Below are 72089 nucleotides of genomic sequence, written 5' to 3' on the forward strand. Positions count from 1 at the left end.
AGTTAATAAACTTAAAATCCATTCAATGTTGCATTAGTGTCCTGTGCTTAGTCACTCAGTCATGTCTGACTCTTTGTGACCACAGGGGACTCCTCCATCCATAAAATTCTCTAGGCAAGAATGCTTGAGTGGGTTGCCATGCCCTCCTCCAGGGGATCTTCCTGACCCAGGGATCAAACCCAGATCTCCCACATTTCAGGCGGATTATTTACTGTCTGAACCACCAGGAAAACCCAATAAATATTATTATTATTATTATTACTATTTGACCAAACTCATAAGAAAGATTCTATAGGAAGATAGTAATATTGTGTAGGGTATCAAAATCATAAATCCTCCTGCAATCCTGGTTCTTCACAGAAAACAAGTAGAAAACCTATGTACTCAGGAGAAAATGGATGAGAACAAGACCCTGTTGGCTTACTTGTTATGACCCTAGAAAAATATAACTACTGGAAGAAATATACCAAACTGTGCAATGTTTAACACTGACCCAGGATTGGCTCTACTGCGGAAAAACTATAATGTCACATTCATCACTTGGTGAGTGTTGCATGTGAAAATACGGAGGAACTAACTTGTCTCAGCTCTGAGGTGGTTTAAGGGAGCGAATGAAAGTTAGATCTCAGGGATCTTCTGAATGAGGCTTCATGACTGCAGAGGTGGGGAAGTCTGAGATTCCTGTATTCTCACAGAAAGCCCCTAAGCTGCTGAATGTCATTCTGGCTATACTAGCCAGTGGAGACCATTTCCCTCTATTCACTGGGCAGAGAGAAGGGAGGGGTTTGAGACAGTGAAGAGAGTAACTCGGGATGACATTTGTGCCACCCAACCCAGAAGCAGAGAGGGACATCACATCTTACCTCTCGTGACCATAACAGCTTGGTTTGGTAATTGCTTTTGACTGGCTCAAAAGCATGTCCTAGAAATCAGGAGGAAGTCAAGATAGAGAGTAACTTGATTAAAGTTCCCAGCTGAAGTAAGTCAAAAAGAGAAAAACAAAAAACAAATATATTAACGCATATATCAGGGAAGGCAATGGCAACCCACTCCAGTACTCTTGCCTGGGAAATCTCATGGTCGGAGGATCCTGGTGGGCTGCAGTCCATGAGTCACAAAGAGTTGAACACGACTGAGCGACTTCCTTTTCACTTTTCACTTTCGTGCACTGGAGAAGGAAATGGCAACCCACTCCAGTGTTCTTGCCTGGAGAATCCCAGGGACAGGGGAACCTGGTGGGCTGCTGTCTGTGGGGTCGCACAGAGTCGGACACGACTGACGCAACTTAGCAGCAGCAGCAGCAGCAATGCATATATACAGAATCTAGAAAGAATGGTACAAATGAACCTTTTGGCAGGGCAGGAATAGAGACACAGACATAGAGAATGGAGTTGTGGGCACAGAGGAGGAAGGAGAGGGTGGAATAATTGGGAGAGTAGGACTGACATATACACACTACCATATGTAAAACAGAGCTAGTGGGAAGCTGCTGTGTAACACAAGGAGCTCAGCTCAGTGCTCTGCAATGACCTAGAGCCGGTGGGATGAGGGGGTAGGAGGGAGGCTCAAGAGAGAGGGGATGTATGTACACATATGGCTGATTCATGTTAGACAGCAGAAACTAACATAATACAGTGAAGCAGTTACACTTCCATTTTTTAAATAAATTAAAACATTTTCAAAAAGAATTTCTAGCTGAATTCAAACAAACAAGAAACTCTTCAAGGATTTTTCAACTTTCTGCCTTTTCAACAAGCTTCAGAGTAGCATGGAGATGTATTTGAAATAGCGACCCCCTTCAGAATGTCAGCAATGGAGTTTCCTGAACATATATTTTCCAGCCAATCCAGAGCCAAGCTGAGAAAAGGTTTCTGGGTACTGTCAATAATCACTACCAAAGAAGCTCTGATATGACCACTTCAAACAAACAGAACTGCTTCCAGGGAGGGGCCCAGGGGCTGGTGTTTATCCAGCAGAATTACTATAGTAAGACAGGTCACTCCACCCTTGTGCTGCACTCCACCTGCAAAACTAAGCCTCACGTGCATCAAGTCACTTGAATACACCGTCTTACCCAAGGTTCCCTGAGCCGTGCCGAATGAGAGCAGGGGCAAAAAGAGGCAAGCCTGTTATTTTCTGTGCAATTTCTAAGTTTGCTGTGGTTAAATATTAAATTTGTGGTTGTTCTTCCCCTCCACAACCCCTTATTCAATTTCACTGCATATTTTAGGGATTAAAGTGTTCAGTTCTCTTCCCATCCCTGCTGCGTTATTAGAAAATAAGAGAATCTGTTTTTAAATATTAGAGTTTTGAAAACCCAGTTCGAGGCTAGGATATGGGAATGAAATCAGTTCTACTCATAGAGAAGGGTCAGGATGCCTCACTGCATCCCTTTAGGTGTCAGGTACCCCTTAAGCCTGGGATCCAGTCCTCTCCCAGCTGATGTGATGTCTGTAACAGCAAGTGTCTATTTCATTCCAGCACTGTGCTTAGTCGCTCAGTCATGTCCAACTTTTTGCGATCCCATGGACTGTAGCTTGCCAGACACCTCTGTCCATGGGGATTCTGCAGGTAAGAATACTGAAGTGGGTTGGCATGCCCTCCTCCAGGGCAATCTTCCCAGCCAGGGATCAAACCCTGGGATCGAACCCAGGTCTCCCTCATCACAGGTGGATCTTTTACTCTCTGAGCCACCAGGAAAGAGTTAAGTTCCAGCACTAAGTGATACCAGCTGGTCAATGGTTCAATGAAGCTTCTTCTGGAGAAAATGTCTCTTCTACTTCAAGTTCATCTGACCTCATAATGACATTATAAGGAGGAGGCAGATTCCCTAGGAATTTGGCTCCACTTCAGATGGTCTAAGGACCAGCATCAGTATCACCTTTCTGCCCTCTAGGTATGAAAAAATATCAGGTCCTACCCCAGACCTTTTGAGTTAGAATCTGCATTTTAAAAAGATCTGGGGTGATTAATCTACATATTAAAGTTTGAGACACAGTAATTTTTAAAACAGTCAATAATTCTACTAGAAATCATAGCAAGGTAGCTTCTGAGTCCTGGTCCTGCCAACAAATCAGCATCATTTCAATGCAATTTAACCTCCAAAATTGTTGATGATTTTTTTCTTTTTGTAATATGAAGTTAATTTATAATATATGTTAATTTGTTTGAAGATATTTTAATGATTTTGATAGCAATGATATACAACTTCCACTGAATATGTAAACTCAAAATTTTAAGCACTTATTTGCACATAAATTATAATTAGTCTTGAGCATTATTGCTAGAAAAACTGAAATCTACAGGGAATTCTTAATTTTTAAAGCCTTTCATCCTTTCCTCAAAATTTGGATACACATTACAGATTGGTAGTAAATTAAGGTAGATATTATATAAAATTAAAAGTTAACTAATTCCTTCTTAATGAACATGAATTTTTAACACTGATTCAATGGATATGAGTTTGAGCAAACTCCAGGAGGTAGTGAAGGACAGGGATTCCTGGCCTGCTGCAGTCCATGGAGTTGCAAAGTGTCAGACCCAATTTAGCAACTGAATAACAACAACAATGAATTTTTAAATGATGTCTACAAGTCACATGTATTGTTGTTGTTCAGTTATTCAGTCACTAAGTCATATGTATGCTGCTGCTGCTAAGTCACTTCAGTTGTGTCCGACTCTGTGCAACCCCATAGACCGCAGCCCACCAGGCTTCCCCATCCCTGGGATTCTCCAGGCAAGAACACTGGAGTGGGTTGCCATTCCCTTCTCCAATGCATGAAAGTGAAAAGTGAAAGTGAAGTCACGCAGTCGTACCTGACTCCTAGCAACACCATGGATTGCAGCCTACCAGACTCCTCTGTCCATGGCAAGAGTACTGGAGTGGGTTGCCATTGCCTACTCCGAGTCATATGTATAATTTACATATATATATATGTATATATACATATATATACACATACTTGAAATATAATATATATAATGCTATATGGCCTTATTTCTGATTTTCCCTCATGAAAAAATGTGTTAGGATTGTTCAAGGCATAGGGGATCCAACAGCAACCAACAGCGACATCTTTGCCTATTCTACAGGAGGAGAGACAGGCAACTGATACAAATAATGAAATCAAAGTGTCCTTCATTAAATGAATAACATAAGTGCTATGCAGACAATGAAACAAGGGGGTGGTACCTGGAGTGCTGGAAGAGAAGGGGTCTGTGATTTTAAACAAGTGGTCTAGGAAGCCTGCACGGGACAAGCGCCATCACATCAATGACCCCAAGGAGGTGGGAGTCCAGTACATTTTTTTTTTAAGCAACACTGTCCCGGCTTTAGTTTTCTTTGTTTGTTTGGCTGTGTTGGGTCTTAACTGCAGCACATGGGACCTTTGGTTGCAGCGTGCAGGCTCAGTAGTTGTGCTGGGTAGGCTTAGTTGTCCTGCAGCATGTGGGATCTTAGGTTTCGGACCAGAGATCTAACCCGCATCCCCTGCACTGGAAGGTGGATTCTTAACCACTGGACCACCAGGCAAGTCCTGGGGCCAAGTCTTCAGGCTATCCAGGTGGAAGCAGCAGCAGGTGAGATGGTCTGCACCAGGAGCATGCATGGTGTGTTTCAGGAACAGCAAGGGAGGCCAACCCGGTGGGGAGGAGTGAGCGAGGGCCAGAGTAAGTGATGGGGTCAGAGAGACAAAGGGATGACAGGAAGAGCAGGGGGAGCCTCATAGGCTACTACAAGGGTCTCTCACTTGGAGAGACAGACAGATACCGGAGTGACCGATCCAGCTCACATTTGCAAGGCAACAGCTTGGCTGAGGGCATTTGCACCTTTGGCTGCAGGGGCAATGATGAAAGGGAGGGGCACATAACTTGCCTGTCCCGTCTCCAGCAATATCTGACCCCCATCCGCCGCAGACACACTTAACATTATTATGTACATTTCTTCTAATCAATATGCACAGAATTGTAGATCTGAAGGGAATTTAAAGACAACCACCTCATTTTATACAACCACCTCATTTTAAAGATTAGGAAACTGAGGCCTAGAAATGGATACGATTTGTTTAAAGTCACAAGCTGAGTTTATAGCCCAGGAAGAACTAGAGATGTTTCTGTGTGTCTATTCTCACACAGAAATTTAGCAGGAGAATAGCTGAAAGACAAGGGCTTTGGCACCAGACAACCTGAGGTCTTGGCTGGGTCATGGGATAGCCCTGTAGCTTTGGGGAAGTTCTATGGATTCTCCAGGCATCAGGACACTGGGAATGATAATAAGAGCACCCACCCATAGGGCTGTGTTGGTGATTTCCAGGTGGCACTAGTGGTAAAGCACTTGCCTGCCAATGCAGGAGATGTAACAGATACAAGTTCAGTCCCTGAGATGGGGACAGCCCCTGGGGAAGGGCATGGCAACTCACTCCAGTGTTCTTTTCTGGAGAAGCCCATGGACAGAGGAACCTGGGCCGGCTACAGACCATAGAGTTGCAAAGAGTCAGACGTAACTGAAGCAACTTAGCACGCACACACACCCATAGGACTGTGCTGGTGAGTAACTACATGTAAAGCAAACCAGCGGAGTAACTGGGAAGTAGCTGGTGTTCAAAATATGGGAGCTTCCACTCTCCTTTCCCACAGTCCCAGCATCTACAGGTCACAGTGGCATCATTTCCAACTGGTGTTTAGCCCACCAGAGAGCACAATACTCCTGGCAGTACTGATGTTATCAGACAACTCTAATAATGATTAAAATAGAAGCATAATAAATTCACAGATACAGCTAATTTGTTCACGACCCACTATACTTCTTTATAGGAAAAGGCTATGGAGAAACGACAGACCCTAAACAGTGAATGATTTATTGTATGAGAGGAATTCTGAATTATAATAATTGTAACAACAGTAACTATCATTGAGCTGACTCCTACTATATGTCAAACACTGTACTAGGTACTTCATACACATACATATTAAATCACTTATGCTCCCAATGAAAGTGTAAAGTTAGGTATAAAAAAAACTCCTTTGATGAACAGAAAAACTGAAGCTTAGAGTTGCAGTCACTCATGATGAATGTTTACAAGAAAAATACATGAGAAATAAAGGAACAGTAAACCAAATACGTCATTCACAGGAAGCTTCCTCTCAAGAGGCTTACATTGAATATAACAGTAGCTTTATGAAGTCTACACACAAAGTAGCTGATCCTTTCAATTCACTGAATGCCTTTGTGTGCCAAGCATTACGGTTGTCAGTTAACTTACTACGTTATTAATCCTCAAGGCATTGGGTATTATTTTCCTATTTTATAAACAAGGAAATGGGGTCAGAGAGGGATTAGGTAACTTTCCCTGAGTCACCTTCCTCCATGAGACAAAACCAGGATTTGAACCCAGACTATCTGACACCGATGCCTGGTCACACCTACTGCTGTGACACATAGGGCCAGACCTCCTGTAGCCATCTCCTCAGCTACCTATTCTGCTGATTACTGGGGCCTCCTAGGGCATATGCGAGGGTAACTAAAGTCTTCTTGGATATTATCTTCAAATGTTGGCTATATCCCAATTTTCTCAGTAACCATCTAAGGCTCAGTCAAGAGGGAGGGGGTGTATGTATAGTTATAGCTGATTCATGTTGTTGTATGGCAGAAACCAACACAATAGTATAAAGCAACTATCCTTCAATCAAAAAATGAATTTTTTAAAAAGATGATCAAATATTTAAAAATGAGGGAAGCACCATCAGTTTTACAGTGGTGGTAATTTAACAAACTAAAGCATAGGTCAGATACACTTCAATCATCTCTTCTCACTTCTATTTCCTTTATGGAGACCTTTCATTCTTATTTGACTAGGATACATTGCCAGGCTTGGTTTCAGTGGTTCCTCAGCTTGGATTAGCCCCACCCGGGTCCCAGCCCCCAGGCCATGGCTGAGTGTTCAAGTGGGCAGTCTGAGCTTCCACCATGGGCCCTTATCCCCTCAGCATCAGCACCTTAACCTCTGCTACTGGGGAGGCAGCCACAGTGACTGGTGGAAGCTGGTAGAGTCTGAATGGACTTGCAAAGGCTATAATAACTCCTTCTCTGACATTTCCAAGGTCAAATGATGCACCACACTGTGATGTCTGATATCTGTTTCTTCAGTGACCACCTGGTGGGGCAGGTAACACAGTCCAGAAGTATTACCACCCCATGAAGTAATACTTTGGCCACCTGATGTGAAGAGCTGACTCATTTGAAAAGACCCTGATGCTGGGAAAGATTGAGAGCAGGAGGAGAAGGGGACGACAGAGGATGAGATGGTTGGATGGCATCACCAACTCAATGGACATGGGTTTGGGTGGACTCTGGGAGATGATGATAGACAGGGAGGCCTGGCGTGCTGCGGTGCGTTGGGTCGCAAAGAGTCAGACACGACTGAGCGACTGAACTGAAGTAAACTTTGACCAATGAGAGAGAAGAAACAAGAAAGAAAGGTCAGACACTGCTGGTCCAGTGCTTAAGAATCTGTCTTGCAACAGGTTTGATCTCTTGTCAGGGAACTAAGATCCCAGGTGCCTCGGAGCAACAAAGCCCATATGCTGCAACTACCAAAACCAGAGTGCCAACAACCAAATAGGCACATTTTTAAAAAAGAAAGAAAGGTCAAGTAAATTCCTCTCCCTTTTCCAAGACAGAGGCTGTCAAACTATAGTCAAACAGCCAATCTGGCCTGCCTCCTCTTTTTGTAAATAAAGCTTTATTGGAATATGCCCATTCATAGCCATGCCCATTCATTTACTTATTGTCTATGACAATCTTCACAACAAAACAGAGTAGAACAGTTGTCACAGAGATATGTGCCCTGCAAAATCTGAAATACTATTTGCTATCCGACTCTTTATAGAGAAAGTATGTGGGCCCCTGCCACAAAGGTTTGCTCTGAGGCAGGACCTCCTTGGAAAGCTCTGTGAACCAAGTTCATCAGTTAGGTTTCTTACAAAGCTGTGGCCAGCCTGGTTGTGTCTTTTCATGTTTACATTCCTTCTTCGCATCTCATTTGCCTTTTTGCCTTGGTCCTGCTCTGGGGTTAGGCCTATCAATAATACCTGAGCACCCCAGTTTTATCACAGACTTGATCTTCTAGGACCTGAAATAAACAGAGTTATAGATCTAAGACCCATACACATGAATTTTTTTAGATGTATTGGTTTTCTCAGAAGTTGCATTAATCCATCAAAAAGAATATAAACATTTCTAATTCTTCCATGTTAATTTTAAATACTTTTATAAAGCCATCACTGTAAGATCTCTAATGAGGATGTACTGAAAACTCAGACCAATTTTCCTCACACTGTGTATCTTTGAGGGTGGTTTTGCTGCAGGATTCCTCTCAAATCTAGTATCATTTCACCTGGGACCACAAAATTAGAAATCACTAATGTTTTCCAAGGTCATATTCAATGAGTATTATAGATGGAAACTTGCATCTGTTATGGCTCAAGGTCATCTCTCACTCTCTTTATATTTTTATTCTCCAATAACTAAGTTCTTATCTGCTATATATTTCCTATCAGTTTTAAAGATTTAATTTACAAGTTTTATTAAACTGACAAAGCATTCATTTTCAGGCTGAGCAAAGTGTTAAATACTAAGATTGACAAGAAATGGAGCACATATTACAGAAAAGTGTTGGGTGGCCAGGGACCTTCAAAAGTGCCTATTGTGTCTTGTACTGTCTTTCAGCATACCCTGCTTACCAGGGCAATGGCACCCCACTCCAGTCTCTTGCCTGCAGAGTCCCATGGACGGAGGAGCCTGGTGGGCTGCAGTCCATGGGGTCGCTAAGAGTCGGACACAACTGAGTGACTTCAATTTCACTTTTCACTTTCATGCACTGGAGAAGGAAACGGCAACCCACTCCAGTATTCTTGCCTGGAGAATCCCAGGGATGGGGGAGCCTGGCGGGCTGCCGTCTCTGGGGTCGCACAGAGTCGGACACGACTGAAGCGACTTAGCAGCAGCAGCAGCTTACCAGGGAGCTTTCCTTGAGGAAGGAGTAATACAAACGGTAACACCAACTTGACTTTAATCACGGCTGTCACTCTACCAAAGACGAAAGAGAAAACTGCTACAACTGCACTGGAGATCTAGCCTAGATCCTGTTTCATTCTCTCTCTGCATCTCTGATGGAAGTGATCTAGACCAGATCTGATCAGACAGTGAGTGACTGACCCTATTAGGGACCATTTTCTGAGACCACTTTGGAAAGTGCCAGTAATCTATTTCAAGTTCAATCTTGACTGATCTTGGAACAAAACTATGGAAAATGAATTGCCTTGGTTCCATCCTCAAGTTCCCTGCATTCGATTAAGTCAGAATGGGTTATTTGTCGCCTAACTATTGGAAGGAAAACTTAACAGTTGTTTGTTATCAGTTCAACATTTTTAGTTGGAGATGACCACAAAAGAAATCCCAGTCAAACTCTGGAAATAAATTAAAATGGAATGGGGTGGTTATACAGAAATCAGGGACTGAACTTCGTAATACAGGGACTGCATTCTTTCCAACCTTCTTATCGTCTGCCTTTCATGCTTGGGGAAACTCATTTGCAAGTTTGGAAAGTGAAACTAAATGTAAACCTCACTAAAATGTTATAATGCTTTGATTTAGCCAGAGAACTTTCTCTTTCAGTTAAATCTTGCTTAAATGTCCACAGCAGCTCTATCTTGAAAACAGAGACAAATTCACAAACCAATGCCTTACCTCGCATTTAGATACCAGCCTTGAAGAAGTTATAAACATTCTAATTAATAAACTGAAACCTTTCTTTATTGTTTCCGTCAATGTTGTACATCTGTATCAGTTACAAAAGTAAACTACCTAAAACTATTTAGACCATTTAGAAAAGTCTAGAAATGTGTAAACCAAATGTAAACAAGCCCTTAAAGTTTGGTTAATTTTGTTCTGTGTGGTTAAAATCCAGTAAGATTGAATAAGAATTGGCCCCCAAAAATGAGTATTTGCTTCCCTTATGTTTATACACAGTCTAGAAGAATAAAAACTGATGCAAATCAAGCAAGAAAAAGCAAGTGCCTATTTCAATTTTGCTATTACACGAATTATCTCTATAATTCTGGTACTTTAGAACCATCTTTCAGAGTCTACTTTGGGATGTAAATATTCAGATTATTACAGACAAAATATGATGCTTTCCAAATAGTATCACTTTAATCCAGATATTTGAATAATAAATATTAATTTAATCACAGTTTATCTTCCTCAAACTAAAACAAAAAACAAACATAAAACCCTAGTTTCAATTCCTCCTGAACTTCATTTTAAACCCTCTTATTATATAACTCTGAGCCCTTTCCAGTGTAGCCAAATCTGTTATAAATTTTAGAAGCAACAGTCTCATTAAAAGTAACATTAAATGTAACAGAGAAAATGTTATCACTCCAATTAAGAACTTACTATTAATTATAAAATTTCCCAAAGTAACTGGATTATAATAGCAACAGGTATTAGTGCAATACCTTTCCAGTGTAGCCAAATTCGTTATAAATTTTAGAAGCAGTAGTCTCATTAAAAGTAACATTAAATGTAACAGAGAAGATGTTATCACCCCAATTAAGAACTTATTAATTATAAAATTTCCCAAAGCAACTGGATTATAATAGCAACAGGTATTAGTGCAATTAGTAACAACACTTTATAAATGATCTTAAAAGATATATTATTTATAATGCTGATTCCTTTTAATTGAAAAAAAAGTCTGTAACAGTGGACATGGCAATTTCTAATTTTCACAGTACTTTATTTCTAACTGTAAATGGTCTTTAAGGAGGTCAGATTCCCATATTCCCAGAGATCTCATTCAGCTCTCCTGCCTCACCCTGCGCACTACAGATAAACAGGGTCCTGCCGACATGGTGGCGCTGGGCTCCAGCCTGTCACTCTTTAGACCACAGCAGACTCAGGAGTCCAAGACGCCTGAGGAGTTACTATTCAGGCTGTCAGTTCTACTTTCTGATGGGGAACAGCAACAGAGCCATGTTCACTTTTCAACAACCCCATGATACCTGTGAAGAAACCCTCCTGCTTCGAAAGCTGGAAGAGCCAAGTGTGGGGGACACTGGACAGACCGTCTCTTTGGCTTGTTGGCCCATGAGCAGTGTGAGCTGATTGTGCATTATGGCTCTCTTTTCTCTTCGCTTTCTCACCTAACAATTTAAATCCTCTGAGTCCTTGGCTCCAGACACCTGAAAGTTGAGGGAACCTTCAATTCATTGTCTAGTTAAGTGTTTTTCAAGCTTTGTGTGAAGAGAAGCTACACAGAAATACTTGGAGGAATCTGAAGACAACAAAGACCCCAATGCTGGCAAGAAATCCACGCTTTCCCTCTTCTGTATAAAATGCTTCTTTACTCTGCTAGGCACAATAAATAGTCAGGTATCTCATGGATCGCCAAATCATTAACAATTTTGTCATGCACAGGTACCCTGGGTTAGCATAGCATTCACAGATACAATATCCATCATTTTACCAACAGTGAGTAACCCTGAAGAATTTGGGTTGAACATGCTGCAAGCTGGAAGATCTGTTATCTTTACTTGTTGCCATTACACAGTAAAAATCAGAAGATGATACAAATCCATCCTGTGAAGAAAAACATCCTCACATGAGAAAGAATTGATACTGCTAGAAGCAGAAATGAAAGAGAATGCAAAATGATCTAAGAAAGTCATGGGTCTTAGAATACAAAAAGTTTCATGGGGAAAATAATTTGTCCTTGTGATATTTATACATCTGAATATTTATGAAGCCTTGCGATGGCTTTCTCTTGAATTTCAAGAGTTGGTTGTATATCCAGGATTTAAAATATCATAATATTATACCATGAGCAAACTATTTATAAGACTGCAAATTGAAGAAACCAAGCATGAACAATTTAGTCACTAAGTCAGCACCAGTCACAAAGAGAACAAGTCACAAAAAATAAATGTTTTATGAGGAAACCACACAGAGATGGAATATCAATTCAGTCTCTATTCAGCACTGGCTTGATTTTCACTCACCACAAGGTTTTGGAATCCTGTGTGTTAATACAAGTGAAGAGACTAGATTTTGGGTGTTTTCCATCCAAGAAATCTCTTGTACATTTGCACATTTTCAGCTACATCTATAGGACTCAAAGCCATTTATAAGTGAGAGAAAAGGCCAGCATAAAATCATCTTGCAAAGACCGGTTTATTTTCTCTGGCTAGAGTGGTTACCGAGGGCCTTATCTTTTTTATGTACCAAAAGCACAACTGTCTTTCGACACAGGATGCATATGATTCTATCAATGATAAGTCTTGGTCCTGAAAGGTTCTGCAGACAATTAGAATAGAGGATGAAGAATAGAGAAACTCTCTGGAGAATGGAGAGCATTTCCTCACTCTCTGGAAGGCAGCCACAGCTGATCAACATAAACCTTTCTGTGAAGCGGCATCCATCTGGTCTTTATAGACAGGCACTAAACTCACTGCAGGCATGTCACCCATCTGGCTTTTATGAATGTATGATGTACTGGGTTCAGTTCCGATGATAACATCTGTCTCGAGAGATAAACCAAAGCCAGTCTATCAAATTACATCCACATTATCTCGCTGAATCACATAATAAGATGACATGGCTGATGAAGGTAATTGGTGGCACTGTTGTTTTATCCCCCCACCTACCACTGTCTATAGTTATTCCAAGGTCTACTCTTAGCCTTCTCACACGCTTCAGAAAATACATAATATTTAATGGCTGGTTGTATGTGTATGTGTCTGCATTATATGTTAGGTAAACCTTTATGACTTTTTCACCTGTTCAATGATGGTTCAACAGTTTTTGCTAAGTCGCTTCAGTCGTGTCCAACTCTGTGCGACCCCATAGACAGCAGCCCACCAGGCTCCCCCGTCCCTGAGATTCTCCAGGCAAGAACATTGGAGTGGGTTGCCATTTCCTTCTCCAATGCATGAAAGTGAAAAGTGAAAGTCAAGTCGCTCAGTCGTGTCTGACTTCGAGACCCCATGGACTGCAGCCTACCGGGCTCCTCTGCCCATGGGATTTTCCAGGGAGTGGGGTGTTAACAGTTTCTAGCTTAAAACAAAAACCTTGCAATGAAAGGAGGTTAACTTTCCTAACTCTGTGTTATTGTTCAGCAGTCTTTCTGGAAATATATAGTGTTGAAGAACCTGTTTGGCATGTAATCATGAGGTTCCCTTCATCAACCTACATGCTCTATGCAGTGTCAAGAAATCTAAATCTTTTCAATTTATATGCCTGAACACTCACACAATTTATCAAAGAACAAGCTCATTTCCAGAGCAAGAAGCAATTAGTCATATTAAACATTCAAGACCTCAAATGAAACGGAACACCTTAGAAATTATAAAATAAACACTTAAGGACAAATTCTTATCACTCCAGTAGTTTAACTGCGGGTCATCAGAACTTTTATTGGATGTAATAGTCATTGGATATCATTTTATAACTAAACCAAAGGGTTTGTGCTTATAGAACTACTGCAGCGTTAAGTAAGATTAACCATTTGTTCAAGCACTGAATTGTATGCTTTTGCAACTCTCTTGAAGTGAAGTGAAGTCACTCAGTCATGTCGGACTCTTTGCGACCCCATGGACTGTAGCCTCCCAGGCTCCTCTGTCCATGGGATTTTCCAGGCAAGAATATTGGAGTGGGTTTCCATTTCCTTCTCCAGGAGATCTTCCCAACCCAGGGATTGAACCCCGGTCTCCAGCTTTGTAGGCAGATGCTTTACCATCTGAGCCACCAGGGAACTCTCTTGAGCCAGTGTCAAAACACACTCTATTGGGCAGTCTTGGGTTTTCCACATGAAAACCCACTGACCTCAAGATCCCAAAATGAAGCATTAGAAACAATAAGCAGAATATGCTCAGAGATGGACAGCAGTCCCATAAACCCTTGAGTCACTGCTCCAGAGCCTGAACCAATAAGAATTGCTCTTGTTGTACTGTCATGAATGATATATTGCACTCCCTGGTTTTCTTCTCCAGAGTAGAGAGAAAATTGAGATGTGTGTTACAAATTCTGCTGTTGACTTAAGGAGATGCATTCAAGCATTTTTCAATGCTTTCTGGCATCATTTATTTATCTCTCCATGCTATGCTAGGCTATTATACTCTGCTAGTTCTTTCAATGGGTTTCTTCTAACTAAAATGATAGACCAGAAGGACTTACTTCCTAAAGTCGTTCCTTTGATAATTATACAATTATTAGCAGGGTCAACTATAGCTAGGGCTTCCCAGGTGCCTCAGTGGTAAAGAACCTGTCTGCTAATGCAGGAGACACAAGGGACATGGATTTGATCCCTGGGTCAGGAAGATCCCCTGGAGGAGGAAACGGCAACTCATGCCAGTATTCTTGCCTGGAAACTCCCATGAAGAGAGGAGCCTGGTGGTCTGCAGTCCATGGAGTCACAAAGGGTCGGACATGACTGAGCACGCTCACATGCACTAAACAACTATATCTAATGTCCAGAGAATATATCATCCTTTATAGTCACTATCTGGGACGTTCAGTGTTATTGGTTTCGTATCTATTTAGGGAAACTACCACCTTATCCCATCACCCTGGCACCCTTTAAAACCGCTGGGGAGAATCATCCCCAAAACACATGAAATATTTCCAAACCACTCTAACAGTCATTAATTCACTTCCAGGAAGCAATGATATATGTTACACAAATTAAATACACACACAAGCACAAACTTACACCTGTGTACATATATGAACCACAACGGTATTTTATAAAATTCTCATTCTTACAAGTGAAATATTATCCAAATTGAGACCAGAGAATTAAAAAGAATGATGATACAGTCTGTGGCTTTCAGAGGCAAAAAAGTGAGATAACTTTTCTGAAATTATCTCACAAATTTCTCTGTGATTTTTGGAAAATGAAATAATATTTTAACAAGGTCTAATTCTCTGTAAAAGCACAATATTACAGGTAAGCATGATATAATCTTAAGACCTTAAAAACATGTCAAGAAGAGAAATTGGGCTTTAGTCATAAACTGCAGTCAAATTAGCTGTAGAAAGAGCTTTAAACTTAGATTTAGAACATGTCTTCTATCCTTCAGAGAAGGCAATGGCACCCCACTCCAGTACTCTTGCCTGGAAAATCCCATGGACGGAGGAGCCTGGTAGGCTGCAGTCCACGGGGTGGCTAAGAGTCTACATGACTGAGCGACTTCACTTTCACTTTTCACTTCCATGCATTGGAGAAGGAAATGGCAACCCACTCCAGTGTTCTCGCCTGGAGAATCCCAAGGACGGGGGAGCCTGGAGGGCTGCCGTCTATGGGGTCGCACAGAGTCGGACAGGACTGAAGTGACTTAGCAGCAGCAGCAGCACGCTATGCTTGACTGGATTCTATCCGTGACTGGATTCTATCCTTGATTACTGGCAGTTCATGAGCTGACTTTAGTCAGGTCACTTTATCTTTTACATTTTTCATATAATGGGAATAATTACATAAAAATAATAATTAAAATACATGATGGGTGTGAAGAGTAAATGCATATGGGCAAGTCAACCATAATGGCAGACATACTATAGATATTTGGTAAATACTAATGCCTTTCCCCATTTATCTGGGGTTTAGCAACCTTTAGAATATAGGTACACACTTCAGGTTACAGCCTCTAGGAAGCCTTCTAAAAATAATGGATAAAACCAAATCTAGATCTTAAAATTCAAAACAGAAGCTAATTTCAAAAATTCAAATAGAGGTAAAATTGTCCTTGATTTACTATTACAAAAACAGTAATTTGATCACTGTACAGAAGGGAGGAAAGCAGCATTCATGTCAGGTTTGGAGGGTATCAACAAAGGTTCTCACCATTTTGCATGTAATAATCCAACAGAATAAAGAGAGATTCCTTTCTACTCCATGGTGGTGGCCCAGGGCAGATCTGAACTCCCCAGCAATGGAAAGCAGGTGTAGGACATTGTAGTCCATTATTTTAGGGTCCTGTCTTCCTCCCTTGTTGTCAGAGAGTCCAGTTGTGTTAAGGCCACCCCTACTATCCAACTCTGGCCTATGGAGCAGAGCCACTATGGAGCTTCACCATGATGCTGGTGCCTAGCAACAGCATATTCCTTACTGCTTTGATAAATGGAGAGTCCTTTGGGACTTTCTTCACGACAGGGACGTCAGGCAGGTTCTTCAGCCTTATCTAGTACAGTTACTTCCCTGAGTCTCTCCACCCCTTTCTCATTGTCTGTCCCACCCAGTTGGCTCTCATTTTCCTCAAGCTCATCTGAGTGATTTCCAACTGTATGGAGCATCGACTCTCAGGATCCTTTATCCATGAAGTTCCCCCATATGGATAAATTATCTGTGAGGTAAACGTATTCACCTGACTCTTTGGGCAGCTCAACACAATCATCTCTTTTGAAAATTTGGTAGCAACTGAGGAAGAGAGGATTCTGTGCTTTCAGAAAATTGCCCCAGTGGAGATGGCTCTTCACAAAATAGACAAGAACTCCCAAGGCGAAACAGTATTGTAAAAAAAAAAAGCAGCAATCTGAGTTCAAACAATAAAATCATTTCTAATCTAACACTGTCTCTAAGAGATAGGGGAGATGACGTAGAAAATATAACTGGTTCACCCTTGTTTTCCCTGATATTTTCTGATCTTTCTGATATTTTTCTCTTTCTTTCATTCAAAGGGACAAAAGAGGGAATATGATCTGACAACAGCCTACAGATGGAATAGCTAATGTGTGTGACCACTTGGCCAGTACTAGGCTGTGGATGTCTTTCAGGGCACAGTTTGCAACTGAATCTGCTTCAGTAGAATATCAAAAGGAAGTGTGCAAAATGTGGTTATCTGAGGTCGAACATAAGCAATTCTTCCCAAGTTTTCCAAGCACGAAAAAGGAGGGGTCATTTTCATGGAGGCAAACCTGCAATGCCACTGCCTGAGACAGCCATCAACAACTGCCTTTGCTTCTTCAGGGCTGTCCTGAGCATTTCTGCACTTCTCTGCTCATGATGCCAGCTGCCCCTACCGCCCCAAGGCCCAAACTGCCAGCATGGCCCACCTTTCCCATATGCTAGAATTAGAATGTGAATATGGTTGCTGAAAGAATAACGGGGGCCGGGGGGGCGGGGGGAGGAGTAGTTTTTCTAAAGGCCAATGATATCAAAATGAGTTTATCTGAACTCACTGAGTAACTAGATAGTTTCTCCGTGAGCAACTATACTTAGCAGTGATTAAGTTACTAGAACTAATTCGACATCCAGGATACATGTTTATTAACCTATATCCAAAGTAAATTAGATTTCATTTGCCTCTTAGTTCATAGAGATGTCCTTCTTTTCCCTTTTAACCTTGAGACAGGTAAACATGACTGGGGTGTGTGACCTTCTGCATATTAATGAGAAATTCTGAAATTTTGGTAAGAACAATACATTTGTGCTAGTTACATATTTTTCTTTTGCTTCATATTTTGAGAGATTCCATCTACATGCTTTTGATTCACTTACACTTAGATTATTAAAAAAAAAAAAAAAAAGGTTTGGAAGCTCTATTTGTCATCCAAAAGCTTTAGAAGTATTTCTTTTCTCTTCAAGCTCTTTATTAAAACATACACGCAGAGGAAACTATGATTTGCCAAGTATAAACAAGCACAGACACCAAATGTTTCAAGTAGACTTGGAAACCTGACTCTGAATTTAGAGTAAAATTTTGTCCTTGGTTTATGTTACAGATGTACCTACACCCACTCCTGCCCCACCCCTCTAACAGCTTCTATAACAAAATTGCTGCTTTTTATCATGGACCCTTTCCAGCAGCTAAGACTACCCTGTAGATGGCTCCAATTTAGCTGTTAGGGTTGCTACACTCTTCTTCCACAAAATAGCAACCCCACCACCAATCATGCCTGGAAAAAGGGAACACCACACGTAGGAACCTCTGTTGGTGAGAATATGCCAACTAATCACGGAATAGCACTCCCTACATGTACGCCTTTCTTTCCTCATTCTTATTTGTCACAGACTATATTTCCCTGACTCGCTTCCTTTTTTTTTTTTCTCTTATCATCTTATATTTTCTTATCCTTTCTCTGCCCCACCCCGCCCCCCCTTTTTCTTTTAGCATACTGCTCTTCTTACAGCTAGGTCTTAGGAGAGCTATTCGGTACATTTGTATTTGGGGTCCTAGATCTACAGAATGGTTCAGGGATGGTTGAAGCAAAATATCGCAAAATTGGTTAGAATAGTGTCACCTAGCCCTCAGCCACCAGACAAAGCACTTGGAGCTCTAGAATCAGCCCTCAAGGGTGAGTAAATAGTCTTTGCCTTTTCTTAAAGAAGCAACTGCCCCTGCAGCGGTCCATTCACTGTGTGTTCGAAAACAGTCCACCGAATTCTCAGAACAAATGCAGTCCAAATCTTGTCTGAAATTCCTCTGTCCGAGGCTGGTTATGAAATCTTAGAAAATTTTAACAAGAGCACATTGGAAGCATCTCAACCACCACTGGAAATCATGGGGACAACCACAGAAGCCTCTTAACTTTGTGACGAGAGTCAATGTCTATGCCCTCCATTATATACAATGTGGAGGGTATTATTTTCAGAATGCAGGTTTGATCTCATTGCTCGCCTCTACCTTGTAGATGTCATCAAGCCTTTGAACCATCCTTGGAATAGAGACCAAGGCCAGCCCCACCTTGTCTTCCTGCCCCCTCACTCTCCATCCCCGACAGCTGCCCTGTTCACTCCTCAGCTCTCAGTGCCGCCTCCCACTGGAGGGTCTCTGCACTTGAGGTGCCCCTCTGAGTACAATCCTGCTCCCCATCTCGGCCCCAAGGAGGATCTTTCTCCTCTGCTCCTTACCCAGTTAACTCATTCATCCTTCAACTCTCAACGCAGGCATTACTTCTGAAAATGCATTTCAGTTCCTCTGTTAAACACTCTCATCATACAATATCCCATTACTGTGGACGTCTCTCCTCACTCTGGCTTTCCATTCTTGCAGTTTGTTACTACCACATCACCAGCATAGGGCCTAACACATAAACCTCACTTAATATTTATTCAGTGAATGAATACATGAATTCATAGAGAGTTATTTATCACAACAGGCCCTCAAATATTGTATTTTGCCACTGGCTGTTATTATCTTTATACTGAACCTGATATGTGACTATGGTTTTATAGACTTTGTGGTTTCATTTACATCTTAATGATGGTCTTTAAATAATAGACACCAATGTTTTCCCTCTGGCCTTGTTCACAGCACTGTTAAAATGATGTCCAGAAATTTAATACTTTTTCTCTGTGAAAGTAAACATGAAGAGGTTGAAAAGACAAGCTATAGACTGGGAGGAATTATTTGAAAACAACGTAATCTGACAAAGAGCTAGTATCTAAAGAAGTCCCAAAACTCAACAGTAAAAAAACAAAAAATCAATTAAAAAGTGGGCAAAATACATGAACAGACACGTCACTGAAGGTACACAGGTGGCAAATAAACACAAGAAAAGATATTTAATATCCATAGCCTCTAGGGAAATGTAAATTAATGCCACAGTGAAATATCTCTATACACCTATGAGAAAGGCTAAAACAAAATAGTTGACAAAACCAATTGCTGGCAAAGATATGATGATATTGGAGAAATGGGATCACTCATGTGTGGTTGGTAAGATGGTCTGGCCCCTTAGAAAAACTTGACAGTTTCTTTAAAATCAAGATGCATTTACCATATAACACAGTAACTGCATTATTGAACTTCTATCCCAGAGAAATGTAAACGTATGTTAACAAAAACTTTGACACAAATGTTCATAGCAGCTTTATTTGTAACAGTCAAAACTAAAGACAGCCCAGATGCTTTTCAATAAATGAAGAGTTAAACAAACTACTGTAAATACATACAATGGAATACTACTCAGAAACTAAAAGGAACACATTCTTGATACAGTGCCATAAAGATGAATCTCCAGGGAATATTCTGAATAGACTAAATATTTCCAGTCCTCAAAGGTTTCATATTGTAATATTCAATGTATATAACAGTTTTGAAAGCACAAAATTTTAGAAATGGAGGATAGTTTAGTGGTTGCCAGGAGTTGGGAAATAAGGTATGCGGAAGAAGGAAGGTGGTAGGTAAAAGGACAAGAAGCGTCAAAATCTTAACCATGGATGGATACACACACCTATACACGTGATCAATGTACAGAACTTAATGAACACATATGAGTAAAAAAAAAAAAAAACTAAGGAACTCTAAGATTGGTGGCTTATATCAATACCCTGATTGTAATCTTATACTATAGTTTTACAAATGTTACTATGGGGGAAACTGGGCAAAGTGAACAAGGGATCTCTCTTTATTATTTATAACTTATAACTGCATGTGAATCTACATTTAGAGTCATATCCAACTCTTTGCAACCCCATGGACTGTAGTCCACCAGGCTCCTTTGTCTATGGAATTCTCCAGGCAGGAATACTACAGTGGGTTGCCATTTCCTCCTCTAGGGTATTTTCCTGAGCCAGGGATCAAACCTGCATCTCCTGCATTGGCAGGCAGATTCTTTACCACTGAATCACCTGGGAAGCCCTAACTTTTAACTACATTCATTTCAAAAATTTCAATTAAAAATTATATCGAGACTTTATTACTTATTATTTTACTTTATTATTATTTTATTTCACCAACAGATGAAAACCTCTGGAGACTTAGAGGTTCTAAGGCAGAATACATCCCTGGCTATTATGGAGCATGTTTCTGGTGCAAGAGTAGAGACAGAACCAGGTTTCAGAAGCTGGTTCCATATCTAGTGGTTTGGACTTAAGGGTAGGTGGGCTACTGCTGCCCTCCCACTCTCTAGGGCAGGTTTTATAGCCTTGTGACTGCAAACACAGGGGAAAGAATTTCCAGGAATTGTGACAGGGCAGGGCAAGACTTCCAATGTCAAAGGAACAAACCAATCAGAAGTGAGAATACTGATGAAGGGTGAGTTCCCATGGACCTGTGTAGCAGCGGAAAGGGGAGAGGGCCAAGTAGAAGGTGCTGATTTATACATAACTTGATGTTAAGGTAGCTGTAAATTTCAGTAACTTATATCTTCATTTCAAGGCAAAATCTCATCTCCTGCAGATGTGTATATTATTGTGCATGTGTGCATATGTGAATGTGTGCATAAATTTAAAATTTACATAATAGTAATCTGTATCTGTTTTGGCTTTGCTAACTGTCTTAACATTTTCGTAAAGTGGTTGCAGCTGTTGACTTTACAGTTCAGAATTTCCTCCTCTCAATTAAAAGCAGGATGGTGGGGCTTAATTATACTGCAGGGATTTTTAATATGGTATCACCAAAACTATCATGAGATCTCATTAGGTTCATCAAAAAACTTTAAATATCTGTGATAACACGTCTTATGGGCTAGACTTGAGAATAATGCTCAGGAAAACTCTGAGATTTTACCAGATAGTAAATTAGCAATGAGATACCCCCATATAATTACTGGGGAAAATGACGGATATTTTCTTTTCAGAGGTAGTTACACAAAGTAAAATTTGATGGTGTGGTCCATCAAATCTTACAAATAAGAAGCAAATATATAAATAAATAAATAATACAGAGAAAAGCTGAAATAAAGATTGAAACCATCCAACAAAATGCAAAGAAAACATGCTAATTATAATTCACAAGCTATCACTAAGATACCTCACTGAAGTGTGCTCTGAAAGCTGCACCCTCTTTTGTCACAGAGCATCTACAGCCCTGTGGGCACAGACTGTCAAAATGAGGTTACAGAAGTAGGCAGAGGGCACACAATGATTGTGATGTCACATCCATAAATATTAAAGAAGAATAATAAAACACGAAAACATTAGGGTGATATACACAGAGCCAGGACAGGATTTCTCAAGAGTCAAATAAGAGCCAGATAGGAAAAACACCCAGCCCGAGAGGAAAAGACTGTCATGAAAAGAGGGTACTCTTATTATCCTGAGTGAAGCTTTGCAAGTCACACCATACCTTCATGGCAGGAGAATCAGGTCAGTTCAGGAAGGAGGCCTGTGAAGAACCTGAGCGAGCTGTAGTCTCAGTCGGAAATGGATTTAATAACTGCTGATTGTGACCCTGGTGGATGCTTCAAGCTCTCTCTGTAATGAACCCAGTACACATCCAGTGGTACATCCTGTCCCAAGGAGCCAGGGGCTTATTATTTAACCTACAGCACATGTTGCATTAAAAAACCTGCTTTTGTTTTCACCACAGAACCTCTGCCAATTTCCTTTAATTGACCTGGATTATAGTGCTGATCCTAGAAGAAGAATCTAAGCAGCCAGAGGCCCACGTTTCTCTCCAAAGATTATCCTCAATTTACAGATAGAAAGACGGTCCAGCTAGATTTTTCAAGCGCCCGGTTATCCAGTTAGACTCCTGGCTTTGTCACATCTTAGACTTTTTTATGGCTCTGATTAAATTTCCCTGGCTTGAAACTGACAATTTTAGAATGATTCTTTCCTTTGTTTTTCATCCTCTGTCTTTCACAACCGTAACTTCATCTGTTGCTTCATTTTTCTCCTATGAATCTAACTTGATGTAGATTTATCTGCAAAAGGGAAAAAGTTTAATGAAATTTCTTTCTGTTTTGCTGGGGTATGATCACTCAGTGACAAGCCAGCACGGCCTTCTGCATTGTGCGTGATGTTTCTGAGAAATCATGCGTGTGCACACCACTGCACAAACGTAAGCTCAAAGGTGTGGGCATATGGACATTAGAACGCACACACACACAAGCACACACACACACACACTCAAGAATACACATATTTAGAGTTTCTTCATGATAAAAGAAAAAAAATCTGAAAGTGATTTTGCTCTTTGATTGTCCCCCTAATTTAGACATAGATACTTTGGGTCCTGGGGCTTGTGATAAATAATAATGAAGTTCTTCTGCAGAACCTTTCTGGGATCATGGTTCTATGATTTTACCCTCAACCAACGAAACTCTGATTTCTTTCCCCAGACCCAACAGCAGTCTTAAGATCTGTGACTGTCAGTCTCAGGATCTCAGAGAATTCCAGATTCTAATGCCTTCAGGAGCACCCAGGGCTTTATCCTAAAATAAGCTATTGTTCTTATTTATATATTAACATTAAAACTTCTTGGGTTTTTGTCATCGATGTTGCTTAAATATTCATAAGATGCAAATGGCCAATATCATATTCTTTCTTTAGAGCAGGTATTCATGGAGCAAGGATTTAGGAAAGGATGCAAAAAAAGGGAGACTGGAAGGGCCAGAGATAAATAGAGGCAACTTTGCCAAGAACCAGCCCCATGCTTCATGAGAGTTGAGATACATTTACATTTGGCTTTTAATTTCTCCATCAATTTGGAATGTGTTTTGTGCAAATGAGATAATATATGTGAAAGTACCTAGCCGAATTCTTGGGACATGGCAGACAACCAATAAATAAAAGTTTTTACTGCTATACTAAGCATCTTCTTGTCATAGTAGAATTTACCCAGTTGGTATGGAAAAGTTACAAGTTGGTTGAGCCAGTTAGAATAAAACACACACTGAGAACACACAATGTTACCATAAAAATTATAAACCTCACCTTCATCTAAGAATATCATCATTGAATTCAATTCTGAAAAACTTAAGAATTCCTACTTCCCATCTGTAACTCTCCCTACACTGTCATTCCAAAAGAAACCAGGCAGATTTCCAAGTCATTCCATTTTTATTTGTTCCACATTATCTGCCAGATGAGACTAATAATTGCTTAATCAATCCCATATACAATAATCTCTTAAGAAATGCATACAAATTTATAGGGAATCTTAACAAAAGAAAGTAGCAGTTGTGCTTGTCTAAAAGTAAAACTCTGGTTTGGAAAATATGTCATGTTTGGTGTCTGAATACCATTCACTGGCTATTGACAAGTGCAGTGACAACGATGTGTCTTCAGTGTCACCACTGGGAGAGTGGCAATAATCGCCCATCTTTGAGGGGTTCTGTGCACTGACTGTCTTCAATGCTGTTAGGCAACACGTGGGGCTTCCCTGGTGGCTCAGATGGTAAAGAATCTGCCTGCAATGCAGGAGACCAGGGTTCAATCCATGGGTCGAGAAGACCCCCTGGAAAAGTGAACGGCTACTTAGTCCAATATTCTTGCCTGGAGGATTCCATAGAGAGAGGAGCCTGGTAGGCTACAGCCCATGGGGTCACAAAGAGTCCTACACAACTGAGCCACTAACACTTTCACTTTTTATGCAATAAGCAAGTAGCAAATAAAATAAAAATACAACCCAAAACTCTACTCCCAACCCATACCAGTTCACATGCTCTGCTTAGAAGTTAAAGCATAGAGTAATGCTATAATAAGTTATGTAGCAATACCACTGGGAGGTCTCAAATACTTTATTCATTATTACACTTTTTATATTTCTTACATTCTTATTTCTCATATTCCCTATGCTACATTAAAATTTTTGTTAAATCTTTATCTAATTCTAGCATGGTTTAAGATCATTCTTAGGTCGGTCTCTAGATATAGTAACACATATAAATTCAGTAAATGTTTCAGTTCAGTTCAGTTCAATCTCTCAGTCCCATCCAACTCTTTGCAACCCCATGGACTGCAGCACTCCAGGCTTCCCTGTCCATCACCAACTCCTGGAGCTTACTCAAACTCATGTTCATTGAGTCAGTGATGCCATCCAACCATCTCATCCTTTGTCATCCCCTTCTCCTCCTGCCCTCAATCATTCCCAGCATCAGGGTCTTTTCAAATGAGTCAATTCTTCACATCAGGTAGCCAAAGTATTGAAGTTTCAGCTGCAGCATCAGTCCTTCCAATGAATATTCAGAACTGATTTCCTTTAGGATGGACTGGTTGGATCTCCTTACAGACCAAGGGACTCTCAAGAGTCTTATCCAACATCACATTTCAAAAGCATCAATTCTTCACCACACAGATTTCTTTATAGTCCAACTCTCCCATCCATACATGACTACTGGTGAAACCATAGCTTTGACTAGACGAACCTTTGTCAGTAATGTCTCTGCTTTTTAATATGCTGTCTAGGTTGGTCATAGCTTTTTTCCAAGGAGCAAGCGTCTTTTAATTTCATGGCTGCAGTCACAACCTACAGTAATTTTGGAACCCCCCAAAAATAAAGTCTCTCACTGTTTCCATTGTTTCCCCATCTATTTCCCATGAAGTGATGGGACCAGATGCCATGATCTTAGTTTTCTGAATGTTGAGCTGTAAGCCAAATTTTTCACCCTCCTCTTTCACTTTCATCAAGAGGCTCTTTAGTTCTTCTTTGCTTTCTGCCATAAGGGTAGTGTCATCTGCATATCTGAGGTTATTTATACTTCTCCCAGCAATCTTGATTCCAGCTTGTGTTTCTTCCAGTCCAGCATTTCTCATGATGTACTCTGCATAGAAGTTAAATAAGCAGGGTGACAATATAGAGGCTTGACGTACTCCTTTCCTGATTTGGAACCAGTCTGTTGTTTCACATCCAGTTCTGCTGCTTCCTGACCTGCATACAGATTTCTCAGGAGGCAGGTCAGGTGGTCTGGTATTCCCATCTCTTGAACGATTTTCCAGTTTGTTGTGATCCACACAGTAAAAGGCTTTGGCAGTCAATAAAGCAGAAGTAGATGTTTTTCTGGAACTCTCTTGCATTTTTGATGATCCAACAGTTGTTGGCAATTTGATCTCTGGTTCCTCTGCCTTTTCTAAATCCAGCTTGGACATCTGGAAGTTCACGGTTCACGTTGAGCATCACTTTGCTAGCATGTGAGATGAGTGCAATTGTGTGGTAGTTGGAGCATTCTTTGGCATTGCCTTTCTTAGGGACTGGAATGAAAACTGACCTTTTACAGCCCTGTGGCCACTGCTAAGTTTTCCAAATTTGCTGGCATACTGAGTGCAGCACTTTCACAGCATCATCTTTTAGGATTTGAAATAGCTCCACTGGGATTCCATCACCTCCACTAGCTTTGTTCGTAGTGATGCTTCCGAAGGCCCACTTGACTTCCCATTCCAGGATATCTGGCTCTAGGTGAGTGATCACACCATCATGATTATCTTGGTCATGAAGATCTTTTTTGTACAGTTCTTCTGTGTATTCTTGCCACCTCTTATTAATGTCTTCTGCTTCTGTTAGCATGTTAACCCCAGTAACTGTTTACAAGATATTAAATATATCTAAAATATATTTGAAAAACTACACCACCCATTCATCCTTTTGTTAATCTTTCAAAATGCCTTGATGGAGTCATCTTTCTTTTTCCATTTATTCATTCCATTTTCAGCCAAGCAAATCTTAAGTGACCCATTATCTAGAGATTATGGGAGAACTAACAATGGTAATCATGATGGAAAGAAAAACAAAAGTGACATTCCTAAAGCTTACAAAGATGCAAACAAAATCTGCAAAAATTACTTCATTTCCTATGTGGCTTTTTTGTATGCAACTAATTTTATGCACACAATATACAATATCAGATTAAACATTCATTTTTTTTAATTAAGTAAATTGAGACCTCAATATCATACAGTACTTATTTAAGGAAACTACTTCCGTGCCTAACGAAAAAATGAAACCAGGGTGGGATGAAACAGGCAGGGATATGGGACCCTTGACTGCAGAGCCATAATGCTCCCACCTGAACACACCTCTCTTCTAGCAACAAAATACAAAGAAACTATATGGAACTAAAAATAACTGCGTGCATGTGCAGTTGGGGAAAATTAGAAACAAAAGATACCAAGAGTCCAAAACGCCCAACAGGCACTTCTGAAGAGCTTGGAGCAAAAACATAGTGTCAGGAGCAAAAGCAAGGTACTGAACATGCTCCTTTCACACAACACCGCCACAGGGGTGGGCAAAACACCTAAGCACCCCTCCAGCCTGAGCCCTGGACACACCTCTACCCTCACCCTATTTAAGGAAACAGCTTACTGCACCCCTTGGGGAGTGAGCAAGCAAGAGAACCTGTTATTTGTTCTAGCTTCTCCCTGCTGCAGTGGGGGGTCCCAATAAAGCCTTGCCTGAATTTCTAAAAAAAAAAAAAAAAAAATCAGCTCTCAATCCTGACACCTGACTTTATGCATTTCAGGAGATCACATAACTCCTGAGTATCCCCCGGAATATTTAGGTCATAGGGTCAATTTCTGCCTTGTTCACAGTGATTTAAAATCATTAGCAGCTAATGATTATTTGTCTTGAACAAGAGTCCAATCATGCTACAAGCTGTCATAGCTGGCACCAATTAACAGCCTTGGTGGCAGCAGCAAGTCTGAAAGTTGAATAATCCTACCAAGTGCTGTCTTATACGTAGGAAGCTGGCTGTTCCATCACTACCTGTTCGGAGAAGAGAACACTGATGTCTGCAAGATTGACCACAAGGGAGTTTCAATACATCGCTAGTCATTTTTACAAAACAGGGACACATTTAAAAGAACATGAGAGGAAGAAGAGAAAGTTTGTTGCTCCTAATATTCAAAAGTATGATTCAAGGCAATATTATCTAAGAAGATTTGAAGGCTTGGTTTAATCAAAAGCAGATTAAGCATGTCACTGGAAGCATACCTCCAATATCCAGTTATTAATAGGTAGTGCCAGCAATAATAATAATGTACCTTGATGTTTACAATAGGGGCATGCCCTATAGGTGAATCAATAAGTAAAGATGGAAAGCCCCTGTATAAGTTAGAAGTGTAACATTTCTTCTGAATAATAAATAATTGATTCCCATGACTCTACAGAGAAAATAATTCACTTGAAGAATTTTATCTTATTTCAATTTATAACTCTTCTTGACATTTTGTTCCGATATTCAAAATCATGTCAGACTAAATGAACTATTATAGGAAGAACTGTATTAATTTTACCAGATGATATAAGCAAAACATATTGCCTTTGATTTTTATGAATAGATAATTTTGTTTTTCATAAACACATTATGAACTCTTTTTTCCCCATGGATAGGAAGGGACTTCTGAAAACGTAAGATACAGTTATAAGGATGCCAATCGTTTTGTTTACGTCTGTTCAGCCAAAACACATGAAACGTTCTAAAGCTGATTTTTCTTTTTATGCCTAACAAATTCTGTCACCAGCACAATGCTGACAATACTCACAACTGACCCACTCTTTATATTACAAGTCTGCAACCTTAGCCAGCGCATTAATGGAAAGTCTGTGGTTCGTGTAAGATTTGAGGCATTTCTGTGGAAGCAGATTGCATTTAGCTATAGTATGTACCTTTTCTTGCCCTTGCAATTGCACTGGTCTAACTGAATAGGAAAGGGCAGAGAACAAATAGCTACATCATTTTAGATCTTTTCTTGTCCCAGTCTTAGGAGGGTGGAAATGGTACTTCAGCTGTGCTCTCAAGGTGAGAAGTGCTTATGAAACTATCACAATGAGCTTTTGCAGGGAGGGAGAGGAATTGTTCCTTTTAAGAGGTCTTTCTCCTCCCGGCCGCTGTGCTCTGCCTCTACCTGAGTCCCACCTAAGGATGCTGACACCTTGGCTTTGGGGCTACGTGCAGAAGTTCTGCAATCCCAGACAGCAGTAGCGGGCCAGCGTTGAGACTCTGTGCCTGCGCTGGGAGCTGCAGCAGGAGCAGCGCTGCCCCACCTGACCAGCAAGAACCCCGCCCCGCCCCCGCCCCTCCCTGCTGCAAAGATCCCTGTAAAGCAGCCCCAGTGACGGCTTTTAGGGGGAAATAGCGTCCTCGAGGGCACAAGCTCGAACCCCTCCATTCTCTGATCCAAGCATAAAGCTTTCCTTTGCTCCTGAATAATAAGGACAGAAAGAAGTACTGAACGCCAATCTTTTTCAGAAATGTTACCATTTTACCCTGGTATAAAATATCCCCTTCAATTCTCTACAGCATAAAAAAGTACTGAGAAAATTATACATTTTACCATTTCTACAGAGAAATCCTTGGTAGTCAAGCCAAGCTACTGCTATCTGGAGAAAGTCACTCAGAACTCTGAGTATCAAAGCTAGAGGGCTTGAAACAACAGAGTAATTCGTGTGACTAAAGGATGAGATGGATTCAGGAAAGCGTGGTTTACAGGGTCCCACAGAAAATCAGAACACTGCTTTCAAGTTGAGTCCCCACACACATCTTCCTGAGTCTACTTAATAATTAACAAAACACCACAGCCCACTAAGCATGAGATAACCATATATGATCGGGTTATTCCGAATTAACATTGCTTACTTGATGATGAGTTTTTGACCATCAAGGACATCGGAGCTTATGTTTGTGATTTGTTCCATAATAATATAATTCACTTCCTCATTTATTTATCATCATTGGTTAGTATCCTCTGGAGACAGTATTTAACTAGAAGCTGCTTTAACATGGTAAGGCCATCTGTCTTCTCTTGTAAACCTGAGAGATTAGGGATATGACCCTAAGGCTGAACTACATTACTCCCAAAAGCAGACTTGGCAAATTACCATGGTCTTTGATCAAAGTGAAAAAAGTTCTTTGGCATGTCCAACCAATGCAAACATCCCTCTAAGTTTTTTAAAAAGGTATAAAATTCTTAAATTACATATGAAAATCATAAATTCATATATTTTATATACTTTATCTAGGATCTCTGAATTACTGACATAGTCAGTTTTCATAATTCATAGTTCAGTATTCTATACACTGAGTCCCAATTTTTAAAATTTCTGTTCCTACTACTTATTTTCCACATTATAAATTTGCAATTTATCTTTCTCCTGACTGGTTTTCACAACATATTTTATCAAGCTTTTTTTAAAAACCTTGTTTCTTTATGGTGGTACTGTTTTTGCTATTTCCCATTTATTGATTTCTTCCCCTGTCTATTGCTTCTTTGTTTCTTTGAATTCACTTTGGTGCGCATTATCAAGCTGCTTGAGTTGAATATTTAGTTCCTGGGCTTTTGTTTCTTTGCTGTCATTGTAGTTTGCTTTTTGATAAATATATCTAATGTCAGATATAACTTTCGAGAATGATCTAACTTCATCCTACAAATCTTGATATGTGCTTGTTTTGCAGCTAAATAAAATTCTCCAAATGATTTTCTTCTTGTATCAAGAGCTATGTAACATACAAAGTATGTTTATCATTTCAAATACACTAAACATTTTAGCTATCTTTTTGTTATAAATTTTAAACTTTGTTCCTTAGGATAAACTTTCAGGAATGCATTAAGCTTAATTTTTGGATCAGCACTCAGTCGATTTTTGTGAATGAGTCATGTATGCTCAGAAACAAAGTATTCTCTTTGGGGGAGGTGAAAATTATATGTATATATGTAAATTCACATAGAATATGACACTATTATTCCAATCTTCTATGCTATTTTTTCCAATTTGGATCAGTTCGCTATCCAAATATAATTATTATTGTAACTGTATCTTTATTTTTCACTTTCTTGCTTTTTGTATTTTGAGGCTATATTAACAGATGTATACATCTTTATTATTATATCTGCTGCATATAACATTCCTTTTATTTCCTTTTACATTTTAATCATTAAATTATATTTGCCATTTCTAAAATTGCTACCCAACTTTCTTTTTATTCATATTCACCTTTTTATGCGCCCTATTGTTTTAATTTTTTTTTCTTTTTAGGCAATGTATTGCTAGATCTTGGTATATTTTAATAAATTAATCTGAATCTTTGTTTTTGAATGGTGAATTGTGATTTTGACTCATGTGTATTTACTGTAATTACTAATACATTAGGTTTTATTTATACCATTATTTTTATTTCACAATAATTTTACTTCATTTATTTTTCTATTTATTACTTTCCAATTGCTAAATCAAAATTTCTTCTGCGATGTTAATAGTTATATATTCTATCCTATTTTTATTCTTCTGAAGGGCACTCCTTATATAAAACTCATGAAGTTTTTTCTCCTCAGTTCTGCTGATGTTTATAAATAAATGTCTTAGCCACAAACAAGAGAAAAACTTCTACAACCTCAGACCTCCTTCTGACCTATTCCCAATAACATACTCATTTCCCTACTACTATCTAGAATTTTATTTTTAGATTGTTTTGGTTACATTATTTTGTGTGTTGCTAATTTTTTTAACTAAAATTAAGCTTATCCTTATTTCTCTATATTATCATTTCCAGATTCACCTCTAATCTTATTAAAGAATACCTTCTAAACCTTTACAGGAGACAGGAATCAAGACCATCCCCCAAAAAAAGAAATGCAAAAAAGCAAAATGACTGTCTGAGGAGGCCTTACAAATAGCTATGAAAAGAAGAGAAGTGGAAAACCAAAGGAGAAAAGGAAAGATATATCCATTTGAATGCAGAGTTCCAAAGAATACCAAGGAGAGATAAGGAAGCCTTCCTCAGCAATCAACGCAAAGAAATAGAGGAAAACAATAAAATTGGAAAGACTAGAGAGCTCTTCAAGAACATTAGAGATACCAAGCGAACATGTCATGCAAAGATGGGCTCAATAAAGATCAGAAATGGTATGGACCTAACAGAAGCAGAAGATATTAACAAAAGGTGGCAAAAATACACAGAAGAACTATACAAAAAAGATCTTCACAACCCAGATAATCACGATGGTGTGATCACTCACCTAGAGCCAGACATCTTGGAATGTGAAGTCAAGTGGGCCTTAGAAAGCATCACTACGAACAAAGCTAGTGGAGGTGATGGACTTCCAGTTGAGTTGATTCAAATCGTAAAAGATGATGCTGTGAAAGTGCTGCACTCAATATGGCAGCACATTTGGAAAACTCAGCAGTGGCCACAGGACTGGAAAAGGTCAGTTTTCATTCCAATCCCAAAGAAAGGCAATGCCAAAGAATGCTCAAACTACCACACAATTGCACTTATCTCACACACTAGTAAAGTAACGCTCAAAATTCTCCAAGCCAGGTTTCAGCAAAACATGAACCGTGAACTTCCAGATATTCAAGCTGGTTTTAGAAAAGGCAAAGGAACCATGTATCAAATTGCCAACATCCGCTGGATCATGGAAAAAGCAAGAGAGTTCCAGAAAAACATCTACTTCTGCTTTATTGACTATGCCAAAGCCTTTGACTGTGTGGATCACAATAAACTGTGGAGAATTCTGAAGATGGGAATGCCAGACCACCTGACCTGCCTCTTGAGAAATATGTATGCAGGTCAGGAAGCAACAGTTGGAACTGGACATGGAACAACAGATTGGTTCCAAATAGGAAAAGGAGTACATCAAGGCTGTATAATGTCACCCTGTTTATTTAACTTCTATGCAGAGTACATCATGAGAAATGCTGGGCTGGAGAAGCACAAGCTGGAATCAAGATTGCCAGGAGAAATATCAATAACCTCAGATATGCAGATGACACCACCCTTATGGCAGAAAGTGAAGAAGAACTAAAGAGTCTCTTGATGAAAGTGAAAGGAGAGTGAAAAAGCTGGCTTACAGCTCAACATTCAGAAAACGAAGATCATGGCATCTGGTCCCATCACTTCATGGGAAATAGATGGGGAAACAGTGGAAACAGTGTCAGACTTTATTTTTTGGGCTCCAAAATCACTGCAGATAGCGATTGCACCCATGAAATCAAAAGACCCTTACTCCTTGGAAGGAAAGTTATGACCAACCTAGATAGCATATTCAAAAGCAGAGACATTACTTTGCCAACAAAGTTCCGTCTAGTCAAGGCTATGGTTTTTCCTGTGGTCATGTATGGATGTGAGAGTTGGACTGTGAAGAAGGCTGGGCGCCGAAGAATTGATGCTTTTGAACTGTGGTGTTGGAGAAGACTCTTGAGAGTCCCTTGGACTGCAAGGAGATCCAACCAGTCCATTCTGAAGGAGATCAGCCCTGGGATTTCTTTGGAAGGAATGATGCTGAAGCTGAAACTCCAATACTTTGGACACCTCATGCAAAGAGTTAACTCATTCGTAAGACCCTGATGCTGGGAGGGATTGGGGGCAGGAGGAGAAGGGGACAACAGAGGATGAGATGGCTGGATGGCATCACTGACTTGATGGACATGAGTCTGACTGAACTCCGGGAGCTGGTGATGGACAGAGAGGTCTGGTGTGCTGGAGTCCATGGGGTCACAAAGAGTTGGACATGACTAAGTGACTGAACTGAACTAAGCCTTTAAGTATCTCTAGGAGGTGAATCACCTCCTAAAACCACCTAAAACCATACATGTCTGAGGATATGTTAATTTCATCATAATAGTTAAATAATAGTTGATTTGGTTGTAAAAGTTTGATATTCCAAATGCCTCTCCTTCAAGATGCTGCTCCTGTTTCCAATAATGCTGTTCAGAAGCTTGATGTCAATGTGACTCTTGTGACTTTGTAGATGATCTGCTGGAGAAGGAAATGGCAACCCACTCCAGTATTCTTGCCTGGAGAATTCTATGGCCAGAGGAACCTGGTGGGCTGCTGTCCATGGGGTCGCATAGAGTCGGACATGACTGAAGCAACTTAGCACACATGCATTCGTTGGAGAAGGAAATGGCAACCCACTCCAGTGTTCTTGCCTGGAGAATCCCAGGGACAGAGGAGCCTGGTGGGCTGCTGTCTATGGGGTCGCACAGAGTCAGACACAACTGAAGCAACTTAGCAGCAGCAGCAGGTGATCTGCTGTGTTTCTCTGGAAATATTGTTTGTATCACGGTATAAAAGTTTACTGTAATATGTAGGGATTTTCCCCCACATCTTTTCTGCTTAGCACTCTAAGTGCCTTTTCTATCTGATGTTTTACAACTTGCTTTATTTCTAAGGAAACAATGGTCATTATTTCTTCTATTCTTCTTTCGTTTGATATATGCGGAAAATTTTATCTTCCTCATTTGTTTTTTTTTCTCTTATTCTATTATCTCTTCATTCTTTATCAATACTGTAAGTATCTACACTCTATTAATTAGTTTATCTGTACACAGTCTATTAATCATCTTTTGCTTTACATTAACAAATATTTTATATCTAGTATCTCAGACTTCAGCAACACGTGAACCGTGAACTCCCTGATGTTCAAGCTGGTTTTAGAAAAGGCAGAGGAACCATGGATCAAATTGCCAACATCCGCTGGATCATGGAAAAAGCAAGAGACTTCTAGAAAAACATCTATTTCTGCTTTATTTACTACACCAAAGCTTTTGACTGTGTGGATCACAACAAACTGTGGAAAATTCTGAAAGAGATGGGAATACCAGACCACCTGACCTGCCTCTTGAGAAATCTGTATGCAGGTCAGGAAGCAACAGTTAGAACTGGACATGGAACAACAGATTGTTTCCAAATAGGAAAAGGAGTACATCAAGGCTGTATATTGTCACCCTGCTTATTTAACTTCTATGCAGAGTACATGATGAGAAATGCTGGACTGGAAGAAACACAAGCTGGAATCAAGATTGCCAGAAGAAATATCAATCACCTCAGATATGCAGATGACACCACCCTTATGGCAGAAAGTGAAGAGGAGCTAAAAAGGCTCTTGATGAAAGTGAATGAGAGTGAAAAATTTGGCTTAAAGCTCAACATTCAGAAAACGAAGATCATGGCATCTGGTCCCAACACTTCATGGGAAATAGATGGGGAAACAGTAGAAACAGTGTCAGACTTTTATTTTGGGGGGCTCCAAAATCACTGCAGATGGTGACTGCAGCCATGAAATTAAACGATGCTTACTCCTTGGAAGAAAAGTTATGACCAACCTAGATAGCATGTTCAAAAGCAGAGACATTACTTTGCCGACTAAGGTCCGTCTAGTCATGGCTATGGTTTTTCCAGTGGTCATGTATGGATGTGAGAGTTGGACTGTGAAGAAGGCTGGGCGCCGAAAAATTGATGCTTTTGAACTGTGGTGTTGGAGAAGACTCTTGAGAGTCCCTTGGACTGCAAGGAGATCCAACCAGTCGATTCTGAAGATCAGCCCTGGGATTTCTTTGGAGGGAATGATGCTAAAGCTGAATCTTCAGTACTTTGGACACCTCATGCGAAGAGTTGACTCATTGGAAAAGACTCTGATGCTGGGAGGGATTGGGGGCAGGAGGAGAAGGGAACGACAGAGGATGAGATGGCTGGATGGCATCATGGACTCGATGGACATGAGTCTGAGTGAACTCCGGGAGTTGGTGATGGACAGGGAGGCCTGGCAAGCTGCGATTCATGGGGTCGCAAAGAGTCGGACACGACTGAGCGACTGAACTGAACTGAACTGAACTGATCTCCATTTGTTTATTTTACACAATTCTTTTTCCTGTATTTACTATTCTTCCTTACCCCTCTCACAATATTTACTGTTTATATTCCAGATTTTTGTTTTATATATTCCATCATTTTCACTCCTTTTTATAGGTTTTCTGTGTGTTCTCTTATTTTAACACTTGCTCTCCACATTAGCCTTATTATTTTTTCCTATGCATTCATATATTATTTTCTTGAGACCAGCACATAAATTGGCTAATATAAAAGGCAATACTTAAACAAACACCTGAAAAAGCTAACTCCATCTATTTCCTCAAAATACAACAACATGATGAATCCTCCAAACTAGTAGGCTACTCTCATGCCCATGAACTGTTACTCTCAGCTACTGGGTACAATGACTCCGATTAGTTTGATTTGTGCCCAACCTACTTATGTCAGTTGGTGTCATTACTGATCACAACTGAGTTAAATATGTAAGTTAATGAAATACAAATGACAACAGAAAAAAAAAACCCTTATTCCTATGAAAATATGATTGGGGAAAACAGATCAATAATTTGGAGGTTTACTCAAAAATACTTCACACAAAGTAAATATAGGGAATATAACTATTTTTAATAATGGGGATTATCACAAAAATCCAGGAGTCTCTTTCAGAATGCTTCTCAAATGTCTTACAATTTTAATTTCAATTTAAAGAATCAAAATTTGAAATGACAGATATTCATAGTCATGTGGTTATGTTAGGAAGAAATAGAACTTCAATTTAGAAGCCTATACTGAAAGGAAAAGCCCTCACCTTGTATTGTTAGATGCGTTAATAAATGTATCTGTGTATGTTTTTAATTAATAGTACATTTGAGGTACACCAGTCAACTTTTATGATTCTTCTCTTCAAATTTTTGAAACTGTCTGCATGGCAGCTGCAGCTTTTCTTACGGTTACACAGTCACAGGTAGTTGGCTGGTGCAGCAAACAGGAAACATGCCTCCGCCGCCAACCCATGAAGCCCACACCGCACCCTGCCAGGCCCAAGCTCTGCCATGGCCTTGATGCCACCTCTGCCTGACTTGCGTGGTGGCTCTCCTGCCCCACAGTTAGAACAAGGCAGGACAGTGCCTTGCCCAAGGCAACATGAAGAACAGCAAAGGCACAGCCAGAAAATTCTTTCTCCCCCTTAAAAGCCCTGACTGTTTCTCACCAGACTCACATTTTTCACCTTCATGCCAAGACCCAACTATCTTCTGCCTCCCCACAGGATTCTTGAAGAATTTAGTTTAGTGTCTGACGCTACCTATCAGTTCCATAAATCTTGTGTCTTTTCTGGAATTTGGGGATTCATTTGGGAGAAGAATTCAAGAAACTGTGCTGGTTCACCCTCTTGTCTATCCATATAATGGTTTAATTTAATTTTTTTTCTAGATTTGTTTTTTTTAAGGACATCCCTCAAAAATATTTGACACTCATAGCTATCTCAGAAGTTTTCCAAGGATTTGAAAAGTTCAGCACCACACCTGTTTAGTTTTTGCCATGCATAAATCATTAGCTTTACTAGACAGAATACTTTGATTTGTTTGTTTTCAAAAAGAACCTTTGTACCCTTAGATTCCAAGTGACCACTCTCATCTACCCACCTCCTTACCCAGCCCAGTTGACCTGCTCACTCAACACCCTCCATCTACACTCCTCAATAACCAACCACATAGGCCTGGCAATACTTCAACATGACTCCTCACTAATTTTCAACTTTGAAATGAGCCCCACTAACAAAAGATTGGTCTTCCCTAGTGGCTCATATAATAAAGAATCTGCCTGCAATGCGAGAGACCCAAGTTTGATCTCTAGGTCAGGAAGATCTCCTGGAGAAGGGAATGGATAACCACTCCAGTATTCTTGCCTGGAGATTACCATGGACAGAGGAGCCTGGTGGACTACAGTCCATGGGGTCGCAAAGAGTTAGACATGCCCGAGAGACTAACATTTTCACTTTCAGAACATTAGATTTTTAACAGAAGATTAAAGATTGTGGCCCAGGAAAAGATATATTTACTGAAAATTTCACTATGGGAATAGGATCTTTGTGCTGCTGAACTATGAAGACAAATGTTGCAAGATGTGGAGATATCATTAATTTCTCTTCCCTGCAGACAAAGCACTCGCAGCTAATGAGGTGTTACTGAACTTGATACCTCTCCACTTTGAAAACCCTTTTAACATTATCAGCACTTCCTTCTAGTGAGATCAGATGTTTCAAAAAATCAGCTCTTTAAATGCTGAATTCACTTACATTGTGTGTGTTAGTCACTCAGCCATGTCTGATTTTTTGTGACCCCTGGGACCATAGCCCACTGGGCTCTCCTGTTGATGGAATTCTCTAGGAAAGAATATGGAGTGGGTAACCATTTCCTTCTCCAGGACCTCTTCCCAACCCAGGGATCAAACCTGGGTCTCCTTTACTTCAGGCAGATTCTTCACCATGTAAGCCCCCAGGAAAGCCCCATTATATGACATAAATTATATACACTGTCTCCTGCATTTATATGGTACACGAAATCCTTCACAATCACTGAAACTAACATACTGGAGCCAAGATATTTCCAAACAATCATATTAATATAATCAGTCAGTTAGGAAGAATTGCTCAAAGTACAATAGTAACCATGAGCCAATTTATTACTTTATATACAGTTGGTGGAAGTACTAAGAAGTCAGGTTTCCTTGTCTCTTTTCAAATAAATCTTCAGTTTAAAATAAAGTTTAATAGAGATGATAATTTGAACTTCTCTACATGGACTATCTGGGGTCTTTTATATCTATGGAAGCCAAACATTCCACAAATAGCAAGGTATAGACAAATGCTGGCTGATAAAAATTAAATCTATTAACTATTAGATGTTAATACTAATATCCAATTATTAGATACTAATATCCAATTATTAGAAATTGGTATTTGTTGATTATTAACAATTTCACTTTCTTTATAGTCCTTACATATATCAAAACAGCCATAGGCCACCACAGAAGGCTGTTGATCATTATTTTACAGCTGGCTAGGTAATTTGTTCTTTTTCTCCTTAAACTGGATGGAAAAAAATAAAGGAACAAGTGACTCCGATGAACCTCTGGGTTGTAGGATCTAGACAGCCGGCATATTTTGTCCAGCCTTAAATACACAACCACACCCAAGTTGCCACCTTTCACTGGTTTCCGGTCCTTCTCTGAATTAAATCCAATTCATAATCCTTCTACATTCACCTGAAAGATATTTGAGTATCTACCATGTGGCAGACACTGTTGATACCCTGATAATTAAGATATGAGTATAACATAATCAAATGTGAATGTTCAGGACTGGTTATGGGAAAAAATGTTTTTTCTAGAAGCTAGTACAGAACCTGCCTCATTGCCAACTAAAGGGAAATTCAAATCCTAAAACATTTCTAGGGTCCCTAAGATCTTCCATAGCATATTGCAGTATCTCTGGGTTCATCCATTCTCCACAGGGACCATTTTAATAGACTGATTCTGCATCAGACAATTCCGAAGGCCTAAGACTACAAAAACTCTCACTTCCTAGCAGTCTTTCTACAAAACTTCAGTGTTTCAGCCATACATGTTAAATTCAGTCCATCTGGGCCTTCCAAAGGGTCTTCTAAGTTTGTTTTTCAGGTTAGTGCTTTCCGATAGTGGCTGCCCAATAACCAAAAATAACTGAAAATCCAGAATATGAGACGCTGAGGAATGCTTGACAGTTACCCAGTGTGTTCACACTAACTAAAAACAATAATCCAAAACACCCCTGTGTCTTTGACTATTAGACCCCAAAACTGTTCTTATCTACTTGTTCTTATCTTCTATTATAGATAAGATAATTTGATAACCATCCTGTTTCACTCAGCCATCAACAATAACACCCTGAAATAATATTGACTCAGACGCCTCTCAAATTGCCAACATATGTTAAATCATAGAAAAAGCAAGAGAATTCCAGAAAAACATCTGCTTCATTGACTTAGCTAAATCCTTTGATTGTGTAGGTCACAACAAACTGTGGAAAATTCTTATAAAGAGATGAGAATACCAGACCACCTTACTTGCCTCCTGAGAAATCTGTATGCAGGTCAAGAAGCAACAATTAGAACTGGATATGGAACAACAAACTGGCTCCAAATTGGGAAAGGAAAATGCCAAGGCTGTATATTGTCACCCTGCTTATTTAACTTCTATCCAGAGTACCTCATGTGAAATGCCAGGCCAGATGAAACACAAGCTGAAATTAAGATTGCTGGGAGAAATATCAATAACCTCAGATATGCATAAGACACCTCTCTTATGGCAGAAAGCCAATAGGAACTAAAGAGCGTCTTGATGAAAGAGAAAGAGGAGAGTAAAAAAGCTGCCTTAAAACTCAACATTCAAAAAATGAAGATCATAGCATCCGGTCCTATCACTTCATGGCAAATAGATGGGGAAACAATGCAAAGAGTGAGAGACTTTATTTCCTTGGGCTCCAAAATCACTGCAGGTGGTGACTGCAGCCACGAAATTAAAAGATGCTTACTCCCTGGAACAAAAGCTATGACAAACCTAAACAGCATTTTAAAAAGCAGAGACATTACCTTGTCAACAAAGGTCCATATATTGAAAGCTATGGTTTTTCCAGTCATCATGAATGGATGTGAGAGCTGGACCATAAAGAAGGCTGAGCACCAAAGAATTGATGCTTTTGAACTGTGGTGTTGGAGAAGACTCTTGAGAATCCCTTGGACTGCAAGGAGATCCAACCAGTCCATTCTAAAGGAGATCAGTCCTGGGTGTTCGTTGGAAGGACTGATGTTGAACCTGAAGCTCCAAAACTTTGGCCACCTTATGTGAAGAGCCAAATCACTGGAAAAGACCCTGATGCTGGGAAAGTTGAAGCCAGGAGGAGAAGGGGACAACAGAGGATGAGATGGTTCGATGGCATCACCAACTCAGTGGGCATGAGTTTGAGCAAGCTCCAGGAGATGGTGAAGGATGGGAAAGCCTAGCACAATGCAGTCCATGGGGTCTCAAAGCGTCAGACACGACTTAGCAACTGAATGACAAACAAAGATGCTTCTCTACTTCCACAGCTGTCCCCTAGCCCAAGCCTAGTATACTGCTAGGATACTTGCCCTATGCTGCTCGTAAATAGAAAACTGTCAACAAATGAAAATAAGCACACAAGATCTTTGGTCTGGCTTCCAATTTTGCTCTTTCACCAAAGCCTTATTACAGTGAGAACAAAACTGTGGGTCACAAAATAGGCAATTAAAGGGAATTAGGTAACTGACCTATTTAAGTCAGATATGACCTTAAACCAGCTACTTAATCTCCCTTGGCCTCATAGGTAAAAGCAAGAGTTAAACTAAACGATCCTGAAGTTTCCTCCCAGCTCTAAAATTCCAGGGTTGGAAGTAAGACACTGTTTATCCCTCTTAAGTGATTCCCTGGCCATTAACATATTAATTTACTAAATGACATTTTAATTTCATCCCCAAGTATCAGAGACTTTTACATGTTCAACAAATGGTACAATTCACTCCCTAAATGCCTTTAGGCTTGATCATAAATTGCCAGAAGTCAGTTATAGCCCTGAGCCTGTGATGAAAAGACAGGGGATTTATAATTGAAACAGACAGTGAGGCTCCTGGGGTGCCACTGGGGAAAAGGAATCTATTCCAAAGTGAAATGGGCATTACTGGGTTTCTCATAAAAATACCCCAGGTCACAGTGGCCAGCCTATTAGGAACCCAATTCACTCTTGCCAATTTTTCCAGTGACTCCTTTGTGTTATCATCATCTAAAAAACAGGGCTGTAGGTTCTTTCTTTTTTTTAACAGAGAAAATAAGATGCATTTGGTCATCAAAAGCAATCCTTTCAGAGACAGCAATTTAGAATGTGGTGGAAAGCAAATGCATGCCGGTTAAAGCCACAGTTATTCCCTCCCTTGCCAGTCTCCGTTATTCCAGAAACAGCTGCTCTGAAGGTTGGCTGAGGTCTTGTTTGCAAAATCAATTAGCCAAAGTTTGGGCCAGTGAAGAATGTCACTCAAGTAAAGAAAGATTTGGAAAACACTTCTACTTCTGTGTTTCCTACAAGAAAACTGATCTACACTCTGCACCACTAAAATGCCATGTAACTTAACCAAGAAATGATCTATCTAAAATGGATTTTGTGGATAACTTTCTTAGCAAGGAAGATGCTAACTCAACCCAAATTGGGACCCAATGATAAGCAATAATCCACGGCATTACAGGAACACATGACATTCCTCAGGACAGCCATTCCCTTCTCCAGGGGATCTTCTCAATCCAGGGATAGCACTGGGGTGTCCTACATTGCAGGCAGATTCCTTACTGTCTGAGCCACCAGGGAAGCTCCTAGCTTTAACTCTACTATCTTTAAAATAACCAAATGTTTAAAAGTTCTAGTTGCAATATAGGCCTTCTGACTCAACTAAGCAGAGTCATTCAAGAAATGGAAATATTATATACACATATAATCCAGGCATTCTTTGAAATGTCTCCTTAGGGTTAGTTAACTCATATAGAAACATATATTTGACTGAGTAAAAGAACAAATTCATCCAGTTTTTCAAAATATTCGATTCTACACCTTTATCATCATTATTACTTTTATCCTCCTCCTAATTTCCAGGAAACCAATGAAATATGTTAAAATGTATGTGATATGATTACACTGATGACTGAAAAGAAGAGTCGAGGCTTTCACACAGAAGTTACAAACAGTTCACACATGAGTTAGAAGCATTCACACATGAGTTCACACATGAGTTACTAAGAGGCTACTCGAATAATCCAAGCAGATATGATAAGATACTGAGTAAACTTGTTGGTTGTAGAAATAAGTCCCATATGGTAATTACCAACTATTTGAAACAACATTTTAGTTCTATGTTGCTTAGCTCTTTTTCTCAATAGGAGCAGATGGCTCTAAATATATTTTACATTGCAATAAGTTTTTTTTAAGTTTGGGATTATACTCCTTGTGGTAACTAAAGCCGTGCAACTGGGGAGCTCATCAAAAAAATACATCTAGCAGAAATGGCAAGAGAAAAGGGAAAGAGAGGCAAAGGGAAAGGGGGGGAGAGGAGAGGAGAGAAGGGAAGAAGCAAAATCGCTCAACAAATAATTTGAGTACTTAAATTTCAAAGTGATAGGATTTATTGGGGAAAACACACACACACACAAACACACACACACACACAAGCCCTTTGCCTTCCTAGAACGTTCATTCTGCATCTTAAATAAGCAAAACATATAATATACCACGTGTTCATAAGTACTTTGGACAAAAATTATGCAGGAAAGTGAGACAAAGAGTGTGGAGGTGGCTGCAATTTCAAATATGATAGACATAGAAAGTCCCCAGGAGAAGCTCATTGGATAAAAACGAGGGCCTGCTATCTGGGGAAGGGTGATTTAGGCAGAGGAAACAGCAAATGCAGGAACTTTGAGCATACGGCAAGAAGGCCAGTATGACGAGCAGAAGGAAAAAAGAGTGGTAAGAAATGACGTTGCCAGATCACGTTAGCTCTTGCAGGCCTAGATAAGAAGGACTTTAGATTTTGCTGAGTGTGTTGTGAAGCCAACAAAAGGTTTTTAGCAGGTGAGTAACATGGTCTGACATACTTTTCAACAGGATCACTCTGGCTGCTCTACTGAGAAAAGACCAGAGGCAGGAAAAACTATAGCAGATTGGCTATGCCAGGAGACAATTGCAACTATCTCTGTGAGATATGGGGCTTCCCTGGTGGATTGGCTCAGTAGTAAAGAACCTACCTCCCAATGCAGGAGACCTGGGTTTGATCCCTGGGTTGGGAAGATCCCCTGAAGAAGGGAATGGCAACCCACTCCAGTATTCTTGCCTGAAGGATTCCATGGACAGAGGAGCCTGGCTATAATCCATGGGGTTTGCAAAGAGTTGAAACAACTTGGCCACTGAGCACATGCACGCACGTAAGAGGTGATGTTAGTGGTGGAAAGTCATGTTAAGTTCTGAAGACAATTTTCAGAGAGAACCATAGGATTTGTTGAGGGATTGGAAGCAGAGTGTGAAAGAGCAAAATCAAAGATGAGATTCCAGCCTGAGATTAGAAAAAACCACAGGAGAAACAAGTTTGTGGTGAAAGATCAGGGGAAGCTGAGAGAAGACAGGCCAGTCTGGACATGCTACCATTGACAGTGCACTGTAGAAATCTATTAAAGATGCTGACTGGGTAGCTAGAACGGGGAGTCTTGCCAGAGGGGAACCCGAGACTCTAAACCTGAGAGTCATCAACATACAGAAGCTGATGCGGGAAATGAGACTGAAGACAGGGTGCAGACAGAGAGAAGAGGCAAGACCTGGTTCTGGGCACAAAGTGTCCGAGAGCTGAGGGGGGATCAACACAAACCTCCCAAAGGACTAGGCAGAAGAGCATTCTCGAGAGTGTGTCCTGGACACCAAGTCAAGAACTTCACAAAAGAGGGAGTGGCCAGTTTCGTCAAATGGTCCAGTCCTAGGAGGCCTGAACTCTGCAGCCCCTCGAGGTGAGTCTTGGTAGGTTTGGTACAGGCAAAAAGTAGGTTGGGGAGGGTTTGAGGGAGCAAGGAGAAGAGACATTAGATTCAAACAGAATGGATACGCTTTTCAAGGAGTTCTGTTGGAAACGACAGTGAAAAGTGCAAGTGTTAGTTGCTCAGTCATGTCCGACTCTTTGTGACCCCCTGGACGGTAGCCCACCAGGCTCCTCTGTCCATGAGGATTCTCCAGGTAGGAAATACTGGAGTGAGTTGCCATTTCCTCCTCCAGGGGATCTTCCTGATCCAGAGATCAAACCCAGGTCTCCTGCAGGCCCGTCCTTTGCAGTTTGAGCCACCAGGGAAAGGAAGGTTGATAACTAAAAGAAGAAATGACATTAAGAATTCCATAGTATTTGTTCACATCCTTGTTATAGGTTTTTCATGGTTTCCTTGATTATTTACTATGAGGAAAACAGTCAGCCCCCTTGATTACTTCTGTTGATCTTGCTTCTCAAGAGGACAAAATCAGAATATTCTGCAGCATCCCAGGTGTTGATCAAGGCTTTATTTAGATTTGTTCCATGCAGTGTTGCTTTAGTAGATTAAGAAACCATCAGGAAAACTAAATCTCTTGGAGGATAAACAATGGCCATCCTCAAAATGCATAATCTGCTCTAATTTTAATGGGTCTGTACTAAAAACTGAATAACAATTATTGTTTTTAATCCATGTAACAGGTGCTGACTGAGCATCTGCCCTAGGCGGTGTGGGGTCATCGCTAAGCTCTACTGGGAAGATATCTTAAGGAGTCTGTAACATATTAGAAGAGATAAGATATCAACCTGTATAAACTGTGATATGCGTGCATGCTAAGTCGATTCAGTCATGTCAGACTCTGCGACCCTATGGTCTGTAGCCCACCAGGCTTCTTTGTCCATGGGGTCCTCCCAGCAAGCACACTGGAGTGGGTTGCCATGCCCTCCTCCAGGGGTCTTTCCAATCCAAGGATTGAACCCACATCTTTTATGTTTCCTGCATTACCGGGAGGGTTCTTTACCACTAGCGCCACCTGGGAAGCCCGTAACTGTGACACAAATACATATATTTTATCAATGTGCAAATCCTTAACAGCTAGGTTAATCTAATTTTGTTCTCATCACCACACTAGTCAAGCTATTTGAAAAGGGTTTTCCATTTCTCTTATCCATTTCTTTTTTTCACATCACTAAACCAATTGCCATGAAAATTTTTATAACGTAAGGGATTTGGAGAATGTGTATATTTAGATATGAGTAATGCTTTCCAAGTGAGGAATGGGACTGAGCACTCAGACTGACTAAGGGAAGGGTGGCTATAACAGGGAGCTGGAAGGAGGCAGGACTTAAGAGACTATACACAGGAACTTCAGAGTCTTTTCCTGGCTTCATTTCCTAAGGATCCACCTTTCAACTAATGTGGAAGGAGGATTGCGGGGCATGATGATAAGGAACACCAAGGCATCTTCTTGTGTGCAGATTATGTTGTTTCTTGATCTGAAAGCTGGTTACACAAATGTGTTCAATTGGATTTGTGTTCTCCATGTGTGTGTGTGTGTGTGTGTGTGTGAAATATTTCAATAAAACGTTAAAAAAAACAGCTATATCAGTTGCTTAAATGCTTTTGAAAATAAATTGTTTAAGCAACTGAAATAAAAAGTCTTGGGCCAGTGAAATGGGTACTTTGCATTTTATATCACAATTGAGATGAAGATTTTATCAGTCAGGGCTCCACCAGAGAAAGGGACAGAACCAGTGATAGACAGATAAATATAAAGAAATGTAGGTAGGTAAGTAGGTAGATAAAGAGATTTATTAATATCAAGTTATTGTGTTACGAGATGGGGGCAAAGTTCAAAATTAGTAGAGCAGGCCGATAGGCTGGAAACTGGTGCAGGAGCTGACAAAGCAGATCTCATATGGAATTTCTTCTTTAGGACAACTCAGTTTTGCTCTTAGGCCTTTCAATCAACTTGATAAGCCTCACCCACATTATCAAGGATCATCTTTTTTACTTAAAGTCAACTGATCACAGATATTAAGCACTTCTACAAAATAACTTCATAGCAAGACCTAGATGAGCATGGGATTAAAAGAGTAGATACTACAGCCCACCAGACTTGCCAACAGACTATCCATCATAATGGGTTATGTGAGGATTATAGATTGCAACTGAAACTCATCTTTCATTTTGTCAAGGCTATGTTGTCTCACTAGGAAGTTTGAAAAAAAAAAAAGAGAGAAATACATGAAATAACCTGCTAAAGATGAGAGGAAACTTTTTCTGTGTATCATTTGCAGCAACTTAGTACTTTCTAAGCCTCCCCCAGCATGACCCTTGAGGAAGAAATGCTTCATCCTTATTGTCTTCTCAGAAATGAACTACATTCAGAAAGGCTGAAGAAATCTGTTCAATCGTTTGGAGCGATAATAGCATTCCAACAAGCAAAAACGTGTTTTTTTAACCAGCACTGAAATTTGCCAGAATTTATGTGTATGCAAAAAAATTAGAGGAGTCTGAATTTTAAAATTTCAAACTTGGCACATGTATTTCTCAAATGAGGCATGTGGGCTTTGCAAGTTTGCGGGGGCAGGGAGAAGAGAAGGGATTTATTTGGGAATGAATTTTACCAATAAGAAGAGAACTGAAGGTTCCGATCAGGTCACAGCATTTTAGGGATGTAATGACACCCTCCCCCTTCTCTTGATTTTCCAAGACTGATCCCAGGCACTAGTAAGAGGGGGCATCTCTGGGTGCAGAGCCCCCCTCTGATATATTCCGCCTTCCCCAAATCCCTGCAATGTCGAGTGAAAAGTGAGAGTGAAAGTCACTCAGTCACGTCCAACTCTTTGTGACCCCATGGACTATAGCCCGCCAGGCTCCTCTGTCCATGGGATTCTCCAGGCAAGAATACAGGAATGGGTTGCTGTTCTCTTCTCCAGGGGATCTTCCCAACCCAAGAATCAAATCCAGATCTCCAGCATTGCAGGCAGATTTTTTACCCGCTGCCTGCCTGAGCCAGCAGGGAAGCCCACAATGTCAAGAGTACCAGTTAAAGAGCCTAATCTGTTCCTTTTCATTGTTTATTATCTTCATATTATAATAACAATTCTGAGTTCATAATAACTACAATAGTGTTTCTATTACTGAGCATGAACTAGGTGTCAAGAATACTTTATGTGTTTACCAATGTAATGCTCTCAACAGCTATGAAATAGGTCCTATTATTTTCCCCATTTTTTTAGTTAGGGAAACTAAGGCACTGGTCCCATCCCTTCATGGGAAATAGATGGGGAAACAGTGTCAGACTTTATTTTTCTGAGCTCCAAAATCACTGCAGATGGTGATTGCAGCCATGAAATTAAAAGATGCTTACTCCTTGGAAGGAAAGTTATGACCAACCTAGATAGCATATTGAAAGCAGAGATATTACTTTGCCAACAAAGGTCCATCTAATCGAGGCTATGGCTTTTCTAGTGGCCATGTATGGATGTGAGAGTTGGACTGTGAGGAAAGCTGAGCACCAAAGAATTGATGCTTTTGAACTGTGGTGTTGGAGAAGACTCTTGAGAGTCCCTTGGACTGCAAGGAGATCCAACCAGTCCATCCTAAAGGAGATCAGTCCTGGGTGTTCATTGGAAGGAGTGATGCTGAAGCTGAAACTCCAATACTCTGGCCACCTGATGTGAGGGGTTGACTCATTGGAAAAGACCCTGATGCTGGGAGGGATTGAGGACAGGAGGAGAAAGGGATGACAGAGGATGGGATGGCTGGATGGCATCACCGACTCAATGGACATGAATCTGAGTGAACTCTGGGAGTTGGTGATGGACAGGGAGGCCTGGCGTGCTGTGATTCATGGGGTCACAAAGAGTCGGACACGACTGAGCGACTGAACTGAACTGAAAGGCACAACAAAGGTAGGCAAAGTGTTTCAAGTCACAGTTACTATGAGGCCAAGTTAGGATTTGAACACAAGTAGCCTGACTACAAAGATCAGCTCTGAGCCATGCACTGGACTGAGGCCCTGGCATCAGCACGAATGTGCTCCACACTCAGATACAAGTTGGAAAGTGATTCTCAACATTATTCAACTGTTAAAATATCTCCCCCCTCGTTTTTTACAACAGTTAAAATTGAATCTCTGAAAGATAACACACCCCAAAATGTCAACTTGGTAATGAAAGCCACAGTGCTGAATGGACACTAGCTGAAAACGTCTGTCAATCAGATGTGGGGCCTGTAAGTTTTGAGTTTTAAATGTGTAGGGCTTCATCTGACAAACACAAGCTGCAATGGATAAGCCTTTCATTTGGACTTCTGCCCCAGGAGAGCTTACCTAGGACTGAAACTAGGTAAATAATTATCAGTTTCTTTATTCTGACAGATTTCCAGCAAATAAGTACTTTAAAAAAATAATCTATTAACTTTTTTTGGTTTATAAAATACTGAAGGATAAGATTCTGTAGAAGGGGAATTCATAACTTGCTTTTGGTAAAATTCCATTTTCTCCAATATTTTGTCTCTAGATCAAAAAAAAAGAGCAGTGATAATATCTTCACAGAGGCAACACTGGTGTGGATTTTTTTCCTCTTAGCAGAACTTTAGACTCTGAAGAAGTATTTTGATATGTTTATTTAAAGAACAACTAGATTTACTGCCAAATAGCTCTTCATGAAAGACATATGTAAATACAGCAGAGTAAATGAGATAATTCTATTTCATTTGAAAAACACTTTCTTAATTATGTGAACTTATTTGAAAGAATATGAAATGCTCTGTATTTACTTCTGTAAGAAGTTTGGCTGTGATATATATGGTGTAACCACAGCCAGGAGTTGAAACTTATATTAATATTGAATGCAAAACCATTTTCTTTTCTCTTTCTTGTATTTTTAATAAAGGAAAATGGTAATCAAAAAATTGATCACCAAAATATCCTCCCTGGTGCTAAGTACTGCCATTTTAGCTTGATTTCATTTTTAATGTGTCATAATTGACATTTGCAAAGTCCTAGTCTCTATTACGTTTTTAAAAATAAATTAAATATATATATATATTTTTTGTCAAAGTTAGCATTAAAACACACACATGCCTTGTCTTATTTACCTTATAGAGCAATTCACTAGAAAATGTCTGTCCTAATGCCAATTTTCAGTAAATACCTAATAACTTTGTTTCTCAACATTCCAGGTGTGAAACCAACATATGGAAGCAATTTCATATCAGCTACTAGTTCAAAGCTTAAGACTCTGAAAAAATTTGAAAGATGATATTATCTATCTTTTACAAATAGGGAACTGAGGAAGCAACTGACTAAGTGCCTTGCCCCAAATTCCACTGTTAATGAGTAAACTCCATTCAAGGATATTAATTTCCTGTCTTCCAAAGTATAAGCTCCTTCTCACTCCCTCATGCTGCCAACTCAAACCTGATTTGAATACTGATCTTGCTGGTTATTTTCTCCCATTTTATTAGCCTTAACAGCAACATATCACAATCCAAATAGTTGAAATAGGCAGTGTTGTTCGTTTGCTTGTTTTTAGTCACTAAGTCGTGTCTGACTCTTTTTCAGCCCCATGGACTGTAGTCCGCCAGGCTCTTCTGTCCATGAGATTTCCCATGCAAGAATACGGGAGTGGGTTGCTATTTCCTACTCCAGGGGATCTTCCAGATCGAATCTGCATCTCCTGCATTGAAGGCAGATTCTTTACTGCTGAGCCACCAGAGATAGGCTACATACATACACGCTAAAAAATTTAGTTCATTTTATTCTTGGCAACATTTTAAGTTTGTTCCACTAAAGTCGAAATAATCATTGCCTATGTAGAAAATTTCTGATAGTGGTTTCTATCTGAAATCATTAAGGAAATTCCAAAAATGAGTTCATTATCACACCATACTGCAGTACAAACAGGCCAGTTTATTTTAGTGAATGCCATACTCACTGACTCTATAACCTGAACCAAATGTGTAAGAATCATTTGAATTCCTCCCTTTTTTCCTTGTCTTATATTCCAGTCACAAAGTCTTTTCATTTTCTCTCCAGGGTCTTGCTACCTATGGATTTTAACTTTATCTCAAAGGATGTATAAAACTCTTAGAGGAAAACACAGGCAGAATATTCTATGACATAAATCACAGCAAGATGCTCTATGACCCACCCCCTAGAGTAATGGAAGTAAAAGCAAAAATAAACAAGTGGGATCTAATTAAACCTAAAAGCTTTTGCATAGCACTGGAAACAATAAACAAGGTGAAAAGACAACCCCCAGAATGGAGAAAACGATAGTAAATGAAACAACCAGCAAAGGATGCTACCTTTCTCCTGCTGGGACCATTGCACTGACTTCCTATGCATTCTCTCAATCAGGAAACTCCTCCTGCTCCAATAAAATTATTGCCAAAGTGACCTTTCTGTCCAAGCATGTTCCCACACGTGCTTTAAACATTTCAATATCCTTTGAGATGAAGTTAAACTCCACAGGCAGGTATATACATAATGAATCCCTCAGCTTTATCCTCAGCCTCATTTCCTCTGGTCCTTTTCTATAGGCAGTCCATTCATACAACATGCTGACAATTTGGGGCTCTCCTATCTACTGGCCGTCATGCCTGTTCTTTCTTCTCCCAACACTGTACCTGCCCACACACCACAGACAGAGAGGTAAAGCTGCAACATTAATATTCTGAATACTGATAAATGTTCACATCAAATTTCCTTGCCAGCACTCAAGAGAATGCGCCACTTATGCTCATCCCTCTCTGACACTCATCTCCTTCTTTTCTCCTATTAATGAACAACAATTTCAGTAATCTGTAACATCTGTCAGATTTAAATTTGGGGGACTGACATACACACACTCCTATATGTAAAAGAGAGAACTAATAAGGACCTGCTGTATAGCACATGAGCTCCGCTCAGTACTCTGTAATTTACAATTGTGCACATCATCCAAATACTAGCTGAAGACCTAACAAAAGACACCTAAACACAAGTAGCTAAGAGGCTTAATGACAAACATTGAGCTTGAATTAATCTCTTTTATTCAAGAATGGGTAGTTATAAATTCTAAATAATGGAAAATTTGAAGAGATCCTTCCTTGGGGGAAAAAGGAAAAGATACACTCAAGGTGTGGAAGACTTATAAGAAAGCATCATGTTATTGGAAATCTCCTGAAAGCATGCCCTCTGTTCAATTAGAGAAGCGAATAACATACATCAAACTGAAGATTGAGCATGACTGAAATATAAAGTAGAGAGAAAGTCCAGGTACAAGTCTTGAGTTGGATAAAATGTATCACATATACAATTAAAACTGAGCTTCCCTGGTGGCTCAGTGGTAAAGAATTCACCTGCCAATGCAGGAGATGAAGTTTTTATCCCTGGGATGTGGGATGTGAAGAATCCCTGGAGAAGGAGATGGCAACCCACTCCAGTATTCTTGTCTGGGACATTCCATGGACAGAAGAGCTTGGTGGGCTACAGTCCATGGGGTCGCAAAAGAGTCAGACACAAATTAGAGGCTGACGAACAACAACACTTAAAACTTGTATTTCTTCTACCTGAAGCTACATTAAAAACTGGAGAAAATATTTTAGGTATAAATGGCAATTATATGCTTAAAATTCTTAATAAATAAAAAGTTCTTAGAAATCAATAAAACAAAAACTTCAGTTTAAGAAATGGCAAAAATTATTACAAGAAACCTATAAAAAATATGTGATTTGTGCATTTTTAAATGGATACAATATTTTTTTATCTAACAAAGTGTCAAAAACTGTGTTTTCTTGTAACATCTAAGGTTAGCAAAGGTATAAAGAAATAAGTTCTCTGTACACTTATTGATAGAGTTACAAGTTAATTCATCTTTTTCTTGGGGGCAAGTCTGTTCAAGACAGACTTATGAACATGTACTCCCTCTGACCCAGAAATTTCATTTACAAAAATAATCATAGACATGTGCAGAATGTATCTTATAAGAATATGAACTGATCTAATATTCACCCATATGATATTAATAAATTGAAATGCCTGTGACCTGTAGTAAAATTGTCACTTAATTGGAATTAAAAATGTTTTAAATATGGCATTCCCTAAGTGTTATCTCTTAGTAATTAAAAACTATGCTTATGTAATTATCCTTGGAATGTCTTCAGGGAAATATGTATAAAGAGAGATAAATTCCAAATGACTAGGTTGGGAAAGTGAGAAAAAGATGGAGGTTTTGGTGAATGAACAAGAAAAAGCAGGTGAGTTTTAACAAAGGCTGGACAAACTAACAATTCTGGTAGCATTTCCCCACCTCTGCACGTTGGAACTATCCCCTTTTCTGTTATTAAAAACGATAGCTTCAGTATGGTGGGTGCCTCTTGCCCAGTCTGGTTCAAACCCATTTATCCATTTTGTCCCCAGGACAAATAACCACAGGAGCCTAGTGTTGTTCAGAAAATTTGAATATATCCATGAAAAAAATTCACATTTTCCACATCAAGACAACACAAACTAAAAATTTTGAAGGATGTTTTGCCCATAGGATCAAGGTGTGGTAAAACTGACTAGAAGGAGTCCATGGAGTTTTATGTTCGAAAGATGCACTTAATTAATGGTCTTCCTTTTTAAGAGCTTGGTTGTCAAGTATAATACCTGTATTGTTGAGTTCAGTTCAGTTCAGTCGCTCAGTCATGTCCGACTCTTTGCAACCCCATGAACCGCAGCATGCCAGGCCTCCCTGTCCATCACCAACTCCCAGAGTCCACCCAAACCCATGTCCATTGAGTCGGTGATGTCATCCAACCATCTCATCCTTTGTCATCCCCTTCTCCTCCTGCCCTCAATCTTTCCCAGCATCAAGGTCTTTTCCAATGATTCAACTCTTCACATGAGGTGGCCAAAGTATTGGAGTTTCAGCTTCTAATGAACACCCAGGACTAATCTCCTTTAGGATGGACTGGTTGGATCTCCTTGCAGTCCAAGGGACTCTCAAGAGTCTTCTCCAACACCACAGTTCAAAAGCATCAATTCTTCAGTGCTCAGCCTTCTTCACAGTCCAACTCTCACATCCATACATGACCACAGGAAAAACCATAGCTTTGACTAGACGGACCTTTGTTGGCAAAGTAATGTCTCTGCTTTTTAATATGCTGTCTAGGTTGGTCATGACTTTCCTTCCTAGGAGTAAGCGTCTTTTAATTTCATGTATTGCTCAGTCTCATTCAATTGAGTTGTTAATCTTCCTTGATTGCAGATTTGGGCCTTAGGGGGATCATTCATTATTGCAGTGGACATTTGTCATTTTCCTGAGATTCTTAATATATGGTGAATCCCATATCTTATGAGTCTTGGTAAGAGATAAGCTGGACTCCCTTTAGAGAAGTAGACTGTCTCATTATCTTACAAACATTCTAGTTTATGGGAAATAGTAAGACCCCTAGGCAAAAATATACCTGAGTAAAATATACATTTGTCAGAAAATAGGAGATAAAAACAAAATAAAATAAAAGCAAAAAAATAAAGACAAAAGATAAAATAGAGAAGCTTAAAAACAAAACTACAGAAGCCTAATATTAACTTCTTTAAAAGATGTTTCCAGGCAACATGGGCTCTTTCACCAAAATAGATAAGACACAATATTTTTTATCCACTACAAAAGGTCATGACACTTGGGCCATTTTTGTTTTAGAAGAGAAACATAACTACTTTTTAGTATGCTATCTGAGCATTTACAAGACATATTAAAGGGTGCCAGTTTCAAGTAAGATCCCAGAGGAAAAGAATGCTCTTCAACTGACCAGACACTTCCAGAAGCAGCTTCACTAGTTTGCTTTTTACCCAGGAAATCTACTGGTTAGGTTGGTGGCCAGCCCAATAGGAGAATCACAGCAGAAATCGTTAATATTTGTGGGTAAAGCAATTACCCTTTTTTCAAGTGTCTGTGCTTATGTTGAATGATAGATCCTGGCTTGTCTCTGGTACTAGTCTACAACTAAACATGTGAGTGAGGATCAAGAAATGTCACATTATGAATTTATGTATTAATTCACCTATTCCCTTGTGGCTCAGAGGGTAAAGAGTGTGCCTACAATGTGGAAGACCCGAGTTCGATCCCTGAGTTGGGAAGATCCCCTGGAGAAGAAAATGGCAACCCATTCCAGTATTCTTGCCTGGAAAATCCCATGAACAGAGGAGCCTGGCGGTCTACAGGGCTACAGTCCATAGGGTCACAAAGAGTCGGACACGACTGAACAACTTCATTTCACTATGAAGTCAGATGTGCCTCCAAAGTGCTCCATCAACAAATGGAAATGGATGTATAGAACTAGATTTGATTAGGTTCTGAAAGCTCAAATGAGCTTTGGAGCCACATTACTAATTTCTACTTGCATTTTCATCTCTTACCAGGTGGCTCAGTGGTAAAGAATCTGCCTGCCAATGCAGGAGATGTGGGTTCAATCCCTGGGTGGGGAAGATCCCCTGGAGGGGGAAATGGCAACCCACTCCAGTATTCTTGCCTGAAAAAAAAATCCCATTGACAGAGGAGCCTGGAGGTCTACAGTCTATAGGTGCAACAAAAAAGTCAGGTACAACTGAGCATGCACACACTTTTATTTTTGCCTCAGCTATCATGGAGAGGTGTCTATGAACAATTAATCAAAAAGGGGGAAAAATTCCTAGATTTCAAAAAGCCATGCACAAAACAGAGGCATTTTCAAATTTTAGCTTTCCATCCATGAAACTCTGGGTGCTATTGGTTTGGTTGTCCTAGTAACCAAGGTTGGAATGCTTCAGAAGATACAACAATGGGGTCATTGATTGGCAAACTGACGATACCACCCCACCAATTCAAGCTCTTCATGCACTAAGTAAACAGGCAATAAAGGGAATTATGGTGTTGACTTTTGAGATTGATCTTGACTGTCAAGCGGGATTAGAATTGCTGCTGCACAAATGGGAAAAGTAAGAAAGAAATATTGATGGAACTCAAAGAATGTCCTGGAGTGTTTCCTGGTCTGATCTGTTCATTGATGAAATTAATTGGAAGACCATGGCATCTATGTAGAAAAGCAAACAAAGTCAGATTTCTCAAGAAAGAAGATTTGGGACACCACACCAGGTAAAGAACTTTGAACATCTAAGATACTGGCTAAATTTTTTTAAAAAGATATCTGAAATGAACAGTGAAAGAGAAAAGTCTTAATTGCTAACTTTCAGTCTCATGACCAGTTACAAAGAGGACTGCAACAATGTGTCTTGTTTTTCCTCTCCTGTGTTCCTATGTTTAAGTTCTCTCTTCTTTCCTACCCTTTCCTCCCTCTATTTTGTAGAGGGTTTGTTTTTCTTGTTGTTGTTGTTTAGTCACTAAGTCATGTTTGACTCTTACAACCCCATGGACTGTAGCAAGCCAGGCTCCTCTGTCCATGGGATTTCCCAGGCAATAATAGTGCACTTGCCATTTCCTTCTCCAGGATATCTTCCTGACCCAAGGATCAAACCCTCATCTCCTGCATTGGCAGGCAGATTCTTTACCACTAAGCAACCTGGGAATCCCCTTTGGAGAGGGTATACTGGTGCTAAACAACTTTACAATATGGCCCATAAGATTAAAATGAATTATATATTAACTAGAAGGAAAATGGATCTGTCAGGACACAGTAAGGAATGAGCCTTTGTATTGTCCCCTTAGGAAGAGGAGGAGAATGCATTTTGGATACCTGAAGGTTAGTTAGTTGGAGGGAAATTTTTTTTTAACCATTGGAGGAAGAGCTCAAGTCAATGGTGTAGGTGCCAACACAGATTTCAAGGCATGTTTGGCACTCTTCTTCACTTCTCAGTAACTAAACCCCCTTCTCAGTGGGAGACCCAACCTAACTCCCAGTATGGAAACTAAAACTGCCAAATACTCATTTTTCCCTTCTCAACAGTCATGTTCATCAACCCCAGACTCAGGAGTCAGTATCAGAAAGAAGCAAAGATCACCAGAATCCTCCCAGGTGATTGTGGCAGCTGAAGCACAGAGAATACCCAAGGCAAGTATGGCAGCGATGTCAGCAGGAGAGGATGAGTGTCGCTGGTATGGGATCAGCATGGAAGATCTTGATGTCATTTCATTGTCATCACTGGAGAGTTTCTACAGTTTTCTTTGGATGCATTCTGCAACTGTTCAGACTCCACATAGTATGTTGTTTTTCCATTTCTAATATCTTTTGTTTTGTTTTTCATGATTTTTTACTTTTTATTTTGAATTAATTTTAGATCTAATACCTTGTTAATAATTCCTTTTTCCTGTTTAAATCAGCAAAAATAAGTTTCTGTTGCTTCCAATTAAAAATCCTGACTCTATAATACAGTCTGTCACAGAATTATTAATTATGAATAACTAGAAATTAATTATGGAGAAGGCAATGGCACCCCACTCCAGTACTCTTGCCTGGAAAATCCCATGGATGGAGGAGCCTGGAAGGCTGCAGTCCATGGGGTCGCTAAGGGTCGGACACGACTGAGCAACTTCACGTTCACTTTTCACTTTCCTGCATTGGAGAGGGAAATGGCAACCCATTCCAGTGTTCTTGCCTGGAGAATCCCAGGGACGGGGGAGCCTGGTAGGCTGCCGTCTATGGCGTCGCACAGAGTTGGACACAACTGAAGTGACTTAGCAGCAGCAGTAAGCAGCTTAAAACAATAATCATTTTTTTTCTCTTTGGTTTCTCCGAGTCAGATTCAAGAGACTGGTGGAGGGGTGAGCTTGAGATAGATGCACAGTCTGTTATAATCTAACATTATAAGTGATGTCCTACCACTAGGAGCAAGTCACTGAGATCACCAGCATTGAAGGTTTAGGGTAATTAAGCTGCACCTCTTGAATAGGAGTGTTGGAGTATGCATAGACCCTTCTTTGAAACCACCATATATACAGATATATACAGATAAAAAATATTTAAATACATAAAGGATTTTATGATAAAGACACCCAGAAAAGCACATGGTATAAAATTTCATGCATTTTATCAATATTATCTCATAATTATAAAAGTGTATGCATGTATGTGTAACCATATACTGCCAGTGTCAACTTCCCTGCTAACAACTCTAATGAGTTATAGCGGGGCTGCAGCAGTCCCTGGGGAGGAGTATGTTTTTGAATTATATCTACAGTTAAATATCGTATATATGCAGACAAAACTCTCAGACCATGGGAGATGGAAGAACGATAGTACAAGGACAGATTTTAGGGCAGAGCTATGAGGGCCCTGGAGAGAATCCAAGGAAGAGAGGGAGCTCATTAAAAACAACCTGGATTGAGCAGGTGGGCAGAAAGTCATGGTTCCAGAGCCTAAAGCATGCTAGCTGACAGCACACACACCCACCAGGTGCTCTGGCCACAGCCTCCCAGATGTTCTCATCCACATACAGTAGCTACCTACCCACAGATGCACGCAGCAGCAGCAGCAGAATGACTAGCTCTGAAAGGTGAGGAATGCCCACAAATAACTGGAGAGGGTGGGGATCAGAGAGAAAACTCCACAGAAGAGCTAGTGAGATCTGACTAGTCATATTACTATGAGCTCCTTTTTCTATCTAAAAGCTGTTTGACAGATTCAGAATGGTTAAATAACAAAAGTTAATATTATTATGACTACTTTCTTTTTGGCTAATCTGTATTTTCTAAATTCTCTATAATTGATGCATGTGATTTTATGGTAATAAAAAGTTAGGTTTTTAAAATACTTCAAATATGAAGAAAGAGTAAAATAGAAAGAGAAAACAGGATATAAAACTGTATACAGGAGAAATCTCATTCATTTTTAAATGTAGATGTATGATAATATGTGTTGAGATTAAAAATGAATATAGATAGACATGCAGATATATATATATATATATATACATACACACACACAGAGATACAGCTACTTCTATGTATCCATATAACTAACTATATATATGCAGGAGAAAACCTAGAAGGGAACTTCCAGGTTTGAAAAATGAAAATATAGGCAGTTCTTTTTCAAGCAATTACAAATGACACTGTTGTCTTCTCGGTACTTTTCTGTATTTTATAAATATCTTTAATGAGTATTACTGCTATAATCAAATAGAAATAAACAATATTTTAAACAATTAAAAAGGGAAATAAATTATGACACTTTTATTAGATGAAATAATACAAAACACTTCCGAAGAAATGCAATGACAAGATGAAATGCACGTTATAAGTTTAGAAAAGTAAGAAGCACTGGACAAGCCATGTGAAATCGACCGTGTTGTGTGTGTGTGTGTGTGAGTGTTGTATACACATATATAAAATAAGAATTTCAATAGGACTCTTCCTGTTGTCTTAGAATTTTGGCTGAAGCGCCAAAACTGAGAACAATGGGTTATAAATAACTGCACATTCTAAAGAAAGATACTAGACCCATCTACAGAGGCTGGGTGAAAAGAGAAGAACAGGTCCAGCAACTCACTATCAGCCCCCACCACCACCTCTAACCTACTTAACTCTAAAGTGCAAAAGTGGATTAAAGAGCCCCTTTAAGAGAGAGGATTAGGCAAATTCACAGAGAGTGTAGTGGCATTTTCCCTTCCCTTCAAACCCTCTCTCAAAGGCTCCGAAAAGAAACATTTATAGAGGGATAGAAGAGTCACAAAATAGAGACACTGGCATCACTCATGTGTCCCAACCCCAAAATAAACTGAAATTAAGTGAGAGTCCTGACAGAGACTCTTGGAATCTGGGGACACTGCAAACTGCAGCTCAGTCTGACAGCAGGCAATGGGCTGGAGCCATCTGAGTGAGTAAGGGAAGGATCAAAGACAGCTGTAAGGAGCAGCTGGTACTTCAACTTCAGAGCTAGGCCAGCATGTTCAAGATTCCAGAGGGCTAAGTGGAATGAAGGATGTGACCCATCTGAGAGACAGTGAGAGGTTTTGGTGTAGTGAGGAAGGACATGTCAAGAAGTTAGAGAAACTTCTGTTTGAGGAAACAGTCTAGATGGAACACAACTCTGTGTGTGTGCATGTGCATACAACGCTGCTGCTGCTGCTGCTGCTGCTGCTGCTGCTAAGTCGCTTCAATCATGTCCGACTCTGTGCGACCCCGTAGACGGCAGCCCACCAGGCTCCCCCATCCCCAGGGTTCTCCAGGCAAGAACACTGGAGTGAGTTGCCATTTCCTTCTCCACATACAACCCAGTTCAGGAAAGCAAAAAGTGAAAGTGAAGTCGTTTCCGACTCTTCGCGACCCCATGAACAGCAGCCTATCAGGCTCCTCCGTCCGTGGGATTTTCCAGGTGAGAGTCCTGGAGTGGGGTGCCATTGCCTTCTCCACATACAACGCAAACTGACTCTAAAAACAAACAAACAAAAAAAACAAAACAGTACTAAGACATCGTCTTAGTCTTAAGCCATCCCAGAAACATGGTGGAGTAGAAGGACATGTGCTCCCTTCTCCTGCAAGAACTCCAAAACTACAATTCACAGCTGAACGACTGTCAACTGGAGTATGTTGGATCCCACCAAGATCCCAAGGGCAAAGGATAAGCCCCAGCAAGATGGTAGGAGGGGAGAAATCGTGTTTAGAATCAAACCCTTACCTGCCAGAGAGCTCAAACAAACCCTGTGCACACCAGGACCCAGACGCCCCACAGAGACTGAGCCAAATTGTGTTTGAGTGTCTCCTGGGAAGGGACGGGTCAGCAGTGGCCTGCCACAGGGGCAGGGGCTCTGGGTGCAGCAGACCTGGGCATGGCATAAGCCCTCTTGGAGGAGATAGCCATTAACCCCACCATAGAACCACCAGACAAAAAAGCAGAGATATTACTTTTCCAACAAAGGTCGATCTAGTCAAGGAGATGGTTTTTCCCATAGTCATGTAGGGATGTGAGAGTTGGACTATAAAGAAAGCTGAGCACCAAAGAATTGATGCTATTGAAATGTGGTGTTGGAGAAGACTCTTGAGAGTCCCTTGGACTGCAAGGAAATCAAACAGGTCCATCTCAAAGGAAATCAGTCCTGAATATTCCTTGGAAGGACTGATGTTGAAGCTGAAACTCCAGTACTTTGGCCACCTGATGCGAAGAACTGACTCATTTGAAAAGATCCTGATGCTGGGAAAGATTGAAGGTGAGAGGAAAAGGGGACGACAGAGGATGAGACGGTTGAATGGTATCACCGACTCGATGGACATGAGTTTGTGCAAACTCCAGGAGTTGGTGATGGAGAGGGAAGCCTGGCCTGCTGCAGGCCATGGGGTCACAAAGAGTCGGACACAACTGAGCAACTGAACTGAACTGAAGACTTTGTCTCTTTTCCTCTAATATCCCCTCCCTTGTTCAAATAATGGGGAATCCAAGAGCAGGCAAAGGAGTGAAGTTTGGTTAAGAAAAATCAAACTCACCTTCCTCACTGTGGGCCCTTGGGTCACGTGGGTCAGAAATAGGTTGAATGGACGGGTGGTCGGAGAGCAGCAGGGCAGGAGAAGAGCCTTGGGAGGCTGACACAAGGCTGAGCTTCAAGGCCCTGCGCCCTTACAGGCTGGACGACGCCTCTGGTCTGGGTGGCTGTACAGACATGAGGGCTCTCCAGCCAGGCAGGACTTGCAGCCCGCTCACCCCAAGTTCTGCGCCTGCTCGAGTGGTGGGGGCGGAGCTGGAGCTCGCCCTCCTCCGCTGCTGATTGGCTGCCTCCGCTTCGCTTTCACCTTCCGGGAGGCTCAGTGCAGGTGTGAAGTGACTCTCTTGGAATAGCTGACGTTTTTCCGGTGAAGAGTAAGAGTCATATGGAGAGAGGCAAGACTCATAGATTTAATGCTTCCATATTTTTCTTCTGCTGAATGGAACTTCTTGAGCAATAAACTTATTTGTTTAGTCCCTAAGTGCTGTCTCTTTTACTACCCCGTAGACTATATAAAGCCCGTCAGGTTCCTCTGTCCATGGAATTCTCCAGGCAAGACTACTGGGATTGGATTGCTGTTTCCTTCTCCAGGAGATAGTCACCACCCAAGGATCTAGTCCTGGTCTCCTCTGTGTCGCCTGCCTGCATTGCAGGTGGATTCTTTTACCCCTGTGCTACCCGTGAAGCCCGTAATGGAGCTGTAATGCAAATATATATTTAACTGAAAGTTAGATATATATTGAACTGAATATTTATACATACATAGATACAGTTCAATATATATATTGAACTGAAAGATAGATATTTTTCTACGTGGTTAATATGAATTTTGCTGTGCTTGTTAAATACGGGTACTAAAAGTGATAAAATTTTTAACTGGTTCTCAGTTGTGGCAGAGAAATGCCACAGTGCTGTTTGTAATTTTGTATCTGTTTTAAGTATTTCAAACAGATGTGTGTGGAAGCCTAAAGAACTGTAGTATCCCAGATTTCTCCCATTAGTTGCCGTTTGTAATTGTGAAAAGTGTGGAGTTTGATTCCTGGTGATCTGTGAGGCCTTCTTTCCTTAGGGTAAGTAATGAAAAAAAAAGGTGGGAGGGGGGATGTCTTTTTCATGTGATCATTAGAATATTTGAAAAAAATTAAATAAATGTAAAAGATATATATCTTATACATAAAATATGTGCAATTTAATTATATATTATAGTTGGTCTCTGAGCAGAAATTCTCTTGAATTCACTATTTTTAATGTATTTTGTAGCATTCTATGAAACTGATATAGGAATATGGTTTACATTGGCATCTTGAACTGTTAAAGAGTCGTGGGAAAATTATTGTAATTATTATTATATTTGTTGCCCTAGGAAGATGCTATGATTACCTTCTAAGTTGTGCTCCCCTTAACATTATAGCCTCAACCAAAGTCAATTCTGCTTTCAGTTTTGTTCTTCGCTATGAATTGGAGTCTGATATGGTGTGGATTACTGTGCTAAAAGCATTTTGAAATATTTCTCTTGTGATTTCCATATTTTTCTTCTGCTTCTTTTGCATTTGTAGAAAAACTGAGGAGAACTTCCTTGAATAAGGTACTATCAGAGTGGATAAAGCTTAGAATTCTTTACTGGTGAATTACAGTGATTATCTCGAACTGATTTTGGTTCAGGAAGAATACTTTTTTGAAAAAAACCAGTTGACATGCTTAAGCCTTAAGTCAAGCAACTTGGTGGTTCTCAACCATTGGTTTTCAATTTTGAGTAACATAGGAATCAGCTGGGAACATAGGAATCACCTGAGCACCTTTAAAAAAAAAAAAGTGTGTCTGGGCTTCATCAAAAGATTCTCATTTACCTGGTGTGGAATATCTAGGGTACATCCTGGGTAGTGGGACTTTTTAAAGCTCTGGCTGTACCTTGGAATCATGTAGGGAACTTCTAGAAACACTGTTGCCAGGGCCCCTCTCTAGACCAGGTTAATCAGAATGTCTGAGGTGAACCCCATGCATATGCTATTCTTAGAAAGCTCTGTGTAGAGTCTAAAGCTTAAACAGGTTGAGAACTACTAGGTATGAATATCCTTATACAAATGTCAAATCATTATGTTGTACATCTGAAACTAATGTATGTCAATTAGAGTTCAACAAAGAAAGATAAAGAGAAAAAAATAGGTTGAATGTAGAGAGAAACATTTGATTTCAGTGGACAATTGAAGTTTTTATTTAGATTACTCATTTTGAGAAGCTGAATGTGAATCTTTTTTCAAAAAGGAATACATTATTATAGATTGAAAATGAAAGTCGCCCAGCTGTGTCCAACTCTTTGCAACCCCATGGACTATACAGTCCGTTGAATTCTCTAGGCCAGAATACTGGAACGGGTAGCCTTTCCCTTCTGGGATCTTCCCAACCCAGGGATCAAACCCAGGTCTCTCGCATTACAGGCAAGATTCTTTTCTAGCTAAGCCACAAGGGAAGCCCTTATAATTTAAATTTATATAAAATGTTTACTAAGCAAAATATACTCTGTAGTCTTTCAATTTTATTCAGTTAACAAAATGGTCTGTGTGTGCTCAGGAACCTGTATATTCATGTTGAGGAATAGAAAGATTAATAGATGACAAATAGGTAAAAGTATAAAGGCATTGGTACACAGATCTCCATATCTTTGAAAAATAATTTGAAAGCAGTATACCAGAACTTTAGCAGTTGTTATCTTTAAGATATGGAAATAAGAGATACCATTTTTTCATCTATCCTGTGCATTCTTATCTTTTCCTATACTTTGCATTAGGTCTGTGTGTTAATTTTATACAGAGTATAAAAATTTATCTAAAAATTCTGATAAGGGGACATTGTCCTGTTCTACTAAAATCCAGTCAGTTGAAAACTGTATAATGACAGAAACCATTATTACCTTATTCACCACTCTAGCCACAGAATTGTGTCTGGTACAGAATGTACTCTCAGTAAATGTATGATGAACCTGTTAATGAAGTAATTAGGTTCAAACAGGCACCATGGAAATTAAGGTGGAAGAAATGCTTTTGACAAAGATTGTCAAAAGAGAATGCCAAATATAATATGAACCCAAGCTTTACATCGAACATAGCCAGGGATATCTCTAATGGCTTCCTAATAATCAAACTATCCAAACAGAAGCACGGATGATTATTTAAGCAGTCATTATTCTCAATAAGAAAAATCATTTCTGCATATGTAGAATCAGCACCAGAAATATTTGCATTTCAATTAGTATACAATTCCAATTTTAGTCTGATATTGGTTGATGTGGCTTTTAAAGTTGTATTTCACCCAATTCCAGAAAAGAAATTGTCTTAACCACATTCTACATCCATACTTTGGCTAATCAACTTACCACTCTTGGCTGATCAACATGCTTAATTACCAAGCTCCTTACTACCCCTCATGTTTCTATACTTAGAGATTATATCGTTGACTTCCTTTAGTGCTGTTTTCAAGAAAAGGCTTCCTCTTCCCAAGAAAAAAATAAGAACTGGTTGTGGCAGAAAGAGCTGTAGATAGAACCAGAACAGAAGGTTGCTCTTGATGTACCAAGAAATGAAACAGACACAAAGTAAGAGCTGAACTTTTGCTTCATGACGTCCCTTGCTCTTGGTTTCTTCTCTAAGGCTCCATTTCATTCTTTCACACACTCGTCCTCCGAAATCCCACATTAGTGATATTACCCAGATGTGAGTGTTTGCTTGCTAAGCTTTCAGTTTCCTCCACTTTATTGAGGCCTTTTCTCAATGAACCTCTTCCTACCTTTGGACTTTACAGTAAACTTTAGTGCCGCCTCTCTGGCTGCAGTTTCCATAGATCTTGGCATTACAACAGTAGTTTGAAAATTTAGGTCCTCTGCAGTTGACAAGCACTCCGCACACTAACTTGTCTCTCACTATGTTGCTTGACCCACTGTCCACTGGCAGAGCTTTTTGAGTCACAAAAGAGAAAATCAGGTTTTGTAAATAGAATCAATATGAAGTTGAATCTGTCAGCAATAAACTAATGAAAATATAATTGGTACACTTGTTTCATTCGTTTTCTCCAACCGTAAAAGGAGAAACACTTTGCCTTCCTCTGATATCAAATAGGAAGGACTTCACTGGTGACTCAGATGATAAAGAATCTGGCTGCATTGAGGGAGACCAGGGTTCAATCCCTGGGTTGAGCTGATACCCTGGAGAAGGGAATGGCTACTCACTCCAGTATTCCTGTCTGGAGAACCCCATGAACAGAGGAGCCTGGTGGGCTACAGTCCATGGGGTTGCAAAGAGTCGAACACAACTGAGTGACTAACGCTTTCACGTCTGCTGCTGCTAAATCACTTTAGTCGTGTCTGACTCTGTGCGACCCCATAGACGGCAGCCCACCAGGCTCCACTGTCCCTGGGATTCTCCAGGCAAAAACACTGGAGTGGGTTGCCATTCACGTTTACTTAACATCAAATACCCTAGAACATTTTCCCTTATTTTAGAATTCTTCACCTCTCATTCACCGTGAATTAGAGAGGTCTCAACAGTATCACACTGGGTATTATCAATTCCCAATTTAATTTTGCATTATTTCTCAAGTGAAAAACTTGACTTTCTAGGATATTGATGATGTCAAAAAAAAATTGTCATCATTCCTATTCATCTGACAAATATGTGCTGCTGCTGCTGCTAAGTCACTTCAGTCATGTCTGACTCTGGGCAACCCCATAGACGGCAGCCCACCAGGCTCCCCTATCCCTGGGATTCTCCAGGCAAGAACACTGGAGTGGGTTGCCATTTCCTTCTCCAGTGCATGAAAGTGAAAGTGAAGTGCTTCTACTAAGCAGTAAAAGCATGATAGGCATTCCAGTGGCTACAAAGAAGATACAGGATTCCTTGAGCAGGACTTGAGGAAGTCACCTCTTCCTAACCCATGAAAACAAATGGAACAGGTAATAGGTGAAGGAGGATTTTTAGAGCTAGCAGAACATGAAGCACTCTAGAAACAACTCCTGTACCAATTTTCACTTAATTTTTTCTTCTCTAATTTTCAAGCTCTTTAAGATTAGCTCAAAAGAAATAGAAATGCACTCTCTATGCCCAAGTCTTCACTATCTAAAAATTGTATTTACTCCCAAACAAATGGCATTGTTAGAACGTATATACCTACTGTATGTGAAACCACTGTCAACATATACATGTATTATAACAATACACATGAATTGTAACAATAAGTAAAATTTTATACCATTTTTACTCCTGCAGAACTATTTTGTATGTATACTTAATTCCTAATGATCAATCGGGGTTTCCTTAAAATGGCTACCTGGAATGTTATAGGACTTGCAAATGGAGCATTTCATACAGGAGTAACTCCAAACTAGAAAGAAAAATCTTGGGCCTTTGTAATTGTTTTAAAATCCCTTCAGTTTAATTCAGTTCAGTTGCTCACTTATGTCCGACTTTGCGACCCCATGAATCGCAGCATGCCAGGCCTCACTGTCCATCACCAACTCCTGCAGTTCACTCAAACTCATGTCCATTGAGTCGGTAATGCCATCCAGCCATCTCATCCTCTGTCGTCCCCTTCTCCTCCTGCCCCCAATCCCTCCCAGCAACAGAGTCTTTCCCAGTGAGTCAACTCTTCGCATGAGGTGGCCAAAGTACTGGAATTTCAGCTTTAGCATCAGTCCTTCCAATAAACACCCAGGACTGATCTCCTTTAGAATGGACTGGTTGGATCCCCTTACAGTCCAAGGGACTCTCAAGAGTCTTCTCCAACACCACAGTTCAAAAGCATCAATTCTTTGACACTCAGCTTTCTTCACAGTCCAACTCTCACATCCATACATGACCACTGGAAAAACCATAGCCTTGATTAGACGGACCTTTGTAGGCAAAGTAATATCTCTGTTTTTCAATATGCTATCTAGGTTGGTCATAAATTTCCTTCTAAGGAGTAAGCGTCTTTTAATTTCCTGACTGCAGTCAACACCTGCAGTGATTTTGGAACCCCAAAAAATAAAGTCTGACACTGTTTCCACTGTTTCCCCATCTATTTCCCATGAAGTGATGAAACCAGATGCCATGATCTTAGTTTTCTGAATACTGAGCTTTAGGTCAACTTTTTCACTCTCCTCTTTCACTTTGATCAAGAGGCTTTTTAGTTCCTCTTCAGTTTCTTCCATGAGGGTGTATTTTTTTAAACAAATTCATATAATACAAAAATATGTAGGTTACAAAGTAAATATCCCCTTTCACTTTCCCTGAGGCCGTTTTCTCACTGCCTCTCATAGATTGTATGTCCTTCCCAAAGGACATCAATAAATTTATTTCTTCATAAAAGAAGAAATGTTTTGCCTTCCTCTAAGATCAAATAACCAAAAACATTTTTCCTTTTTTAAAGTTCTTCACTTCTCTTTCACCATGAATTAGAAAGGTCTCAACAGTGCCACACTGAATTTTAGTAATTCTCAATTTGTTTGCGTTGTTTCTCAGGTGAAAACTTTGACTTTCTGGGATATTAACCATTCCACTATTAATTTGCATTTAGGAAAATCTCAATTATTCTTAATTACAAACTTTGCTTAGGTGATTATCTAAGTAGATAAGTCTGTCCCTATATGTATAAAGGTTAAAATTTGGCTTGTGTTAAATTTATTTTTTAATTTTGATAAAAATGTTCAAAGGACCTTCAAAGAGGCTTAAACAATTTATTTCCCCACAAAAAGCGTTTTCAGAGTCACCATTTCCTGACTAATTCACCAAGCCTTTTTTACTCTTCCCTCATTTTCGGGCAATATATGTATATCACAATAGTTCTAATTTCATTTCCTTGAATTTTATAGCAGACAGTGTTATTTCAAAAGTTCATTCACTTATTTGTATTTCATATGCTTTGTCCATCTCTTTATTGGGGAATTTAAATTTTTATTGGCTTTCTACATTTTTTTAATATATACATATATACAGGTTTTTGCTAAAGCAATATTTTATTATATGCACTTACATACATTTTTTATTCTAATCTACTTCTTGCCTTTTAAATTTGTTTACCTTTTAACATACTCAGGTTTTTTGTGTGTTTTTTTGTCAGTTTCTTTAAGCTTATAAAAATCAAATCTCTGTTATTTTTCCTCTTTAGATTCTAGATTTTCTTCCTTATTTAGGAAGGCATTCCCTAAACTCACCTTTATTATATATATTAAATTCTTATGTTTATATGTATTATTTGGAGATTCTGTTAGAGTCCTCTTGGTCTATTAATTTCTTTTGCATCAAGAGTATTATATTTATATTTATTTTATACATATATGATATTATATAGAGATAAATATTTGTGTATTATTTATATAATCATGTATTATATAAGTACTATGAAATAATATATCCATTGTATACTATAAATAATATGATAAAAGATATATGATTTCTACATAATATAAAATTTTTAATTAATTGAATTCAATAGGATTTCTCATCTAATGTGAAGTGCTACCAGTTTTAGTGAACATTTTACCTCACGCTTGGCTCTGATGTATTTTACCATTAAGTAAAGCCTATGCTTTACGTCTTCTAGAAATACACTGTTTATTTAAAAGATTTTGTTTCTATATTGCTAAGAGATTTTACCAGTAGGGACAATTTTTCAGTATCTTCTAATTGATTTCCTTCATACACACACTTTTAATTTACTGATAGGATGATTCACACTGGTCACTTTCCTAATGTTGAAAAATAGTGGCAAACCTGGAAATAAACCACCTTGGTTATGATGTATGGTGACTGCTTCAGGTTGCTTTTATTTTACTTACTTCTTTTGCTTCTGTTTCCATAAGTGAATCATTTGGAGGTTATCTTTTTCTGGAATCAAGAGGAATTTTGCCATCCTGTCTACCTTCTAATAAGTTGAAAACCCTACCAATTCTAAGCCCTGGTATAGACATTTATAGAATAACAGAACTCAAAACATACTGAAAGTTATAAAGTTCAGTTCAGTTCAGTTGCTCAGTCATGTCCGACTCTGCGCCCCCATGAATTGCAGCACGCCACATAAAACAGATATCATATATTTAGGTTACGCTATTTACTATCCAATCCCACCTCTAAGGATTGACAAAAGCCATTAATTAGTGTGACAAGATGTTATGTCATGGATCCCAGATATTTATAAACAAACCCCTGACTACATCATTTCTGTTATTAAATGGTTACTCACTAGATTAGTTCGGATAGTGTTCAGATATGAATAACAGAAACCTAAACTAATAATGGTTTAAATAAACTAGAAGTTAATTTATCTCTCAGGGAAAAAGAGGCAAACAATTCAGAGAGATGGTGAGGCAGCCTTATTCCACAAAGTCCAGAGGGACCCAGATTCCTTCTAACTTTCTATTCTGTCATCCTTTGGGCATGGTCTTCACTCATGGACTGAGATGGAATTACAGCCATCATATAAAGTACAGGCAGCAAGTTAGGGAAAAGAGATAAGAAGGCTCATTGGGCCCACGCCAATTGTCTCATATAGAAGGGTCCCGGAAGCCATCACAGGTATTTCCTCTTATGCCCCTTCGACCAGAACATAGTTATATGTCATGTTTCCCACGATGGAAGCTGGCCAGTATATTCTATTATTCTAGGAAAATGTAAGTGAAGGTGTTAGTCACTCAGTCATGTCTGACTCTCTGTGACCCCACCGGGCTACTCTGTCCATGGAATTATCCAGGCAGGAATACTGGAGTGGATAGCCATTCCCTTGTCCAGGGAATCTTCCCCACCCAGGATCAAAGCCCAGTCTCCGTATTACTGGCAGATTCTTTACCATCTGAGCCACCAGGGAAGTCCTAGAAAGTCATGTATCTAGCTAAAACAATCTTATTATAATGGGAGAAATGTAGAAGTAGATATTGTAAGAAAATTAACCATCTCTGTCATTGCTATATCACACACACTTGGAAGAAGTCTGCCTGTGTATTTCCTAGCCTCCTCTTTCTTCATGAATTCAAGGCCCTGGGGACAAATGTTCCTGCTCAGAGTGTAGAGATAGATCAGTACAAATTAATCAGTATTGATGGAGAAAAGAACTTAAAGAGCATGACTTACTGCCAGTGGATAAGTGGTGCCATACTGATGGATAAAAAACAGAATATTCCTTGAATGAAGAAAGTGTACCCTAGTCTTTCAATCAGCCAATATATTCTGGGGACCAGTAATGCAACCCCATTATTTGGGAACCATGCAGATCACAACAAAGTTGTCAAGGCATTTATAATGCAGTTGAAATGATGACACCTATAAATGAAATGTTATACAACCCAATCATTATTAGTAACAAAGTAAAAGTCTCCATATGATTCCACATATGGAGTCTCAAAGTCTCCATATGACTGAATGATAGCCATACTTGATATGGACAAAAATGGAGATTTCTGCTTCGTATGCTATGGTGCCTAGGAATTTGGAAGGATTAATTATTAATATCTTCCTGAAAACAACTAAAAATACTGATTTAAATATGAAAATGTAATAATAAAATATTTATGATATAACAAAAATAGTAAATTATTGCTAATAAAATGCTAAGTGGAAAAGAGAATCCTAAGATTAGCAGACAACTAAGTTACTTTTACCATTGGGCACTTTCTAAACCTAGAAACTTGAATTGCAATGTTACAGCCTTATAGCATTGTAGGGATTGAAAACAAAGGTTAGCCCAAGTTAGAGTCTATAGGAGAGTCTTGCCAACCAATAATCTGGGACTCCAGTTGGCCAAATGCTCAGTGACAATGAATAAAAAATAAGCTCATTGCTCCCTCCCCACCTTCAGGGAGCTACAGGAAAATTTGCTTTGATATTGAGGAAAGAAAAAGGATACATTTTTCCTGAGATGTCATAATTTTAAATGAGCTTTTATATAGATTTGTAGCTCAAATCCATATCGTGTGTGTGTTCAGAGACTTCAGACTATAAATTCATTTTAAAGTTGTCCTAGACATAATTCTTTCAGGTATAGGACAGAAACAAGCAAAACTACTCCCTAGAAATTTAGAGGAACTCGTCATCATCCAGGGACTCAAAAATTCCTGTAAATAATTTCCAGAGAAAACAAGCAACTCAGCATTAAAACTTATGTGTACACATCAAATCAAGGCATTATGAAAACAACTAAAAAGCTAAAACAAAATGAGTTTTCAAATATTTGTATGCTGCCTCTAAGTCGCTTCAGTCGCGTCCGACTCTGTGTGACCCCAGAGACAGCAGCCCATCAGGCTCCCCCGTTCCTGGGATTCTCCAGGCAAGAACACTGGAATAGGTTGCCAGGTGGCCATTTCCTTCTCCAATGCATGAAAATGAAAAGTGAAAGTGAAGTCGCTCAGTTGTGTCCAACTCTTAGCGACCCCATGGACTGCAGGCCACCAGGCTCCTCCGTCCATGGGATTTTCCAGGCAAGAGTAATGGAGTGGGGTGCCATTGCCTTAGCACTAAATTATGAAATGCCTATTAAAGAGAAGAATTAACCTGTCAGTTCAGTTCAATTCAGTTCAGTCGCTCAGTCGTGTCCGACTCTTTGTGACCCCATGAATCGCAGCACGCCAGGCCTCCCTGTCCATCACCAACTCCCAGAATTCACTCAGACTCATGTCCATCGAGTCAGTGATGCCATCCAGCCATCTCATCCTCTGTTGTCCCCTTCTCCTCCTTCCCCCAATCTCTCCCAGCATCAAAGGCTCTTCCAATGAGTCAACTCTTCGCATGAGGTGGCCAAAGTACTGGAGTTTCAGCTTTAGCATCATTCCTTCCAAAGAAATCCTAGGGCTAATCTCCTTCAGAATGGACTGGTTGGATCTCCTTGCAGTCCAAGGGACTCTCAAGAGTCTTCTCCAACACCACAGTTCAAAAGCATCAATTCTTTGGTGCTCAGCCTTCTTCACAGTCCAACTCTCACATCCATACATGACTACTGGAAAAACCATAACCTTGTCTAGATGGACCTTAGTCGGCAAAGTAATGTCTCTGCTTTTGAATATGCTATCTAGGTTGGTCATAACTTTTCTTCCAAGGAGTAAGCGTCTTTTAATTTCATGGCTGCAATCACCATCTGCAGTGATTTTGGAGCCCCAAAAAATAAAGTCTGACACTGTTTCCAGTGTTTCTCCATCTATTTCCCATGAAGTGATGGGACTGGATGCCATAAATCTTCGTTTTCTGAATGTTGAGCTTTAAGCCAACTTTTTCACTCTCCACTTTTACTTTCATCAAGAGGCTTTTTAGTTCCTCTTCACTTTCTGTCATAAGGGTTGTGTCATCTGCATATCTGAGGTTATTGATATTTCTCCCAGCAATCTTGATTCCAGCTTGTGTTTCTTCCAGTCCAGCATTTCTCATCATGTACTCTGCATAGAAGTTAAATAAGCAGGGTGACAATATACAGCCTTGACATACTCCTTTTCCTATTTGGAAGCAGTCTGTTGTTCCATGTCCAGTTCTAACTGTTGCTTCCTGACCTGCATACAGATTTCTCAAGAGGCAGGTTAGGTAAACACTATTAAAAATGACCCACAAACCTAAAAACAGAGACACTTTAGAAATAACAAATACATGTACTTAAATTTAAGAACTCAACTGATGTTTGTGAGCAAATTAAACACAGCTGAAGAAAAAATTAAGAACTGTAAAATAGAAGAAAACTATCTACAATGTAATATGAAGAAAGTAGTGGAAAAATGAAAGTCAAGACTGATTGCACATAGAGTTAGCATGTTATGAAATTTCCTGTCAAAGCTTCAGATGGAAGGAAGGACAGAATGATGAAGATACAATATTTAGGAAGACAATGCCTGAAAATATTCCAGAAATGGTGAGA

The sequence above is a fragment of the Capricornis sumatraensis genome, chromosome 17 (genome assembly GCF_032405125.1).
Source record: "Capricornis sumatraensis isolate serow.1 chromosome 17, serow.2, whole genome shotgun sequence".
Classification (NCBI taxonomy): domain Eukaryota; kingdom Metazoa; phylum Chordata; class Mammalia; order Artiodactyla; family Bovidae; genus Capricornis; species Capricornis sumatraensis.